This window comes from Garra rufa, chromosome 1 (assembly GCF_049309525.1).
Source record: "Garra rufa chromosome 1, GarRuf1.0, whole genome shotgun sequence".
NCBI classification, from domain to species: Eukaryota; Metazoa; Chordata; class Actinopteri; order Cypriniformes; family Cyprinidae; genus Garra; species Garra rufa.
This window is the reverse complement of record NC_133361.1, coordinates 15,182,676-15,253,533: the sequence shown is the minus strand read 5'-3', so window position 1 is coordinate 15,253,533 and position 70,858 is coordinate 15,182,676. Positions and strand designations below refer to the sequence as shown.

The following is a 70,858-nucleotide window of genomic DNA, read 5'->3' as shown; positions in this document are numbered from 1 at the left end:
GGTCTCAGACTTCATCTGGTGATACTTTGGCAGTGGAAATCAGCTCGTACGTACTGCTAGCCATTCTCGCTGTGCAGCCTGTAACTACAGCCAATCTGGGCTATGCTAACCGCATTGTCAACTGGCTTGTGGCCCAGCAGAATCCCTATGGAGGCTTTTTCTCCACCCAGGTGACTAACTATTAAACATGCATGATTCATGCGCACTTTGTTGCATTTTAGCAGATGCTTTTATGCAAAATGACTTGAGAGGAAATGGCTATAGCTCAAATTGCAGAGCGTGGCGTTGGCAACACCAGGGTAATGGTATGGTTCAATTCCTGTCTGATATAAACTATACCTTGAATTGCTTCAGATTAAAGTCTCTTGCAAATGTATGAACGGATTTAAATGGTGAGGATGTGCTGGTAAAATGCAAATGCTATCTTGTTCTTGGGTAAAGTTGCTTAAATGTTACAAGAATGGCAAAATACAGTGATTAACGAATCATAGTGCAAATATACAACAGCACTTCAGAAATGCATTGGACTTCAATGTTGCTGATTTAACACCTTTAGTATTTAACCATTTCACCTATAGAAATAAGTGCCATTAATGTCCATTTGACGTGAACGACAGTAGTCCGCATTTGAAGTGGATCAACCTTTCGTCGAAGTTGTCCTAAATCCAAAATGATACCCCTTGTCTTTGAACTCTTTCGATCCACTTCAAATGTTGACTACTGTACATGACTTGTCACGAAACTAGATTTGACACTGAGTGAAATATCATTTCTGGCACTTGATCTTTTTTCCAAACTTGTGAGACTTCCACCTCTTTTGTGTTCAGCAGAAGATTGGTCAATTGACTGTAGTCATTGACTGCCATAATACAGGTAAAAGTTCAATGGCTACCAGCAACTGTTTGGTTTCCAGCATTCATTGAAATGGTTTTTGGGACATTTGTAATGTTGGATGAGGTGAATATACCTTAATAGCTGTTTGTTTTAGGACACAGTGGTGGCTCTTCATGCTCTGTCGGTGTATGCTGCTCAAGTGTTCAGCTTGGAGGGATCCAGCACAGTTACCGTTCAGTCGTCAGTGGCAGGAGGAGACGTTTATACCTTCGAAGTGAATCGGGACAACCGGCTGCTTTTTCAGGAGAAGCCGCTGAAGAGCTTTCCAGGCAAATATAGTGTTAAAGCAAAGGGCTCCTCCTGTGTGTCTGTGCAGGTTTGTATATGCACCTCCTATATTTTTGTTTCTATTGTGCTCCTAATTCTCCTTGATTTGCTTTGCAATCATAGATTGCGTGTTTCTACAACATCCCAACACCCATTAAAGCTGCCACAACGCTGAGTGTTGAAGCGAAGGTGACTGGAGATTGTCAGCCGCCTGGAGCCAGTCTCATGCTGAATTTCACAGTGAAGTAAGAACCGCTTTGTCTTGTGTCCCTTTGCGTCTGTGTAAAGACTCAAAAGCAAAACTAACGTTGCGTTTCACACCAAGGGTAACTATAAATTCTTGTTTTAAATCTTTTGTTCAGTGTTCTTATGCCATCTTTGAGCTACAAATGTCTGTACAAGGTTTAATGTCAAGTCAGAAGCACTTCAGTGTCACATTTTGCAATGCAAGTTTGGCTTGATGCTCTTAAAATGAACTGGAACAGAAAAGCAGCTGCTCTTTTATCTATATTTCCTTTAATTCAGATACAACGGTGCAAAACCAACTACTAACATGGTTCTGGTGGACATCAAGCTCTTGTCGGGATTCACTGCAGACACATCACTGGTTCGTTTGCATTTTTAAGGTGACTTGGGGTTCCTTGAATCAGCTTGAATTGGTAAATGATGGGGTTTCTTTCAGCTTGGATCTTCCCCGGAGTCCTTCGCTCCATTAGTGCAGCGGGTCGATGCTGAAGATGATCATGTGCTTGTTTATCTGAAAGAGGTGAGACGTGCATTCGGTGTATTCACTACCGGTGACCTTTGCACTGTTTTTGTCATGGGTTTTGTCCAATATTTAAAGATGTTAATAATTTGTTACATTTTATTTGGCGATTTTTCTGGACGCTCAAAGCGCTTTACAGTGTCAGGGGTATATCCTCATCCACCACCAGATGTTGGTGTTTTCCTTTTCATTCCTTTTGAAACTGTCTGTATTGGTTGCGCAGGTTCCCAAAGGTGTCCCGATGAGCTATAGGCTGCAGCTGAAACCGATTCTTGCAGTGCGGAATCTCAAGCCGGCGGTCATCAATGTCTATGACTACTATCAGACAAGTACTCTTCCATCTTTGACTTGTGCTTTGGGATGAATTTCATGTATAAGGCGATCAAGCTCATTTCCATATTTTCCCTTTCAGGTGACTCATTCGAGACTACATACACGTCCCCTTGTAAATGATTGTGTTCCAGTGCTGGCTACAAGATGCATGAATCAAATAAAACTCCTTTTAAGACAAATTGGTTGTCTTGTTGCATATTTTCTTAAATATTTGATTGTTGCTAGTTTATTTTGTTTTACTTATGTAAAACTGCTATACAGAAGTCTATGTGGACCAAATTGGGAGTCATTTTTCATTGCATGCATCATACACCACAACTGGAAAAACATTACATTTTTAGCACACTTTTCAAATGCTAACACTGCTTTCAAAACTGATAAAAGCACATTCAAATCAGAACAATGGCAACCTGTCAATTTCTGCAGGAATTATCAATCTAGAATCTTAGTATTTATGAAGTTATTCCTAACACAGAGCCAAGACAGATGCCCTATTTTTAGTTGTCTGTCTTTAGTGAGTGTCAGACAACAATTAATGGCTTTGGAAGGATTTTGTTTGGAAGCAAGGTTCAGGGAAGATACATTTTGTGGGTGGGTAATGAGTGGCAGAGGTAGGAGTAACAGTCACATTATTGAACATCCATCTATTCAATACATTTTCCCTAGCACTTGTCATGTGCTGCAGTACAGTAGGTAAAATGAAAAGATGTTATTATCGAGTGATGAAATGCTTATGTGACAGACCATAAAATATCTAACGATGCAGATTACTCATTCTTTTTCACTTATCAAGTTTTACATTTACTTTGCTTTCTGATTACCTTTAAGTAAATGTACTTTTTTGAACATGACTCTTGAGACATGAGTTATCACCCTGTTTAACACTGCAAAACTTGTGGCTTTAACTTATTTCACACACTGAAAATTGTTGAATTTACATAATTTTATTACGTCAAGGGGTTGCACGAAATTTATCTAAATCCAGATATATTTAAGTTGAGTGAATTTATATTTTATACGTTGAGTTTATTAATCTCTTTCAGTAATTTCAGATTAATTATATTCATAATTTTAGCTAAACTATTTTGAGTAGAATTTACTCTAATTGTGCAACCAGATCAATTTAATCGTTTAATTTCTACATATTAAAATTTTAATCCAATATTTTTTTTTTTTTAATCTAGCTGGCAGAGGTGGGACCAAGTCTTTCTATTCAAGTCACAATTTAAAGCCGAGGATCAAATGTTGATGTTTCATTGGTTAAGATGATGCTACCATCATGAAGATCAGTGTTTGCTTTAGTTGGGCTCTTGACCCTTGACTTATGTTAGATCACTTGCTGCATCATCATATGTAGTGCTATAGATTAGAGAGTTTGAATGTAATATGATAGTTAGTAGGTAGTGGCCTGATTATATGTAGAGTAACTACTATTGTGTTTAGGTGTTGAATGAGTAGCTCTGTGATGATTGACATATAATTTTTAGTTTTGTTCTGATAGTTCAAAATTAAAAATTCTGCTACATGTAGGACATACAATTAGCTTCAGCTCTCGTGCTATTTAGATAAAGCAGACATCAAGAACCAGCATATGAATCTCATCTCAACAATGGTGACAATGAACTAAATTCTTCATGCTGCAATGCATGTTGGGTAACACCATAGTAAAAAGTCCCATCATGCACTACAGCATGAAGAATTATTGTCACCACTGTTGAGGATGGTATGGTAAGTGTTTCAGTCTAAAAGCCTGAGCTGCTGTTAGTTTCTCCTCAATATTTTAGCATTACAGTGGCATCATAAGACTTTCTCTCCAGCTGTTTGATAGTTGAATGTCAGTCTATTAACCAAAGATTAACCTTTTCATGATGTTCACTCACATAATTTAACAACAAAACATGTTAACTGGACTGCTACTACAAGTTTTTGATTCAGTAATGTGCAAAAACTTACTGCAGAACAATATAACAATTGCTTAAAAGCAATTTACTTTGAATTACTAAAAGGGTCAAAAGCCCAACTAAAGCAAACACTGATCTTCATGATGGTAGCATCATTTTAACCAATAAAACATCAACATTTGATCCTCTGTAATTCTTGATAACAGCAGGTGTTTATCACTAATGCACAATCATCATTTAATTAGTCACTTAATTATCTCATTACCTTTAACTCTTTGAGGACTTGGGCTTTAAATTGTGACTTGAATAGAAAGACTTGGTCCCACCTCTGCCAGCTACCATGTTCCAAAACACAGCTTGAGCTGGTCTAACTGGATTTCCCAGTAGGCGGATGCAGTATTCAAACGAGTGCATCACGTTCAATCCCCCCGCCTTGGCGCATGCGCAGACCGGACAGTATATGGAAATTAAATGAAACGTATTTTTTTTCTAATTACTTTTAATTGAATGAAATTAACTTGTTTTACACAAGGGCAGTGAATTTGAAAATTAATAATAAAAAATAAGTAAGATTAAATAACACATTAAAATCAGTGAAATTAACCAGATAAAACATGTAACATTTACAAGGGGTCAGAATCATTTTTTTCAGTGCAGTCATAAAATTTTAAAATCACCCTTAGTTTCTACATTGTCTTTATTATGGATCTTTTCTGAAAAATGGTATATTAAAGTCAACTCACAATTATTTTATAGCACTTTACAGATTTACTGTTTCAAAGTAGCATTAAGCTTTGATAGGCTGTATGTGTATGTATTAGAGCATAGAAACGTTCACCACACTATACATGCAGTTTGCTGAAAATTCTGGAATTTAGGTCAAATACATGCTTATTCACTGCTTATAAAACATGAAATATGCTGCAAATTATCATTCATGTCTAGCCTATAAATACACTACTTTAGCGACAAGACAATGGGATGTAGTTGTAATTCAGCAATGGTTGTCCCCTCCACCATGTTAAAAGTTTATGATTTAACATGGAAACCCTGGTATCAAATTATTTCCTAATTTCCCAGTAGTAAATACGACTTGAGAGATCATTCATGTCCAATTCCCTATTGGGAAACTCATATTTTTTTTAAAGCTTGAATAGATGACTCGCCCAGATATACAGATGAATTGAGTCTTTCTTAGGTGACTCAAGCTAAAAATAATCAAGCTTCATTTGTAGTTGCTTGGTGAGCAGAGGGAACTAATTCAGGTTCTGTCTCCACTAATGAGCTGACTGAGTTGAATCAGGTGTGTTAGGTGAAAGAGACATAGAAAAATGTGCAGTGCTGATGGTGTCCTGAGACAGGTTTAAAAACTCATGTAGTAGTAGATGGTTGAAAAAAGCTGAAGAGCAGTAAACACTTGTAGATTATAGCAGAAGTCTTGTAGGGTTTCTTAAAAGGATATATAATTTTCTTCTTGGATGATTGTTCTTCATGGTTATGATGGAGATTTGGCTTTGGAAAAGATTTATTTTATCCCTTTTCTTCTTTGCTGTGGATGGACAGAGACCAGGGCCGTTTGCTGTTAATGGACCAAAATCTGGGCCGTGAGTATTACCATTAACCATGGCTCTCTGTGAATGTACACCTACAAAAGTACACATTTGGAGCAGCTTCCTTGTAGTTAAACTTCAATATGCTTTCACAGGTTCTTCATGGTGACATTTCCTGCAGTGATTGAGTCTGGCTCTGGTGCCAAATTGTGTGCGAGTCTTCTGAAACCCAATGAGAGTCTCACAATGACCATTTCTCTGCTTGATGACAAAAACACGGCAATTCAACTTGTGCAGCAGAGATCTCGGATAGAGTTTCACCAGTGTTTCAGTTTCCAGGTCTGTTATCATACTGCATATGGAATGCTTGTCTGGTCTTAGGCCCATTAAAACCCATTCCTCTACAGGCTCCTCAAGCAGATGCAGAGTCAGTGCAGAAACTGAAGGTGGTGGTTAAAGGGAGGTCCTTCAAAATGATTGAAGAGAGGAAAGTGATGTTCAGACCTTACATTCCTTTGACGTTCATCCAAACAGACAAACCCATCTACAATCCAGGACAAACAGGTGAGCAGTGAATGACCTGTTCAGAACTTGAGCATGTGGAAAGTCCATTATGTAAATCCTTATTTTGCAGTAAATTTCAGAGTGGTGACAATGGATGTCAAATTTGTTCCTCTTGATCAAATGGTAAGGCCTGATTTTTTTTTTTTTTATCTTTTAGTGGTTCATGACTTTTTACATGTTTAATTCCTCTGCTTATGTCCTTACAGTACAGTCTGGTGGTAGTGGAGGTGAGTTTGCTCCAGTGCAAGTCTTTGGAGATGTATTTTCTGCAAGTTATTTGTGTGCTTACGTTCACTTTACCCCCATAATAGGACAATCATGGAAACCGCATTGGTCAGTGGACAAATGTTTCGTCAACGAGGTGGATATTGGAGCTTTCTCATCAGTTAAATCCAGAAGCTCAGGTTGGGATGTACACACTGAGAGCTTTTATTGGTGACCGAATTGTCTCCCAGGATTTTGAGGTGAAAAAATATGGTGAGTTACCACATACAATGTATAACAGGTAGCCCTGACCACAGAACTGAGGTCCTAATTTAAAGAACTTGTTTATGGTTTAGTTTTACCGAAGTTTGACGTCACTTTAGCTGCACCACTGACACATAGTGTTGGAGATGTAGAACTAAAAGTTGAGGCTTGTGCCAAGTAAGTAACTCTTCTCTTATTGATTTGTGTTCTTTTGGATAGTAAGTTCTTGATCTTGAACCTAATGGTGTTTTTTTTTTTGTTTTTTTTAGGTACACATATGGGCAACCTGTGCCTGGTCAAACATTGGTGGAAGTTTGCCGTGAGCAGTTTCCATACGCTGTGGTTCCAGGCTTGACTCGTGTGTGCTTAAATAGAACTGCTAAGGTTTGTGACCGCTGCTGTACAGGAACGGGTTTGTCTTGTCTGATATGCTGACTTCATAATTTGACAACCTTTGTTCTGTTACCAGATGAATGACACTGGCTGTGCCTCCCTTACCTTCAGTACATCAACGTTTTTCAACACCAAATTTGAGAATAACCTCCAAGATGCATTTCTTGTTAATGTAAATGTCACTGAGGAGGGAACAGGTGAGCTATTGGCTAATTTGAAACTGATGTATTTATTTAGTGTCTTCATGTTTGTGGTATTTCTCTTTCTTTTCAGATGTGGTCATGTTAAAATCCACAACCGTGTCCATTACGTTTGAAGTCGGCAAGGTCATATTTGTGGACCTCCCAAAGTTTTTTGACCACGGGTCAATGATTAACGCAAAGGCACGTAAAGGTACATCTTGTGTTACTAAATTTTTCTCCTTTGTTCCATTTTCCTAACCTTTTTTTTTTTTTTTTTTTTTTCTCCTAACAGATTCTGGCAACTTATTTCAATGGGACTCCAATCGCAAGCAAGGCAGTTTATCTCCTGGATGGTAGCCAATGGCCAAACAAACTGTTGTTGAATCTGACTACAGACCAGAATGGACTGGCTGTGTTCTCCCTCAACACTGCTAATTTTCCTGAAGTTGATCTGAATCTGGTGGTATGATTTGTCTATCCTTCTATTTTGAGTAAAGCCTTTATCTTGCAAGAAGCCAATTTCCTTCATTTGTTTCCCAGGCAAGTGCAACTTCACAGGTTGTTTATGGTTATAAATCACCATACTTCAGTACAGATATGAGGGTAATTCCACTTCTTCAAGCTGCTACTCCCGTCACCCCAACGTTTAGTGAACTGACTATAGAGAAGCTTGAGCAGCCTTTGAAATGTGGTGCTGCATATCCAGTGACCGTAGAGTATTCCTTTGTTGGAGAGACTGGCGACTACAGTGCTGACATCATCTATATGGTATATAGATATAAATTTTGTGGTTTACATGGTCTGTTTGTCTGCCAATGTTTGTGCACCAGTCTGGCTTTCTGTCTTCTGTTAGGTCTTGTCCAGAGGAGTGATCGTTCTACATGGATTTGAGAAGGTTCATGCAATGGATTCAGATACTGTCACGAGTGGCACAGTGTCATTTGAGCTGTCTGTTGGTGTCAGTATGGCTCCAGTAGTGCAGATTCTGGCCTTCTGTGCTCTGCCTAGTGAGAACGTAGTTGCTACTAGTGCAGCTTTTGACACAGAGACTTGTTTCTCAAACCAGGTATTTGTACTTATTTCCTTTTTATGTGGGAAGCTGTGACATGTCCTTCAGCTTGTGAGCTGGTTCTTGTTCCAGGTGTCACTGCAGTTCTCTCCAACTACAGCTGTTCCTGGTGAGGAAAACATTTTGACCATCTCTGCACAAGCAGGATCCCTGTGTGGCCTCAGCGCTGTTGATCAGAGTGTCCTGATCATGGAGTCAGGAAGACGTCTGAGTGTTGAAGCGGTACCTATGTGCAACTGATCAGAGTTCTTGTTTGATCTTATCTAGATAGGAATCTATTGCTGTTGTCAGCAAAATTAAACCAGTTGCTATTTGACGATTGCCACCAACATTCTATGACTGGATCTCCTCCTTTTAATGTGGTATTGTTTGTGTGGATTTTTATAGGTGTTCAACTTGCTCCCAATGCGATCACTATCAGATTATCCTCTCGGCGTTGAGGATGAACAGGAGTGCCTGAATTTTCGACCTCGTCGAGCTGTTCCTACAGACCAAGCTTACGAAACCTTTAAGGTAAAAAAGGTTTGTGATCATTTGGTCCCTGAATACTCATTGACTTCATGCATCTTATGACCTGTTGTTCTGACAGGGCATGGGGATGAAGATTGCAACAAATCTGCCTGTTCGAGAACCCCAGTGTCTGACGTATAGAGGCCTGAATTACTATCGCAACTTCCATGATGGTAAGTCATTTATTGATCTAGAAATTGGCACATGACTTAATTCCTTCAGTTTTGTTTTAGCTGTAATTTTGTGACTGAACTGACAGGTGTGTTTTTTTTTTTTTTTTTTTTTTAAAGATTTGCTGTGTAATTTGTTTATATTGGTCTATTACCAAATGTTAACATGACATTAATGGCTTTTCTTTTTGTTTCAGTGATGCATTTCCATCGCCCTGCTCCCTTAATGATGGCTGCAATGGCTCCTGTTGAAGGTGCAGAAAGTGGAGGTGACAGCAGTTCATCTTTTGATGTCACCGTCAGGACTTACTTTCCAGAAACGTGGATCTGGCAACTTTCTCAAGTGGGGTTGGTGAAGATTTTTCTCTTTTATTTTTTTTTTTTATTTTATTTTATTTTATTTTTGGACAGACTATCCTTTAGATGGTGTCAGCTATCTCCAGGAACAGGGTTGGGCACCCCTGATCTAAATCCACTTTAATAGTGAATAAGCTGTCCTGTTGCCCTCGTTTTACTTTCTGGTGTGCTCCCCATTTTATTTTATTTTTTTTCTCTCAGAGACTCTGGATCTGCACAAGTTCCTCTCAAGGTTCCTGACACAATCACCACATGGGAAACTGAGGCATTCTGTCTGTCCTCCAAAGGTCTTGGTCTAGCTCCTCCTGCTCTGCTGACAGTCTTCCAGCCATTCTTCCTGGAGCTCTCCCTGCCTTACTCCATTGTTCGTGGAGAGTTTTTCGAGCTTAAGGCCACCGTTTTCAACTATCAATCCAAATGCATAATGGTCTGGTTTTACTTTTATTGGGACAATTGATCCATTGTCTTTTTGCTCATTGTGTACTAATAATGTTGTTCATTTGCAGGTTAAAGTGACTCCAACACTGTCCTCAAACTTCACTCTTAAATCACTTACTGACATGAATTTCTCCTGTCTGTGTGCCAATGGGCGGAAGACCTTTAAATGGGCTTTCACAGCTACTGTTCTTGGTCTGTTTTGGACAGTCTTTCTAAATTGAGGTATGAGTTGTTGCTGACTTTCAGTCTGTACTATAGGAACTGTGAACGTGACTGTCAGCGCTCAAGCTGAAGAGTCCCAGTCTCTGTGTGGTAATGAGGTTGTGACCGTGCCAACAAGAGGCCGCATTGACGTTGTCACTCAAAGTCTACTTGTTCTGGTAAGTGTTATCCAGCCTTCTGAAATTTGACGGAGTTCATGGTGTTATTGATGTGCTGTTTGTTGCTTCTGTAGGCTGAAGGAGTTGAAAGGACAAATGCAGAGAGTCGGTTACTGTGCCCAAGGGGTTTGTTTGCACTCAGTGACTCTCCTATGTTCTCCCTGTACTACCAAATGATTGCCTAGAACTCTACGCTGATCCATTTTTGTTTGGTCCACAGGACGTGCCCTGTTTGAAGACATAAGACTCACCTTCCCAAGAAACATGATCCAGGGATCAGCCAGATGCTCCGTTTCAGTCATTGGTAAAGCGGTTGCAGTAGGGCTGCATGATGGTGTATTAATTCTGTCTTAAGTATAATCATCTGAAACTAAATTGCCCACTGGATATTTATGCTGAATCTCTTCCTGATTTGACATGTTATATTACTTTGGTAACAGGCCTCAAAGAACATTTTATGTTTACATTTGCCAGATTTGTAACAAGCCTCCAGGAGCTTTCACGTTTGCTGTTTGACTTTAAATTGTCCAATTAGAGCCTTTCTCTTGAGTGAATATGCTATTCCACAATTCTTGTTTCTGATATGGGTTTTGGCCTGGTCTTTGGTTTCTCTTCCTCTTGCAGGGGACATAATGGGTCGTGCACTAAAGAATCTTGATCGCTTATTACGAATACCTTCTGGCTGCGGAGAACAGAACATGATCGTTCTTGCTCCCAATATTTACATCCTGCAGTACCTGAAAGTCACGTCACAGCTCACCGCAACAATCAAGGAGACCGCCACAGGTTACCTTCAGACTGGTATGGACAACAAAACCCACTAAGTATTTAAACTAATCTCAAATCCTTCTTACTGGGACACTTAAGACTGTCCAATCTTCCCTAATCAAGTTCCAATGTGGCTTTTGACCTGAACAGGATATCAAGGACAACTGAATTACAGGCACAGTGATGGTTCATACAGCACCTTTGGTTATGATGCATCCAACACATGGTGAGTTTAATGCTGCTGTTCTAGTCTTGGATATCATTGAAACGGTTCACTTTGTAATGAAACTTCCTCCACAACCAGGTTGACTGCCTTTGTCCTGAGATCTTTTGGACTAGCAAGGAGCTTCATCTACATTGATCCGAATGTCCTTCAGAGCGCAAAGGACTGGTTGATAAGCACACAGGGTACAGACGGCTGTTTTATGCAGCAGGGAACTCTGTACCACAATGACATGAAGGTATGTCACATTTCTTTAAATGCACCAGAACCAATCTAAGGCCAGTCTTATTGATTATGCTGCTGCATTTCAGGGTGGAGTTGGTGATGAGGTCACCATGACTGGCTACATCGTCGCATCACTGCTTGAACTAGGCGTCCCCTCCACAGTAAGAATGTTACATCTGTAGTTTTATATTTAGGGATTCAAGTGCATAGCGTTGAAACCCTATTATAATTGTTAGTGAAAAAAGGATCAGCAATCTCCACGTAAAACTTATTGGGCAGACACAAAAAATAAGTCATAGACACTTGAAACTTGGAGGGATGGTAGTACTCCCATCTAAAATGCAAAAAGCATGAAATCGCTCAACTCCTCCTTAACCGTTAATTGCAGGTTCAAGTGTATCATGTTATTGGAATCCTTGGCTCACAAGAAATTCCGGTATTTAACACTTTAAACACAAAGAAGTGCTTCTGCAAGCTAGTCCTACATGCTTTGCACGATGACAACCACACCGGTGCCGGAAGATACTCTGGAGAGAATATTTGTTATCGGAAAAAGTTTAGCTTCACCAAACTCATTGCATATGTAAGAGCTGAAACTGAGGTCACACTAAAAGTTGTGCAATTTAGCCTCGGTGTTGCTGTAAGAGGGGAGAAACATAAAGGCAGCCATAATTATGCAACCAAGTCCAAACTTCTGCAAGTGGTTGGAAGGACATTTGTGTGTGTCTCAAAAAAAAAAACTTCCCAAAAAGCTGCCATAGGCAGGTGAAATTTGAGCACTTATTGGACCAGGTTAGTGGTGGTCAATTGGAATGAAACTTAGTGGGGTGGTTTGACTCATGGCATGTGAAAAATTTGAAAGAACCCCCCCCCCCCCCACTATTTTCACATCATACAATAAACCTCCTTATTCCAAACAACTTTGTTAATCAAACCATTTCTCCCCAAAACATTTTGCATCTGTCCTTTTGTCTGACAGGTCTTGGAGTCTTTACTAAATGAGCTGATGATCTGAATTAGGTGTTTAAGGAGACATGGAAAACATGCAGTGTTGGTGGGCCACCAGAAACATGGTTGGGATCCACTGTCTTAAATGATTGAGAATTTAATACTTTTCCGAACTAGTCCTAGGTAGTTGTGCCCAATCTAGAGGAAAACACTGCAGTGCAGTTATCTAGAGGTCTAGAACTCTCTAGGACAATAAGTATCAAAAGTTGACATTTTACACTTTGGCAAGCTACAATGGGGTCATTTTAAAAATGGGGCCTGTTTAAATATACCCGAAAGACTAAACAGAACTCAAATGTTCACGAAACCTGGCAATGACTGGTGGTTCTAAAGCATATGCCAAGTTTAAAGGAGACTGGAGAGTTTAAAAAAGATGAGGTTTCAGGAAAAAAAAATACTTATACAGTAAATCCACCAGGATTCACCAACAATGCTCTTTAAATCATTAAGGTGGTTACAGGCTTGCTAAATATGTAAGGTCTTTGTACATGTGCTTAAATATCTTAAAGCGATTGAACCCAAGTAATCACCGCTTGCAGTTAAATTTATTATCTTGATGTCTCTTAAATTTAAATTTGAAATTTAGTTATGTAGTCTTATGAGCAACTTATTGTGGATAATGAATCTTAAAGTTTAAACTAGTGATATAAATCAGAATGAGCTTTTATTGCCAGGTATGTTTACACTTACTAAGAATTCGTTGTAGTGACAAGCTCCACAGTGCTACAGGATGACAGTGATATGACAACACATTATAAAAAGAACAATACACAAGACTGAACATTTTTGCACATTGTCTATTTACTATATACAGGTATATTAGGTGCAATATTTGAATGCAAGTATGTGCATTAAATAAAATAACTTAATAGTGTTGTATGTTCCATGATCAAGTGTTCATGAGATGGATTGCCTGAGGAAAGAACTTGCATTCCTTCTATAAATTAACTTCTATGTGTAGTTTTTGCTAAAGAATTGTTTTTAAAGTGTTACTGTTCAAGTTGGAATTGTTTGTACTGCTTCTAGGATCCTGTCATTACTAAAGCTCTGTCGTGCTTGAGATCTGCTGTTGGGAACCTAAGAAATACTTATTCCACCGCTCTACTTGCCTACACCTTCAGTCTGGCTGGAGACACCAGTACACAATCAGAGCTTTTAACAGCCTTGGATGTCGATGCCATTTCTGAAGGTGAGATTTACCACCGGGGTGTTCCACAAAACAAGTTTACCAAATAAGCCAGGGTTATTTTACATATTGAGCCAAATCAAGTGACAAGAAGTCAGACTAACTGAAATGAGCCTGGTTTATTTGGTAAACTTGTTTTATGGAACACACCCCAGCTTGAGTTTTATTTGTATGGTGTTTTTCATAACACATTTTCAAAATGGCTTAAATGCATGTTTTCTCCCCTATATCTCATTTTGAGGTCCTAAACTCCACTGGTCTCAGACGTCATCTGGTGATACCCTGGCAGTGGAAATCAGCTCCTATGTACTTCTAGCCTATCTTACTGTGCAGCCTGTAACTACAGCTAATCTGGGCTATGCTAGTTACATTGTCAACTGGCTCGTGGCCCAGCAGAATCCCTACGGAGGCTTTTCCTCCACCCAGGTGACTTCAACTATTAAACGTGCACAACACGTCCACTTTTAGTGGTGTTAGCAGACACTACATCAGCATACAGTGAGATTAACGAGACATTGCTTTAAATTATATAGTTCAGAAACAACGAGGGCTTCAGCATTGCGACTTGTAAGACAATGTCCAGTTAATGTGATGTTAACTATTTGACCCGGTATATCTGAAGAGACTTGCATGATTAATGTTTATGCTTATTTAATAATTACATATTTGTAATGTTAGTAACCGAACAGTTCATGGTAGCCATTAACTTCCATAGTATTTTATCCATACTTTGAAAGTCAGTGGCTACCAGCATTCTTCAAATGTTTGGTACATCTTGAGCTTGAGTAAGCGACAAATATACCTTAATAGCAGCTGTTTCTGACACACAGCATAGGCTTATTTGGCTGAACTATTCCTTCATGACAGGCCCGGCGCAGACTGTGTGTACAAGTGGAGTTTATGTTTTGATGTTTTTAGGACACTGTGGTGGCTCTTCATGCTCTGTCGGTGTATGCTGCTCAAGTATTCAGCTTGGAGGGATCCAGCACAGTTACCGTTCAGTCATGGCTGACAGGAGACGTTTTAACCTTCGATGTTAATCGGGACAACCGGCTGCTGTATCAAGAAAAGCCGCTGAAGAACTTTCCAGGCAGATTTCGTGTTCGAGTGAGGGGCTCCTCCTGTGTGTCTGTGCAGGTTTGTATATGCACCTCCTTTTATTTCTGTTTCTGTTCTTATTATAATTCTCCTTGTTTTGCTTTGCAATCATAGATTGCATGTTTCTACAACATTCCAACACCCAATAAAGCTGCCACAACGCTGAGCGTTGAAGCGAAGGTGACTGGAGATTGCAAGCCACCTGGAGCCAGTCTCATGCTGAATTTCACAGTGAAGTAAGAACTGCTTTGACTTTGCATCCCTTTTGAGTCTGTGTAAAGACTCTGCTGCATAAAAAAACAAAACTAAAGTTGCCTTTCACAGCAAGGACTATAACTATGAAAAACTGCAAAAACTAGATGGTGCAGGCTGATGGGTTGTTAATGAAACTGATATCACAGAGTTATAAGACTTGGCACAAGCTGATTGGTTCATGTTGCGTACACAACCAATGAGCTTGCAGCTTTTTAAATGGCTGGTAGCATACACTTGGGCGTTTCGCAGTTCGCTTTCAGAGTTCCTCTGAAACCCTTCACCTTCCCCCAGCTCCTCCTGTATAGATCTGCTACGGGTTATTTTATGCTATTTGTGCAGCAGCAGCATGTCTTAAATACTCACAGCACTGTATCGCCATATGCTTTGGCAGTAGCAAGTTCTGTACTTGCTTGCAGCAGCAATGATCTACAACTACAGCAATAAGCAACTGCAGTGTAGCAGATCTATTCTGCCAAGACCAAATACATTAACCCTTATGCGGTCTTCGTTTTTGGAATCACACTCATGGTCAACACAACTTAAATTTTGTAACAAAATAATAGTTAAAAAAAAAATATATATATATATATATATATATATATATATATAATAATTTTTTTCCTGTTCATTAATGTTTTTGCTCCACAATTGTGCAGTTTTCGTAGGATTTATGCTAATTTTTAAATAAATTATTAAATATTTATTTTTAATAGTTTTATATGCAAAAACAGCTTATGTAAAATTCACTTTACAAAATACCCACATTTTAAACTTTCATTCATGGGGATAGCATGGATAATTTGATATGGTTTAGTGTAAGATTTTTGCCCATTTTTTTTGGAAAATGCAGTTTTAAAAGTAAAAAAATTATAACTTTTTTACCACTAGATGGCTGCAGAGCACTACTATTGACTAATTGCTATTTGACCAACAATAAGATATTTTTTCACAAGTTTTTTTCAGTTTAGTACATATCTACATATTATGAAATCACATTTATAACAAATGTTTTTTGTCAAAGTTAAGCATTTTTGTACTAAAACAAAACCAGTTCTATTACATATTGAGTAGCAGTACACAACATGAACATAAGAATGCAACAACATCTTTTTTTTTTTTGACAAATTATGAGCAGTTTTTATGGTCTCCAAATGTAGTCCTGTGTGTTTCATGATATGTAGATATGAACTCAACTGAAAAAAACTTGTGAAAAGATATCTTTCAGGTGGTCAAATAGCAAAAAGCATATAGTGGAGCTCTGCAGCCACCTACTGGTAAAAGTTTTTTTTTTTACGTTTAAAACTGGATTTTCCAAAAGATGGGCAAAAATCTTACACTAAACCATGTGAAATTATCCCTTTTATCCCCATGAATGAAATTTAGACATGTGGGGTTTTTATGAAAGGGAATTTTACAAAAAAAGCTGTTTTTGTATAATAACCTATAAAAAAATATTAATTTATATATATATTACAAAAATATCCTAAATCCTCAAAAGTACACTTGAGGAGTAAAAACATTAATAAACAGGAAAATAACTTTTGTTTTAACTATTTTATAACAAATTGCATTAACGTGAGTACCACGAACGTGATTATTTTTTTCACACTAACATAAAATCAAGCCATCATTCCAATTTAATTTTTTATTTGTAGATCAAGATAGTGTTGACTGATTTACAAAGTCTCATACCATTTGGACAAAGGGAACATTTTTTTTTTTTTAATTTTAGCGAACGCCATTCGGGGTCCAGAAATCCCCCGAAGACCGCATAAGGGTTAACATTGTCACATCCATTACCATGCTAAACTTTTCCAAGAGTTGTCATGACATTAAGCCTTGTAAAGACACCAATTGTTGCTCAGAGGAGGCATAAGTGCATTTGTCAAACCAGAAGCAGTTCAGTGTCACATTAAGCCAAACTTGCATTGCAAAATGTTCTTAAGTACAGGAACAAGAAAGCAGCTGCTCTTTATGTACCGTTTCCCTTCATTCAGATACAACGGTGCAAAACCAACTACTAACATGGTTCTGGTGGACATCAAGCTCTTGTCGGGATTCACTGCAGACACATCACTGGTTCGTATGCATTTGTAAGGTGACTTTTGGATCCTTGAAGCAGCGCAAATGGTAAACGATGGGGTTTCTTTCAGCTTGGATCTTCACCGGAGTCCTTCGCTCCATTAGTGCAGCGGGTCGATGTTGAAGATGATCACGTGCTTGTTTATCTGAAAGAGGTGAGACGTGCACTGTTTATATATTTACTACTGATGACTTTGTTACGGTCCTTGGCATTCTGTTATTTTCCTTTTTATTCCTTTGAAACTGTCTGTATTGGTTGCGCAGGTTCCAAAAGGGGTCCCAATGAGCTATGGGCTGCAGCTGAAACAGGTTCTTGCAGTGCAGAATCTCAAGCCGGCGGTCATCAATGTCTATGACTACTATCAGACAAGTACTCTTCCATCTTTTACTCATGCTTTGGGATGAGTTTCAAGTACAATTCGATCAAGCTCATTTCATTTTCCTCTTTCAGGTGACTCATTCGAGACTACGTACACATCTCCTTGTGAATGATTGTGCTTCAGTACTGGCTACAAGTTGCAAGAATCAAATAAAACTCCTTTTAAGACAAATCGGTGGTGTTGCATGTTTTCTTAAATATTTGAGTGTTAGGTTCCAGGAACCTACTGGGAATGATGTCAGAACGTTGCAGGAATGTTGTCTTTAGGATAGGGGAACATTCCGGGAACGTTCCCGCAATGTTCTCCTAACCTCTTCACTCTGATACCGATTCTGTATGTCATCACTCCTGCGTCCCAGAGTAAGTGGTAGCAATGTTTATTTTACGATAAAAATATATATTTTAGAATTAGAATAATCAGAATCATCTGCAAAGTTTTATTTAGTTCACATGGTTATGACTACTAAAAATACGTCTGGGAACGTTCTCTCTAGGTTATAAAAATAAAACCTAAAAATAACCTGCAGGGAATGTTCTAGGAAGGTTCTTTTTAGGTTATGAAATTAAACCAAAAAATAACCTGCAGGGAATGTTCTGGGAAGGTTATTTTTAGGTTATGAAATTAAACCCAAAAGATATCCTGTAGGGAACGTTCTTTGTAGGTTATTGTGATTGTCAGGAAAGGAGTCATGTTGGTAGAAGGCTTCCTGATGGAATTTTGTGCGTACTCCGCCCAGAACAGGAATCGACTCCAGTCCTCTTGATGGTTCATGCAGTAGGAACGTAGGAATCGAGTTAGTTCTTGGTTCAGGCGTTCAACTTGCCCGTTGGCCTCCGGATGATATCCAGACGTAAGGCTTATGTTGACACCCAGGAGACGGAAGAAATTGGACCACAGTCGAGAGGAGAATTGGGGACCCCTGTCTGACACGATGTCCTCTGGCAGTCCGTAAAACCTGAATACAGAGTTGCACAGGGCCTCCGCCGTCTCCAGAGCCGTCGGAAGTTTGGGAAGGGGAATGAAACGACAGCTTTTGGAGAATCTGTCTACCACTGACAGGATGGTGGTATAACCTTGGGATAGGGGAAGATCTGTCACGAAGTCAACTGCAATGTGGGACCAAGGTCGGTTAGGGATGGGAAGAGGTTGTAGCAGGCCGGCGGGAAGTTGATGGGAGGTCTTGGATGTGTTGCACACAATACAGTTCTTGATAAAGGTTATGACATCGGTACGGAGAGTAGGCCACCAGAAACGGTTCCGGAGGAGTTGGATAGTGGCCTCTATTCCTGGGTGGCCGGAGCTAGGGGTAGCATGGACCTCCGTGAGAACTCTGGATTGGAGAGTAGCAGGGACATAAGTGAGATGATCAGGGCATTCAGGAGGAGGTGGATCCTGGGTTTGGGCCTCTGTGATCTCTGTCATGAGGTCCCACGTGACGGGAGCCACGATGAGGGATGCAGGTAAGATGGGTTCTGGAGGTTGAGAGATTTGATCGGGCTCGTGGATACGAGAAAGAGCGTCCGCCTTGGTGTTCTGAGACCCGGGTCGATAGTGAATGTTAAACTGGAACCGGGTGAAGAACAGTGACCATCGGGCTTGGCGGTGGTTGAGGACCCTGGCGGTGCGGAGATATTCCAGATTTTTGTGATCTGTCAAGATGGTGAAGGGGTGTTTAGCTCCCTCAAGCCAATGCCGCCATTCCTCCAGGGCTAGCTTGATGGCGAGTAGTTCTCGATTGCCCACATCGTAATTCCTCTCGGCCGGGCTGAGTTTGTGAGAAAAGAAGGCGCAAGGGAAGGTTTTGGAGGGTTGATTGTGGCGTTGGGAGAGCACGGCTCCTACGCCAGTGCTAGAGGCGTCCACCTCGACGAGGAAAGGTAACTGGGGGTCCGGGTGACGAAGGACGGGGGCTGTAGTGAACCTCTGCCGGAGTTCCTGGAAGGCCTGTATGGAGTCATGTGACCAGGTAAGACGATTCTCTCCCTTCTTGATCATAGAAGTCAATGGGGCTGCTACCGTACTGAAGTTCCGAATGAACCGGCGATAGAAGTTTGAGAAACCCAGAAACCTTTGGAGCTCTTTGAGGGTCTTGGGGCGCGGCCAGTCCAATACTGCAGAAACCTTCCTATCATCCATGGCGATGCCCTCAGGGCTGATGACGTACCCCAGGAAGGTGATGCATTCTTGATGGAATTGACATTTCTCCTCCTTGGCATACAGTTTGTGGTTAATGAGGCGTTGGAGCACAGTCCTGACATGTTGAACATGTTCCTCGAGTGTGTTGGAGAAAATGAGGATGTCGTCGATGTACACAATTACCCATCGATTCAGCATGTCCCGGAATACCTCATTAACGAATGCCTGAAAGTAGGATGGACTGTTGGACAGGCCGAAGGGCATGACCCGGTATTCGTAGTGACCTGAGGTAGTAGAGAAGGCCGTCTTCCACTCGTCTCCTTGTCGGATGCGAATCAAGTTGTATGCTGAGCGTAAGTCCAACTTGGTGTAGTATCTAGCTGTCCGAAGTTGTTCGAGGGCAGGAGGAACGAGGGGTAGAGGGTATCTATATTTCACAGTCATTTCATTCAGTGAGCGGTAATCAATGCAAGGCCGTAATCCTCCATCTTTCTTCTTTACGAAGAAGAATCCAGCCGATGCAGGAGACGTAGATGGTCGAATGAATCCCTTGGCGAGCTCCTCCTGGATGTATTTTTCCATGGCCTCGGACTCAGGTTGTGATAGGGGAAAGATCCGTCCTCGAGGTGTCACCGCTCCTGGTTTGAGTTCGATGGCACAGTCTCCTGGTCGATGGGGTGGCAGTTCGGTGGCTTTGACAGTGCTGAAGGCCTCGAGGAGATCCTGGTATGCCGCCGGAATGGAGTTGGAGTCAGTGGGTGGAAGACTGGCTGAATTGGAGATGGCTGAACTGGAGGAAGTTCTGGTGCTTGAGTGAATGCAGTTCTGTTGACAATAGGGAGACCATTGAGTGATGATACCTCTGGCCCAGGAGATGGTGGGGTCATGGCGGTCCAGCCAGGGGAATCCAAGGATGAGTGGTGACTGAGGTGAGGTAATGACAAAGAAACGGATGGTTTCCTGGTGGCTGGGTTCTAGGCAGAGTATAAGATCATCCGTGATCTGGTCGATACGTCCGGAACCTAGTGGTCTCCCATCGAGGGCGGCCACTGACACAGGAGAAGTGCAAGGTAGAGTGGGTAAGTGTTTAGTTCTCACAAAGTTCATGTCAATGAAATTCCCTGCTGCCCCAGAGTCAATTAAAGCGGTAGTCCGAATAGTCCTACCACCGACACTGAGTGAAACAGGTATCACACATTTGTTCAGACAAAGTTTGTGTGAACTCACCGAGGTGGGAGGACGTGGTGGTCGTGTAGGACAGGCGGCCCGAATGTGTCCAGTTTGGCCACAATACAAACAGAGGTGGTTTCTCATCCGCCGTTCTCTCTCCTCGAGGGTGATGCGAGTGGTGCCCAGCTGCATGGGTTCGGGACCAGAAGAGGTAGCCGCTGGTTGTGGTGAGGCCTGGGTGGTGAAAGGCCTGTTGGATTTGCGTGCCCGCATTACGTTGTCGATCCGTATGGAAAGATCAATGTACTGTTTAAGAGTCAAACCCTCGTCCCGGCATGCCAGTTCCACCTGGAGGTCAGAATTGAGTCCCTTCCGGTAGTGAAGTTTGAGGGGGCCGTCGTTCCAACCACTTTGAGCAGCGAGAGTGCGGAAATCCAATGCATAGTCCGCTGCGGTGCGTCGGCCCTGACGTAACGCAACAATCTGTTCCCCAGCCTCTCCGCTCTCCGGTGTGGGCTGAAACACCTCCTTAAAACTTTGAAGAAATGTAGCGAACGTGGGGTAGGTAGATTGGCCCAAATCCCATACCGCAGTGGCCCATTCCAGCGCTCTTCCAGTTAGGAGTGAGCAGACAAAGGCGATCTTACAGTCATCCGTAGCATACAAGGCAGGTTGTTGATTGACAAACAGCGTGCACTGGAGTAAAAATCCCTTACATTTAGCCGCAGTTCCATCGAACTTCTCCGGGAAGGCGAGTCGTGGGCTGGCGGTGACTGCAGGATTGGCTGATGGAGGTGCAGGAGGGTTGATCGGGGCCGAGGTAGACGGCATGACGGGTGGTGGAGCTGCTTGCATTCCTCGGATCGCTTGAACCAGTTGTTCGGTTAATGTGCTCAGGCGCTCCAGTTGTTGTTGGTGTTGTATCAGCATAGACGCTTGAGTGGACACTTCAGAGGCGATCTGGGAGACTGTCGCTGGATCCGTAGGTGGCGAAGTTTTCTGTGGTGCGGCAGCAGAAGAATCATAAGACGTTGGATCCATTTGCAACAGTTTATTATGAATAGACAGGTCAAACAGGCTGAGATCAACAATGGCGGACTGATGTGGTGAAGGCAAATCCAAGAGAGTAGTCAGTGTCCATGCAAAGGGGTCAGGGCTGGCGGCAATCAGAATCAATAATCCGTTGGGAGAGCGAGGGTCACAAAAAGGCAGGCAGAAAAGGTTCACACACAGCAGTAACAGTCCAGTTGGCAGCAGATAGACAGTCCGAATGAAAACGCTTAGGATTGGGTACATGACCGGCAAAACTTCGCAGTGAGTGTGCTGGCGAGGCACGCTGATATGGCCGCCATAACGGAAGTGCCCCGGGTGATCCGGAACCGGAAGCGTGAGTTCCCAGGTACGGGATTGTGGGTAGTGTAGTCAGTATTCAGGTGAGGGTTCCCGCTGGTGCGGGATAGAGGGAGCCACAGAGACCGCGCTTGTGACAGTTATAATAATAAACTTAAAACATAACCTGCAGGGAATGTTCTAGGAAGTTTATTTTTAGGTTATGAGATTAAACCCAAAAATAACCTGCAGGGAACATTCTTTTTAGGTTATTAAAAAGAGAACAGGGAACGTTAATAGAATGTTCTCAAAAAAGAACCAAATGGGAACCATATGGAAACATTAGGGGGATGTTCTGTGTTTCCTGGGTTTGCAGTGCAAACAGTTTTAACATCTAGGCTATGTTGATAAATTTCATTGACTGCTCTAAAATGAGACACCAATGTTTCAGGAGTTTAGGACACAGAATAGGACACATGCTTATTCGATAACTGTTTTATTCCATATTTGGGTTTATAAATAAACTTTATTTTTAAGATTTTTTTTTTCCAAGGCACTGTTAGATGCTGTGTTTCCTGTCATAACTATGCGAACATTTAATTTCAAACCCAGTATCACAGCTAATAAACTATTTCTTATGATGTTATTTATGTTATGATCTTATGACATATAGTGCAACTGTGCTCACGGTGACCCTAGTTTGATTCCCGTCTCGAGGTCCTTTGCTGATTCCACTCCCCTCTCTCTTCCCAGCTCTTTCCTGTCATCTCTCTACTGTCCTATCACAATAAAAGGCATAAAAAGAGGAGAAAATCTGGAGAAAATGGTAGGGGAAAATTCACATGGAATCGCTAGTATGAAAGAATCGATCAAGGAAAACACCAAGCAGATTTCTGGAATAAAAGATGTTATTGGCTTCATGAGTGCCGAGGTTAAAGATTTAAAAATTAAACTTGGCGTGATGGAGTCATTAGCTAAAAGAGTTGAACTCGGCTAGCGTCAGCAGGATGAGTGACTTCTTCACCTCGAAGCTTATTCCCGTCGTTGGAATCTGAGAGTTCACGGGGTACCTGAAGGTGAAAGAGAGGACGTCAGAGGAAAGATCATCGATGTATGCCAGCAGCTTCTACCAGACGCCAAGGATAAAGTCTCAAAACGGGCAAAAGAAGACAAACGGGCAAATTTTGTGGGCGGAAGAGCATTCGTGGAGGGAGTTGAAATATTCCCTCCTGCCTAATATGTGTACTTTATTTGTTTTTTACGGTTTGCTGACTTGTTTAACGGTTCCATCTTTAGGACTGGTTGGTGTTGACTTCACCTGCGGTTCTTCCTAAGACACTTGGGACATCTATGGTGGCTACACGCTTACTATGTAAGATATTTAATGCAGCGCATTTTCATGCGGTTCAAAGAATTCTATCCTACAAATTGTTTTAGTTTGTAAAGAAAATATTGAGACGTTCTTTGTCTCAGTTATACCCTGTTTTAGGTTTTGTATAACTTCTGGTCTAAATGATCTGGTATTACACTCAGTGGCGTAGCGGACGGGCCCGAATAAATAATTAAAGCGTTTTTATAACGTGAACGTATAGGACTTTTATTTTGGTAGTAATTGCAGCCTACCGTGTTTGACAATTAGCCTTTTTCACACTTCCGTGTTTCTGGCTTCCGGATTAGCGCTCGCAGGGTAAAAGTGTTTCCGGTGACAGCAGCGGCTGTACTTAACATGCGTAAATTCGGGAATAAGTCTATTTTTACAAAATAGATACTATGATACTTTGATATATACCGGGGTTTTACTCTAAAAATAGCAAACTTTTTTTCAAAAACTTTGTGTCAGCTTCTGGTCATCACAAAGACTATGTTTATTTAATTATGAATGATAGCCCTTATAATACAGTACAGTTTTGAGTTTTGCCGTTCTGTCTGTTTGGTGCTGGCTGTGCATTATGAGTCTTCACGTCAGTTTTTTTCGCGATTATTAATGTTGTTATTATTATTAAAGTAATATTGTATTTTCTACTTGCTCTCCTTTGCATTATTCATTTTACGGTGTAAATGTACGTTGCATAATGTGCCCAGGGATATACGTAATAAAATAATATAATACTAAACAAGACAATACTCCGATTAATGGCTTTATTCCATTTGGATCTGGATTACGTTGCTGTATTGAGTTTAGGCATCATCCGGACACAGAATCGTTTAATTTAATCTTGGGAAAATGTGCATTTGGATATAAATGCTGTCAAATGCTGTCATAATTTACCATGATGTAGTGATTCGAGGGAAATGACTGAGTAAATTGAGAAAATAGCTTAAATATACCAGAGATTGAGAACAGAAACTATAGCTGGCGCTATGTTGCGCATATTATATTGACGAGTCAGCGGTCCGAGTGCCCATATAAATCACAAACAAGTAAAAATGTTGTTTCTTTGTTGATTATATAACAACAACTTGGAAAACAGACAAAACAGAAAAGGTAAAAGGCATTATTTGAGACAAGAGCATATTAATATAATAGGCGCAGACCTGTAGCGGAACTGACTTTACCCTGCGCTGACGTAATTTCCGATTTTTGTGAAAAAGGCTTATTATGACCACATCAGTTGTCCTTGTTATCCAATCACGATTAAGAATTTCCACAGTACTAATACACGATTTTGAATGAAAAGGTGAATCCCCCATCTAATTATGCGGTGAGGGGCCCCGCCTCCACTCTTGCGGGTGGGCCAACGCACTTTGCGCTACGCCACTGATTACACTTCTAATAGTTTGCTCAAAGTTTGTTTTAAGTAGAATGCAGTATGCCTTTCATACTGCATTTCAGCATTTTTTCTTTGCCAGAGTTCTCATTCCTAGGCTATTTTTGACTGGTTAAAGTTCTGTACAATAAGACATCTATTTTTCTCACTTAGGCCTATTCTTTTCTTCTTCTTTCTTTTATGTCTCTATCTATTGTTTCTTTAAATGCCTGAGGGCTAAGAAATCTTACTAAACGAAAAGCTATACAGATGAAAAGTCATTCATCTGTAGAGGACTTAAATTTCTGGAGATCACAGTGGGGCCTGGACTTATGGATGTCTCATGGCACGACACATTCAGCAGGTGTATGCATATTAAAAAATAATTTTAAGGGGAAGATCTTATTCCATAAAAGTGATTTAAGTGTCCATTTTGTTTGCCTTGTTGTTGAAATTTCAAATTTGATATATATTCTTGTTTGTGTTTATGGTTATAACCAGCCAAGAGAAAATGAAGCTTTTATTAACCGTCTAGAGAGGAACAAGTATTAAATCTATTGGCTAAATATATGCCTTACTTATTTTTGGTGGTGACTTTAGACAGTAGTGTAGATAGATGGCCTCCAAAACCACCGGATAATTCTTGTCTATATATAAAAATGTTCATGCAAAGATTCTCTTTAGTAGATAGTTGGAGAGAATCACATCCCTTTGAAAAGAGGTTTACATGGTGCAACAACTCTTTATCTTCATTCTCTCGAATTGATTTTTGTCTGATCTCTAAGGAATTATGTAATACATATACTAATATCTGGCCATTACCATTATCCGACCATAAAAGTATCTTTATCTGCACTCACTTTTTAGGTTCTGACAATATGCATGGATTTTCCTCTTACTGGAAAATTAACAATTCAGTTGTCCTTTATAATGAGGTGAAAGATGAGATTATTAAGATAATTGAAAACAATTGGAATAAAGCTAGAGAGGAGAACAGATACAGCAGCTACTGGGAATTTACTAAGTATGAAATTGGCAAATATATTAGAAAATTTTGCAGTGATTTGGCAAAAAAGAAAAAAATTGATGAAAATATATCTAGAATCACAAATCTCTTATCAAAAAAAAAATTAGATAATTTACTTGACTGTGAAAAAGCAGAACTGGCAGATTTACAACACAAATTAACCCTCCTGTTACCCTAAAATCCGCTAACACCTTTTTCCCACTGGGGTCAATTTGACCCCAAATTTAAAACCTCTAGAATATGATATTTTTTTGCTAAAAGGTTCGTGTCAGGTAATTGATGTCTTTGTTGACTACTTAACAACACTCTGAAACACCCCCCAACTTTCACTGTCAAACACCTGTGACAAAATCTCACTGACAGAAAACCTTTGCGTAGAGGCCATTTTCAATTGAGAGAGCAATTCAATTGACAGTGGTTCTCGCAATACTACAGGTATGGTTGTGTTAGTTTTTATTTTTATTTTTATTATACTTAACATATAAAATTATAGTGCATATTATAAAATCATAGCATGTTATAGTGACCTCAATATCACCCAAAACAAATGTGTGTAAATTTTTTATATTTCTTATGTTTTATACAGCTAAAAGAACCTGGGGTCAAATTGACCCCAAAGAACACTGATGTGACAAAATGTGTACAGGGCATTGAACAAATAATATCATGTTAATTTTATGTTTACCAAGTTTTCCCCATTAAATTAGGAAAAGTCATTCAATCTGAAGCAAAAAAAAAAAAAGTCAATTATATATGTACATACGTTAAACATTGAATGGGGTCAAATTGACCCCAAGGATAACAGGAGGGTTAAATCATTTATATAAACACAAAGCTGAAGGGGCATTTAGAAGATGGATTGAGGAGGGTGAACAAATATCTGCGTGTTTTTTCAGACTGGAAAAAGAACAAGCTAAATATAACCAAATTAAAAAACTTATGGCAATATTACTAATGATCCAAGATGTATTGCAAATTTCTGTGCCAAATTTTACAGTGATTTATATGCTTCAAAATTATCCCCAAAACATATTGATGATTTTTTTTTTTAGAAGTTACCTAATATAAAACAGCTGAGTGTTTCAGATCAACAGTTTTGCAATGAATCCATCACTTTAAAAGAGATTGAGGAAGCTATTAACTCTTTAAAAGCCAACAAATCTCCTGGAACAGATGGACTTAGCTCAGTATTTTATTAGCTGTTTAGTCACATTATAGCTCCTTTTTTACTTGAAGTTTATGAAGAAAGTATAGAGAAGGCAGTACTTCCAGCAACGTTATGCCAAGGCCTGACAACTCTTATTCCAAAATCAAAAAAAAGATTCTCTCTTCATCGATAATTGGCCTCCAATCACACTGCTGAACAATGATTATAAAATATTAGCTTTAGTTTTGGCAAAAAGATTAAAACATGTTTTGAATTCTATCATTGACGAAACGCAGTCAGGGTTTATGCAGAAAAGACACATTTCTAATAAGATACGATTAGTATTAAATATGATTGATTCAGATTATATTAATAGTGATGGCTTCATTTTGTTTTTAGATTATTACAAAGCTTCTGATACACTGGAACATGCATTTTTATTTCAGGCTCTTGGAAAAATTGGCTTTGGCAACTCATTCTGTAGTATGATTAACAGCTCAATTAAACTAAGTAATGGAACGTCACCTAGATTCTTTTTAAATCGAGGAGTTAGACAAGGATGCCCAGTTTCCCCATATTTATTCCTAATTGCTACACAGTTCCTTAGCATGCATATTAACAGTAGCCATTTAAAGGGTATCACAATTGGAGACAATAATATCATAATAAGTCAATTAGCAGATGACACCGCTTTATTTTTGTATGACTCCTCGCAAATCCCAGTAGCGTTGAATATTCTCCGACCCTTTTCTGAGGTTTCAGGGCTAAATTTAAATATTAATAAATGTGAATTGCTGTCAATCAAAAATTGCTCTGTTGCCTCAATTGAGGGTATAGCTGTCAAAAATAATATAACATATCTTGGGATACAAATATCTAAAGATGAATATAGATGCTCTGCCAACTTTAAACCTATTATCTCGAAAACACAAAGACGATGCAATTGCTGGCTACAAAGAGATTTGTCTTTAAAAGGCAGAACACTGCTTACAAAGGCAGAAGGACTGTCTCGCTTAGCTTATGCAGCTCAATCTCTCTTTGTGGATAAGCCCACATGTAAAATAATTAATGAGATCTTAACAAAATTTTTGTGGAAAAATAAAACTCTTATATAAGAAAATCAGTCATATTAAATTCCTGTAATAACGGTGGTTTGAATTTCATTGATTTTGATTCCCTTAACAATACATTTAAAAATCAATTGGCTGAAGCAATATCTATCTAAACCAACGGCTATTTGGAATGCTTTTCCTCAACTTATCTTCTCTCAGCTTGGTGGTCCTCATTTTCTTTTAATGTGCAACTATGATATATCCAAACTCCCAATCAAACTTTCCAATTTTCATTGACAAGTTCTTCTAGCATGGGCTTTAATTTATAAACACAATTTCTCGCCACATAAGTGTTTTACATTTACATTTATTCATTTAATAATAATAATAATAATAATAATAATAATTCATTACATTTATATAGCCCTTTTCTAGACACTCAAAGTGCTTACAGTGTCAGGGGTATCTCCTCATCCAGCATCCAACCACATAGTGCGCCAGAACGCCCACCACACACCAGCTTACTGGTGGAGAGGAGACAGAGTGATGAAGCCAATCGGAATATGGGGATGATTCGGAGGCCATGATGGTCAGAGGCCGATGGGCAAATTTGGTCAGGATGCCGAGGTCACACCTCTACTCTTTTCGAAAGACATCCTGGGATTTTTAATGACCACAAAGAGTCAGGACCTCGGTTTAACGTCTCATCCGAAGGACGGTGCTTTTTGGCAGTATAGTGTCCCCATCACTAGTGGGGTGCTAGGTCCCACACAGACCACAGGGTGAGCATCCCCTGCTGGCCTCACTAGCACCTCTTCCAGCAGCAACCTAGTTTTCCCAGGAGGTCTCCCATCCATGTACTGACCAGGCTCAGCCCTGCTTTGGCGACCAGTCTTGGGCTACAGGGTGATATGGCTGATTTAGCAGACGCTTTTATCCAAAGTGACTTACAAATTGGGAATACAACAAGTGATTCATCGTAAGGAGGCAGATCAACATAGGAAGTGCTCAAAAATACCATATATTAGGCGTTGTTAGATGAGTACAGGCTAGAAAGGGAAGATCCAGAAAGAGAGGAGAACAAAGTTTTTTTTTTTTTAATAATATTATTGAGTCAAATAGTTTCGAAAAAGATGGGTTTTCAGCAGTCGCTTGAAAGCTGTTAAGGAGTCTGCATTCCGGAGAGGGGTGGGAAGATCATTCCACCAGACAGGAACGATGAACGTGAATGTTCTAGAAAGTGATTTCATGCCTCTCTGTGGTGGTACAATGAGGCGTCTCTCACTGGAGGATCTCAGACTTCTGGAGGGATTGTAGATTCGTAGTAGTGAATGGAGGTAGGCAGGTGATGAGCCAGTGGCTGTCCTATAGGCCAGCATCAGTGTCTTGAATTTGATGCATGCTGTAACCGGTAACCAGTGCAGGGATATGAAGACAGGTGTGACATGGGCCGCCTTGGGCTCGTTGAAGACCAGTCTTGCTGCTGCATTCTGAATCATTTGTATAGGTCTGATTGTACATGCTGGAAGACTGGCTAAAAGAGCATTGCAGTAGTCCAGCCTGGAAATGACCAGGGCCTGGATGAGGAGTTGTGTAGCATACTCTGTTAGGAAGGGCCTGATCTTTCTGATGTTGTGCAATGCAAACCTGCAAGATCGAGCAGTTTTAGCTATGTGATCTTTAAAAGTCAATTGGTCATCAAAGATTACACCCAGATTTCTGGCTGAGGTCGATGGGGTAATTGTTGATGAACCTAACTGGATGGAGAAGTCTTGTTGTAAAGTTGGATTGGCAGGAAAGATAAGGAGCTCGGTCTTTGCTAGATTAAGCTGTAGATGGTGTTCCTTCATCCATGCAGATTTATTTGGAACAATAAGAACATCTTAAGAACAAATCTTTGTATTATGATAACTGGTTTAGTAATGGCTTGATGTTGGTACATCAGTTGTTTAACAATCAAGGCCTTTTGTTAAGATATTCAGAATTTCTTTCCAAATACCTGTAACTCCAAAAGAATTTGCGACAGTTATGGGAGCTATTCCTTCTGGTTTGTGTATGCTGCTTAAAAACTTTACTTACTCTTCAACAGTTACTGCATCTCTTCTTAATCCCTGTGACACTTCTGTTGGTCGAATTTGTTTCTCTACATCAAGAAACAAAAACTATAAAATTAGGTCATTATTTCTTGAGAATCTCATTTCTGCTCCACATGTAACTTTTTTTTTGGAATAATTTATTTGATAATCCTAATTGGATCTAAACAGGATCCACAGGTTTTATCCTGTAAAGAAATGTTTACAAAAGTATAGAGCTGACCTAGAGCTAACATGTTCATTTTGTTTGAATGCTGATGAAACAGTGGAACATTTATTTTGGTCATGTCACTACACTCAGGAATTTTGGTACGATATTGGTGTTTTTATTAAATGGAAGATTTTGCCAGATTTTTCTTTACAAATGCGAAATGTTATTTTTGGATATTTTGACTCAGACCCCACAAAAGAAAATACTTGTTTCATTATAAATTTAATTCTTTTCTTAAGCAAATCTTATATTCACAAATGTAAATTCTCAAATTCTAAAGCTGTCTTTGTGGTCTTTTTAAGAGATATGGAAAATTATATTAATTTGATTTCAAGATCTAAAAATAAGAAAGCTATGAAGACTGTTAAAATTTGTTCTGCACTTAAAGTTTTTGTGTAAGGAATTCTTTGTACAATGGCCCTTTTTTGCTTTGTTTATTTTGTTTACTTTTTATTATTATTTGTTTAGTGTTTTTGTCGTATGAATGCTTGTTATCTTTAAAGTATCACTACTGCTGATATTTGTACCGATTTGTATGATGATTTGATACAATAAAGGAAAAAAAATGTAGCCAGTTGTTACTGTAAAATAAAGATGTGTATTATCCCTTACTTAATTGAAGTGAATAATTAAATTCAAGTGATGAAGGATGAATAACAGTTGAAAATATCAAAAAATTAGAAAAGTAATCAAAAAGTAATTAAAAGTAATAAGTAATTGAAAAGTTACGCTGCTTATTGCATTTTAAATCAAGTAACTTGTAATCTGTAACCTGTTACATTTCCAAAGTAACCTTCCCAACACTGTAACGTTATAATATGCCACCATTTTGCACTTTTAAAAAGATAAGAACAGCACAACAGAAACACTGTTTTTGCCATACTGCATAAACTCTGCAAAACACAAAGATCCAACGACATGACTAGCACCAAACAAGTGAACTCCATTATATGGCATAGCATTTTCTAAAACTTTGCTACATAACCTGAGTACTACACACTCAAAAGTATGTACCTTTTAGGGCATAGTGTAAGTGGGCGAACTGGGACGCGCTCTGAAGCGCTTTATTGCGGATATCACAGCGCCCTCTGTTGAGCTATCTGCAGCGCCCACACAAACTACTGTTAAAACGTTTGTATGGCAGCTATCTGTGACACTCTGACATCTTTAATACATATATTAATAATACTAATACAAAAAAACCCCAACTGCACTATTTTTATATACAAGTTTAGCGGTAGGTGAGAGCTGTGTATATGTATCCATGTATTTGTGTGTATGTTTGTGAACTGATACCCGGATGTTGATCGGTGCGGCGTCAGTGCGCAGCTGCAGGCCGGACTGACTGAGGTGAGCAAAACAAACCCAAACATTTGCAAACATACACAACCTATATCACACTAACAGCAACGTATAAACCTATTACACGTGAGATAATCGATTAGATTCATGTTTAAAGTCCGACTTTGTTATTTCGCGAACGTATCTGTCAGTACTGAGTTTAGTTTTGATCTCTTCATCTGTTTACCATCGAAATCCACTGAATAATTCAATGTATAGAAGACCTACATAAACGTACCTGGCTTGAAATGATACAAGGTACTCTATTCTGCTTGCTTAAAGTGCTATTAAGGGATATTTTTCTGTGCGTTTGAATGTTTGTGCGTAAATGCGCCATTATTAGCATGTTAGCTTCATAAGTTTTAGCAGAAACAGCTTTATGGCACAAATCAACAATGAGCCATATATCTTTTTATGTAGTATATTAATCTTTGAAAGACGTTGGAGAACTAATATCATAGTACGGTCATTTAGTACCATGATTAATGTATAAGAGTTTTCCCATCTGTATACCCTCAATGTAACGTTGTAGAGAGTGTTTGTGTAAGAAAGTTTGTAATTATTAACACAAACTGCGTAGAATATAATCTTTAATGCTACATGACAGGATTGGTGGAAATGGGTGCAAATGGATTGCAATTGTGCTACATGGATGAGGCTTTAATGGCATTAATGCATGACATCTACAATGTGTATTGTATAAAACAGTTCAGTGAAACCACAGAGTTATAATGTGATGTGTGTTATTACACAGGAACAGGAAGGGAGCTGCAGTTCATGGAAGACAGTCACCAAAAGACAGAAGACAGCGGTCATCAGGAGGTGAGCTTTTGCTGGATTCAACACTGTCCATACCCAAAAAAACACCATATGTTAGTTGGATATTTGTGAATGTACATCTGATGAGCATTTTTTATTTTTATTACAGGAAACTGAAGACAGCACAAAAGGTTGGTATTTTACATATTAATCTTGCACCAATCAGGCACCAACTGGGCCTGTCGCAATAATCAATATATAACTTATCGGACAATATGTACATGACCTCAATCATTTTTGGTGACCAATATGTTGCCCATTACATTTCCATTACAAAAATTAATGTCACCATTTTTTTTTTTTGCATTCCACTTGCGCCTGCGTCTTTTGCAGCTTCTCATGCATAATGTGGTGTAGTCATGAGGTGCTAGTTTCATCTGCAGATATGGCCTTGTTTAGAGATCTGTGCCTTTGTGCATACGGGCATCTGACTTCTAAGTAGGGATTGTGTTTTTCAGTAATAGTGTGCACCCTTCATTTACAGAGTAAAGAAGGTGAGGGAAAAATCTGATGTTCAAATAAAGGATTCACACTCACTTAATCTTCTTAATCACTTTCGGTTTATTTTAATTTTGCATTTAAAAGCAAGCCTTGTTCATTTACATTACATTTAGACATTTAGCAGACGCTTTTATCCAAAGCGACTTACAAAAGAGGACAATGGATGCAATCAAAAACAACAAAAGAGCAATAACATGCAAGTGCTATGACAAGTTTTTTTTATTATTATATAATAAATAAAAAGAAAATAGATTAGAATACTTTTTTTTTTGTGATGTTACTAATCACAAGCTTAATTGACCAATCAATTAATTTCAGGACAAACAACCGAAGATAATTTCAAAACCCTTGACACATAAAAAATAATATAACAATACAGGCACAAAAGGAAAACATACATCACAAATAAATGAAATCTACATCAAAACATCAACATAAATGAAAGTGGACAACAAGCTGATGCATCAGGCCACAAGCGGTTTATTAGTCCATAATATATTGCCCACTGTAACCAAACCATAAAGGGTTAAACAACTTTCATACTTAAAGAAAACATTTAAACCTAAGGGAGACAGATTTGTATTTGTTACTTATGCTTGTTACTTTGCACTTTTTGTTAGAAGATGTTTATTTACTATTTATTCAAGTTTTTCAAGGTCTCTAATATTTTGATACTTCTTTCCGTGATCTAAATATTCTCAAGAATTAAAAGTTTTGTTGTCATTTGAAAGTGTGTAGGCCTTCTTGCATTCTTATGCTGTTATAATATGATGATATATTCAGCGGCATAAAATGGTCTTAAAATGACCATTTATCTTATCGCAGTTATTTCTGGGGCAATATATTCCTCAACAAAAAGTTGTTATCGTGTCAGGCCTATCACCAACTGACCGAACCTGCATTATTTGATCAGAATACAGTAAAGCAGTGATATTGTGAAATATTACAACTTAAAATAATCATTTTAAAATGTAATATATTTGAGCTATGCAAAGGTGAATTTTTAGCATTGTTCCCCCAGTCTTTAATGTCACATTAGAAATCATTCTAATATGTTGATTTGCTGCAAGAAAAACATTCATTATTAGCAATGTTGAAAACAGTTTCTGCTTCAAATATTTGTGGATTCTTTGAATAGAAAAGAAAATGTATTGAAAAGATTATTTGAAAATTGAAATAATTGTAACATTATTAATATGTTTGTGTGTGAACTTATTAATATGAACTTATGATCGATTTGATGCATTTTTGCTGAATGAATTTTATTAAAAGTCTAGCATTGAATGTTCAAACAAATTCACATGAAATGCATATTTACACCAATATTAATTGCAGATATAATTTTATATAATATATATATTTTATTTTTTATTTCATATCATTTTAATATAATTTAACTCGTTCTGTCCATATTAAGCTGTGTCACATAAGCTATTTTATAAAACCATTGGAAAAAATGAAGATAGATAAAATAATTACTGAAATGTATATTTTTACTATTTTTTCAAATTTTATGTGAATTATGTTGAAATAAAATTCTACATTATTTTTATATTATGTATTAGTATATTGTATTTTTGCTTCTTTCTGGTGTTATTACACAGTCCTGTGGTTTTGAGCAGATGCTCAAAATAATTTATTTTACCAAAACACAAACAGGAATTAAAGTTTTTATTTAGCCGAAAAATAAGAGCTTTGGGGTAATTAAATGTGTTCATTTTGGTAATTGAACTCTGTACGATATTCTCAGTACTGGCCTGAATACGTTTGGTGACAGATAGTTTGGCGCACCACTAGTTTTTCAAATATGTTGTACTGGGAATTAAATGTTTTAGTCACCTGTTTTGGTTTGGTTCAAGGTTTGAAACTCAAACCTACAAAGACTTATTTAAATGCAAGTGAAATTTTCTGTCATTATGTAGAACTCATTTTAAGAAACTCTATCCATTGCTATGCGTTATTGACTTTATTTCTTCTTAACCATGTTTCTCCTGTCAGATTTGGGCTCATCTCTATCTGCCACATCCCTTGTCACCCTTACCTGTGCTTCATCACGACCCAGTCCCGCTGAAACAACCTCCCCCTGTCCTGCTGTCGGGGGTTCATCGGACCCCCCTGAGGGAGGGAACAATGCAAAGCGGACCGCTGTGGCCAACGGACAGCCCCCCTCCACGGTGTCCCAGCGCTACATGCCCCGTGAGGTGCCCCCGCGCTTCCGCAACCAACAGGAACCAAAAGTTCTACTGAAAAGGGGCCAACCACCATTGTCCTGCATGCTGCTGGGGGGCGGAAACGGAGGGGAAACCGTGCCCCAACTTCCCCAACAGGAGCAAGCTGAGACCTCAGGTGGGTGTGAATGAAAGAAATCATTGGACTCATGTTTTTTTGGGGAGGGCAGGTCTTTATTATTTTCTGATGTGGTGTGTTTTTCTCTTCCAGATCCAACAGTAGATTCAGTTTCTCCGCACTTATCGTCAGACGCCTCTGCCACTCCCACTTATGCAAATTACACATGGGGGTTGGGTTCAGGACGTCAACCCTCGGCTCAGGGAATGGACAAGGACGATTCTGATGTAGAGAAATGGCCAAGACCGGAAGACTCATGGAATAGTGATCAGACCCAACATTCTGCCAGGTCAAGGATGGATGAGTCTGACGGCCTGGAAACGGACAGTTCTTCTCAAGTCTCTGAATATGCAGAAGCCAGTATGGAAGGAAGTGCATCTTCACAGTGTGAGAATAAAGAATCCATTAAAGTCAATCAACACTTAAATTCCAAGGTGTCGCTGCTTTCTGGAGACCAGGAGGGCGCTCAAGGTCTAAAACCAAACTACAACCTTGATGACCCTGACAAAGAAGCCCCTGGCCGAGGTCTCTTAAACCACACTGCTTCTGAGGAATCTTCTCCCACACTCTTGAGTCCAGCCAGTGCAGCATATCAGACAGTCTGCAAGAACGAAGAGCGCATTACTGGGGATTGGGCGGAGCTTCAGGCTGGACCAAATCGTGGTGGAATCTCCACTACGAAATTATGGGATACAGGAGAAGACCCTGTTGGAAAGATCAGTGATGCATTAGATGGAAGTTCAGGTGAAGGCACTGGCATCTCTCAGGGAGCGTGGGACGGAGACTCAGTAGGTTCAAACAAACAGGCAGCTACAGGATGGACCTCAGACTTGCCAGGTGGAGCATCAAAAGAGAATGTGAGAGAGATCTCTGAGGTAAGCACAGATAGTTTACAGGACTCTTCAATGCTTGCAAACAGTGTGGCATCAGGAGATGACAATCAGAAAGCAGTTGATGATTGGGATGGGTCAGAGGGAGAATCGACTGGTAGAGAAAGCAATGAGGAAGGGATGCATGCCCCAAATCTGGTCCAAAGCCCCTCCAGATGTCAGGCCCTTCACCCAGAAGAACCCTTACAGAGCATGATCAATCAAACTAACCTGGATCCTAAAGTACTTTGCAATACAGGATGGGGCAAGACCCAGATCAAGCAGAACGTTGCATGGGATTTTGAGGGCGACAGTGGGAGTGTTGGCTGGGATGTAGAAGTTCAGGCCGAACGCAGTAAGGAGGGCTGGCGGGATGCTGGTGATCTTTCCAACTCCAAAATGCAGAAGCAGGAGGTTGGCCAGGTGGGTGGAGCTAAAGGGTGGACTGGGCATGGAGACACGAGCGTTGGGATTGGTCACAAAGGGAGTGGTTGGGGAGAAGACCAGGAGGTTGAAAATACTTGCAGGAGAGAAGGAAAAGGGTGGAATCAGAGTGGTGGAAGTGAGTGGACTCCATTACCTGAGGGTCGAGGCTGGAATGAAGAAAAAGGTGGTGACCACAAGAATCAAGATGAAGGTTTATGGGGCAGCTCGGAAGAGTCAGGGCAGCGGAGTAGTGGTTGGGGAGGCAGCAGTGTCAAACAGCACCAGGGATGGGGCGAGAAGCTTCTTCCATCACAGATACCAAACAAACAAGCAGCACTTAAAACCCCAAATCAACAACCGCAGCAGCAATCGCAAACCCAGCAACAAATGCCTGGATATCCAACGGCTTTGCAGGAACGGGGTCGTCCGGGAGAGACCGACGACCAAAATAAAGGTTCTGGTTGGACCTGTGGGCCAATCCCTCAGATGCCTTCAGTTGTAGAACCAAGTGGGTGGGAGGAACCCTCGCCACAGTCTATCAGCCGAAAGATGGAAGTTGACGATGGCACATCTGCATGGGGCGATCCGTCACGCTACAACAGCAGGGCCGTCAATCTGTGGGATAAGAACAGCTCACAGCCCCAACAGCAGTCGTCTGGAAGACAGGCTGGAGCTCCATCTAAACCGGGTAAAAAGTCAGCAGTTCATATTGAAGCAGTTAAACCATTTCAAACCAGAAACATCCTGCTTAGGGTTGTGCCGATAGACGATAGTATCGTGTATCGACGATAGTCAGAGATATCGCCTGTTGCTGATGCCTTTGACGATAGTTAGACGATTATTATTATTATCCGTCAACAAAGAACTTAACTTTAGCAATGCAGCACAGAGAGTCTGTTCTAGGATGCTTCAGAAACTTGCCGCGGTATAAACACACGCATAGAGAGGCCACCGCGCCTTAACGCACCTCGTGCAGTGAAAATGGGAGATTTTCATCATCCAGTACGGTGGTACATTAACTGATTCTAAAGGGAGTGTTATATTATATTAGCGGTAGTATATTAGAGGTAGTAAAACCTGGTTCAGGCTGAATGAATTACGATGTATCATAATCAGTCTGTATACAGTAAACATAAACATTCATCTCAGTAACGTCTATAGGCGTTAATTAGAATTACGATGCGATCAGATGGCGCTAAACATACGCACGTGAATTACACGCGCGTCACTTCTCCGCATTCAATATGAACTTAACTACAACATCACCTGATGACAACCTTCAGACATACAGCGGTAACATTATCGCAATAAGACGGGTAAAGAAAGATTCATTCATTTACATTCTGGCACGCACATTTACAGCTCACTCACTGACGATAGCAGAGAATGAAACCGAAAGTAACTTGAACAACTCCGGCAGAACTATAGTCAACGCTCTGTACACGCACAACTTAGGCCGCGATCACACCGAACGCGTTTTAGCAGTTGGAGGCGCCTCTTTTGAATGGTTTTCTGTTGGCAGTCAGCGTTCTCCGCGCTGCTTATGCGCACTGGGCGCCTCGCGTTTTCGCCGCCTGCTGCGCCTCGCGTTTTTGCAGGAGCGCTCTGAGCGCCTGAAGTTGAAAAAAAATCAACTCTGAGCGGAAAAACGCCCAACGTCATTCGCGTTCTTTTCCATTGTCCAATCGAATGAATAGAGAGGCGGGCCTTCTGTTCTGGTGACGAAAGTTTACCGTTGCTTAAAACGTCTGGAGACTGCAGAAAAGGAGGAGAAACCTTTGTGGTCTATCGTGGGTAACCCGGAGCTGTATTATTTAGGGTTTCTGCTAATATGACAGTTTACTTAACAGCAAAAAAACTAAGATTTTAGAGCGCTCGCGCTATAATCCTTTGATTTGACTGACAGGACAGCTGTTTTGGTCATTGCTTAGCAACATAAAAAAACCGCAGCACACTGCTCTTTTTTAAAAGTCACCAAAAAAAGGCAGTGCTGTGCGCCTCGCGTTTTTAGAACGAAAAGACGCGTTTGGTGTGATCGGGGCCTTTATCATATGCCAAAAGAAAGTCTACCTTTACAAAACGAATAAGGAATTTAGTACAGAGATAATTAATTAAATTAGCACGATAGTATCGTGTATCGGCGATCTCTCAGGCTGACGATAGGGCGATTTGAAAATTGAGCATATCGCCCAACACTAATCCTGCTCATTAACACGTTCACATTCCAGTTCCTGCGACGTGGACACGCAGCAGTGGTCCATCCGAACCGTCTATGGACAGCAGTTCAGCTACTTGGGGGAAATCATTCGATGGTTGGGGAGAATCCAGTGAAACAGGAAAAGGAGGAGGATGGGGAAACTCACATTCCCATTCTACCAAGTCTGGTAAGAGCCTATTCAAGTGTACAAAAATGTAAATGGCAACCTTTGATGCAATGAAAGTAATTGTGACTACAGCTGCCATGATTACCTAAACTCTTCAAGTTTGACGTTTGAGCTGATCATCATATTTACTCTTAAGGCTCAAAGTCTATGCAAGAGGGGTGGGGTGATGAAGGCTCGAATGTATCCCGACACTCCAGTTGGGAGGAAGAGGAGGGTGGCACTGTTGTTTGGGGCAGTCGGGGATCTCAAAGCAACACATACAACTCTGGAGGCTGGGGACAAGGCCAGGGGTCCAGGAGAATCAACGCTAAGGTGTGTTGGTAGTTTTTTCTGACCTCACCAATACTTTCTGACTTAGGGAAAACTGTCAACTCCTTAGTAACCCTTTGCTTTGTCCATTAGAGCCCTCTTAAGGGTAACAGTGGGGACTCGTGGACATCTTCTGTGAATCGGCAGTTCTCAAATATGAGCGTTACGGTAAGCTAGACGTTACCACTGTGCTGATCTGCTCTTGTGTGTTGCAGCAGATCTGTAGAAATATGCTGTATGTTTTTGACAGGATGAAGACTCCAGTATGGGTCATGATAGTAGGCATGACAGGAGAGGAACGAATGATGGTGAGATGCGGAGAGGTGGCAGGACTGGGGGAGGATTCCGCCCACAGACTTCTAAAGAAATGCCATCCGGAGAGACCGGACCTTATATTGACAAGGTACTGAGACACATTCAATCCTACCTAATAACAAAGATTCCATGCCATAAATGAAGAAACCCTACTTGAGAACAAATTCATGAGGGATATCAAGTACTGTATTGTTTTTTTGTCTTATTCAACAAGCAGTTTCACTCGAAAGTACGTCACATACGGAAGTCCATTGCAGCTTCGGTTTCATGGCAGCTTAAGTACCTTGTTCAAAGTTGCAAGGGTGAAAGTACATAGGTAGAATTTTGTGGACTTGAACTTAAAACTTTCTAAAACTTTAGCTGTTCCTTTTTGCTGTTGTTTTGAAGGTTGGAGGTCATAGTATGTTTGGCGGTGGTGGGATTCCTCCGTTGAGAGGGATGCATCAGGCTGCTGTGCACCCCTTAAACCCTTCCCCTGGGATACGAGCACAAGTGCCTCATCAGTTCCTGCCTCCTCAGGTCAGTTTGTGTTTTTAGTTTTAAAACTACGATAAGCAGATTTTTATTAGCTCACAGTTATATCACGGTTCCGTAATTGTTCTGCAGGTTCCTGGGCCGATGCTAAAGCCAATGGCGCCCCCTAGTGGAGGCATGTTCCCTCCACAGCTTTCCCCCCAACACATTGCCATGCTCGGTGGCATTCATCCACACATGCAACAGTTTCAGCTAGTACGTATCACATTTTGCCCACTAATATAATGCAAGACATTTAAGAAGTGTTGTTTTAATGTTTTATATACATTTACTAACTCAGGCCTGTCAGCTTATATTGCAACAACAACAACAACAACAGCAGCAGCAACAGTTTCTGAATCAGAGGAAGTTTCCTCCCCCTGTAAGACAGCAGCACGACCCACAGCAGGTACAGCATAACCACTCAACCAAATAACAGAACAGCGCCCCCTACTGACTGAAAGAACACTCAAATGTACACATTATGTATAAATAAGTCAATATCACCCAACAATCAAAGTCTTATTGTTTTATTCAGTGTGGCTTCTAAAAATAAATGCATTTTTTTCTTCTAAAACCTCAATGCAAATAAATGCATTTTGAATAAACTAAGTCTGTTTCACTAATGTGCGAATTCTTTATAGCTGGCACGGATCATGGCTATCTTGCAGCAGCAGCAAGGTGTTGGTGGGCCGAAACACTCGCCGCCGCCCCCCATGGGAGGACACGTCCCCAAACACCCAGACGCGCATCTCCATCAGCTGGGCATGAACGCCCACAAACAGCCGGATGGGCCAGTGCATTCAGCTATGGGAGGATCTGAGGTGCACGGCAAAGCTCCTGCTGCTTTCACAGGTGAGGATGTCAACTCCTCAAACACATTTTTTCCTGAAAATATATTCACCTTCTGACCTTCCAAGATGTAGAGGAGTTTGTTTCTTCATCAGATTTGGAGAAATGTAGCATTCCATCACTTGCTCACCAATGGATCCTCTGCAGTGAATGGGTGCAGTCAGAATGAGAGTCCAAACAGCTGATAAAAACACAAGTAATCCACACCACTCCAGTTCGTCAATTAACATCTTGAGAAGAGGAAAAACTGCATGTTAGAGAACTCATTTTAGCTGAAAGCAACAGTTTGAAGTTAAAAAAAAACTTTTTAAGGATGGATTTGTTTTCTTATAAAAACACAGCTTTTGGCTTCGCAAGATGTTAATCGATGGAATAGAGCAGGGGTGGGGAATGTTGATCCTGGAGGGCCACTCTCCTGCAGTTTAGCTCCAACCCTGACTGTAGCCCTAGTAATTCTGAAGACCTTGATTAGCTTGTTTAGGTGTGTTTGATTAGGGTTGGAGCTAAACTCTGCAGGAGAGTGGCCCTCCGGGATCAACGTTCCCCACCCCTGGACTAGAGTCATGTGGATTACTTGTGAATTACTGTGATGTTGAATTGTCATAAAATTGACAAATTAGGTTGATTCAATTGATTAGACCCCTTTTTTTGATTAGTAAAATGTACTTGCTATTTAGCTAAAGGAAAGCGTGGAATTTGAGAAAAATAAAAGGGCTTTTCATAGACTCCTATGAGTAGATGTTAAACTCTGTGTTTGTGTTCTCAGGGCCGGTCAAGCAGGTTGGCGGCTCCTCGTTCTCTCAGTATGATGTGTTGGGCGGCAGCTGGCACAGAAGCGCAGGTGGAAAAGTCGACACGCCTCCTGCCAACCCCACCTGGCCCCCAGGTAACATTTAAATCCTTTTAGTAATAATTTTCCTCCTGGTGAATTTACTCAACCTGTATTGACTTTGTTCACTCTTAAAACTCTCAAAACTGATTCTTAGACATAGCCACACTACTGATCAAAAACAGATTTTTTAAATTTTTTTGAGACTTTTCTGCTTGCAGTAAACACTGTACTTGCAGTAAAAATGTGCATATATAGAAAAACTAAATATTAGGCAGTTGTGCCTTATGGATCCACCAATGGCCACACATCATGTCACTTTTCACTTTCAAATGTAATCTATTGCTGTAATCAAAACTAAATTTTTCAGCATCATTACTCCAGGCTTCAGTGTCACATGATCCTTTAGAAATCATTTTAATATGATGTTTAACATTTCAGTTTTTTATCAATTTTGAAAGCAGTTAATGTTTTTTTTTTTCAGTATTCTTTGATGAATAGAAAGTTCAAAAGAACAGCATTTATTTAAAATTGAAGACCTGTTAAATTGTAAATGTCTTTACCTTCACTTTTGATCAATTTAATGCATCCCTTACAAGTATTAATTTCTTCTTCTTTCTTGCCCCAAACTTTAAAACTTTAGTGTACTTTTTTGGAAACCGAAACGGCAACCTGTTTAAAATCTGATGCTTACAAAACCTGTGCAAAGCACATTTAGAAAAGCCTTAAAATGCATTTTTGGAAATTCTTTCTGAATATATTTGAGTAGCGTCACTAACACTTTTTGTTTTATTTTAAGTTTTATGACAAAGTTCAAGAGCTGCTGACCATTTCAGGCAGCGAGTGAGTTGTTAGAGTGGTCAAGGGAAATAATCAAATAGACTGATTTCTGAGTCTTTTTGATCTATACATGATAAAAGCAGCAGCACATAAGAGTAATTTATTTTACTTTCTCATTGCATTCAGTCCAGCTCAGCATTTGAAGTCTGATATTATATGGAAACCACCCGTCATCAGGACCCCACGTGTATTTATTGCTGTATATTTTGTCTCACTCAGAGTTTCAGCCGGGTGTCCCATGGAAGGGCGTCCAGAGCCCTGAGCCTGAGCCTGACCCCTACATGAGCCCTGCGGGTATGCTGGGACCCTCTGTGCTCAGTGATACTGAACATCATCTGCTGCAAGACAACACAGGTACTGAGACCGTCTGATTTAATGCCTTATGTAACAGGAGAATCAGGTTTATATCAGTGTTCAACGAAAGAAAGTCATATGTATTAGTTTTGATGTTCACCAGCACAATTTACAAAAATGTGTTTCTTATTTTTTTTTGATGAATCTTATATACAGTTTATTAGTTGGCTAAGATGGCTAAGGACTGTTCGGATTGAGTTGGGCAGGTAATTCCACCAGAAGGGTACATTTAATGGGAAAGTGATTTTGTGCCTCTTTGGGATGGCACAATAATGCGCTGTTTATATGCAAAACGTAAGCTTCTAGAGGGCACATAAGTCTGAAGTAATGAATTTAGGTAAAGGGGTGCATAACCAGTGGTGGTTTTGTAGGCAAACATAAATGCATTGAATTTTATGCGAGCAGCTATTGGTAGCCAGTGCAAATTGATCAAAAGCGGTGTAACGCACGTTCTTTTCAGCTCATTAAAAATGAACCTTGCAGCTGGATTCTGGATTAATTGTAAAGGTTTGATAGAACTGGCTGCAAGATCTGTCAAAAGACCATTGCAATAGTCCAGCCTGGACAGGACAAGAGCTTGAACAATGAGTTGTGGAGCATGTTCCGAAAGTAAGGGCCTGATCTTCCTGATGTTGAATAAAGCAAATCTGCAGGACCCGGACCGTTTTAGCAGTGTGGTCTGAGAAAGTCAGCTGATCATCTATCACAACTCCAAGGTTTCTGGCTGTTTTTTTAAGGAGTTATAGTTGATGTTCAACTGGATGGTGAAAAGGTGACGAAACGATGGGTTTGATGGAACTAAAGCAGTTCTGTCTTGGCAAGGTTGAATTGAAGATGACTGTCCTTCATCCAGCAAGAAATATCTGTTAGACAAGCTGAGATCCGAGCAGCTAACGTCGATTAATCAGAATGGAAGGAGAGTTGAGTGTCATCTGCATAACAGCGATATGAAAAACCATGTTTCTGAATTAAAGAACCTAGTGATGCCATGTAGACAGAAGAGAAGTGGTCCAAGAACTGAGCCCTGAGACACTCTGATAGCTAGATGTTGCAACTTGGATACCATACCTCTCCAAGACAGCTATATATAGATTTTAGGATTGTTTTCAAGCCTGTTACAGAATTTATAGTTTGTTCTATACATTATTTAAATGTGTAACATGACATCATATTATTAAGAGACAAAGGGACAAATGATATTTAAATGTCTAGTAAGATGTGATTTAAATGATCCAAACACAATGCAATGCAATCCAATGATGACTGAGAGATGAACACAAAAGTTCCTCAAAAGGTGTTAGACGTTTTGGAGGCTTGTCAATATCATTAAAAGTAAAGCTTCTGGAAACAAACATTCCTCAAATTGTGATTTGAGACTCACTGATTTATTTTATTTTTTTCTAAAAATGATTTCTGCAGAATCAATTAAAGCCCAGCTTTTCAGTTCAATAAGTGTTTATCTGGAAATATGACTAAAGTTATTCTTATGCTTGTTTGATCAAATCAGTCAAAAAAGACACATGAAGTACAAGATAAAGGTGGACTTTGTACAGTTACACTAAAAGATCTGTTACTTGATAAAAGTAGATTGCATGGAGCAGATCGTGACTGGTTTAACAGCAAAATTCATCCCGTTTAGATGCCTTAAAAATTAGATTTTCTATGCATACTTGAAAATGTAACTGTGTGTGAATGTCTGTCTGTGATCAGGGTCAAACTCTCTGAACACCTGTATGCCTTCACCTGGTGCCTGGCCGTACAGTGCCTCAGAAACGCCCCTCACTGCACACGGCACGGGTAACACTGACTTCAAAACACAGACCTTTTACATTTTCAAGAAAGTATTTAGTATATTTACTAATGCCTTTCAAGTGCAAGTACAGCTGGTAACATTTTGCGCTGTAACCACGTAATGTTTCCAGCTAAATACTCGGAGCTGAAGTCCAGTTGGCCGCCGGAGCCCATTGGACATGGCAAATCATGGCGGACCAATCGAAACACTTCTCACCTGCCCCGCCCCCCTCCGGGTCTCTCCAGTCAGAAGCAGTCCCAGTCGTGGTCAGGAGAGGGGCCTTGGATGCCCAGGGCATGGGGGGGCGGAGCCAGCGGCCCGGAGTCACCCTTTAAATCAGGTACTGCGAACACACACTTTCACATTTATATGTGAGGAATGGATGTATGCGAAGATCAACCTGTTTTTGTCCCGTGTTCTTCAGAGTGGAGCGATGGAGGAGCTTCAGCGGGAAAATCATGGCTGTTGCTGCGAAACCTCACGCCACAGGTGTGTACAAGCACAGTGTTCAGTGTCACATAATCCCTCAGAAATCATTCTGATTTGCTGCTCAAGAAACATTTCTAATTATCATCAATTCTTTGACTAAACAGTTCAAAAGAACAGAACAGCACACCTGTTTTCAACATTGATAATCAGAAATGTTTCTTAAGCAGCAAATCAGCATATTAGAATGATTTCTGGATGATCATGTGACACTGAAGGCTGGAGTAATGATGCTGAAAATTCAGCTTTGACTTTTCACATACTAAACACCTATTTTAAATTGTAATAATATTTTACAATTTTACTGTATTGGTGATCAAATAAATGCAACTTTTGTGAGCAAAAATTTTTCAAAAAAATCATCATTTGAACAGTGGTGTGTATTATTAATTCTTTGCTGCTACTTGCAATGTCGGTTTAAAAACGTTTTTACAGTGTTTCTCAGGATATTTAGTGCAGTTTGGGGCATCAGATTTTTTATTGGAATTGCTCAGCTTCTCCAAAACAAATTGCTTTTTAAGGGCCTAAACATGCTTAAACTCATGAAACTTACTTTGCACACACACACACACACACACTAATAACACCAATAAGTGGTGCAAATTTACATCTGAAATGGATTTTTTAGAAGGCAAAATGGTTCGATAGCGCCACCTATAAAATTTAAACAAAAGTGCCCCTCAAGCTATGTTTCACATACATGTATGGAATTCATTAGACACACGTAACACACCAATACCTACAAAAAAGTCCAAGGGTACAAAGTCCGAAACCCAACAGGAAGTCAGTTTAATCTAAAGGCCTTTGTGGTGTTAAATTGTGAAGATCTTGAGTTGTTGTTAAAGGAAGTGTCCGTGGAAGCTTGACATAGTTCGATGTTTAGCCATGGGAATAGAAGTTGATGTAACTCAGCCATACAATGTTCGATCTGCCCCAAACGTCACACATTCAATAAGATTCCTGGCCTGAACACGTCTGAAGGCCAGTATTTGGTTATAATCATAGCACCACCTGCTGGCAACAGGAAATGCTTTGTAACTTAAACATGCAATGTTCAATCTGCACAAAACTTCATATGTTTGATAAAAGTGCTGGCCTGAAGACACCTACATGCCAATATCCAGTTATAATCATAGCGCCACCTGTTGGCAACAGGGTACGTCATGCTTCGCGCCACCAGCTGGCAACAAGAAGTATGGCACATATAAATGACTTTGACATTCCTTCTATATTTACCTTTTTAAATGCATATTGCTCACTGTTTGCTGTTTTGCAGTGGTGGTGAGCCTGGGTGCGAGGGCTCTTTCAATGCTGCTTGCAGATTTAATATGTTCTTGTGTTTTGTGTGCAGATTGACGGCTCGACCCTGAGGACGATCTGTCTGCAGCATGGCCCTTTGCTGACCTTTCACCTCGGCCTGACACAGGGCAGTGCTCTGATTCGCTACTGCAGCCCTCATGAAGCTGCCAAAGCCCAGAGCGCCCTGCATATGTGAGTCCTGCTATCATACAAACACACATACACATAATTACTCATCTATGTAGGCCAGTACATGTTGTATATAATTCTCATTTTATTGGCTAAACTTAAACAAACATAAAATTTGGTTATGTCTTTGTGGAGCTTTTTTATGTCAGGTAATTGTGTTTTTACTTTTATTTTCAATTTAATTGATTTTGTAAATGTTGTGTCTGCTGTTCAGGTGTGTTTTGGGAAACACCACCATCCTGGCCGAGTTCATGAGCGAGGAGGAGGTCATCCGTTACTTCACACATTCCCAGGCCGCAGGGGTTGCGGGGTCACCTGAGGGCTCGCCTGGCTCTGACCCCGCCCCACGAGAGGCTGAGCGGCCCGTGGGCACCGGGGCGGACGGAGAGGCGGCAGTGGGCTGGCAGGGGCTGGACGTGACAACCGGCCCCACGGTGGAAGCGCCAGGACTCGCCCTCCTCAGCCAATGGAGCAACAGCGCAGGGGAAGGGGCGGGGAAAGGGGTATGGGGGGGCGTAGCTCTTGGTTACCACGGCAGCAGCCTATGGGGCTCTCCTCAGTTAGAGGACGGCACAGCCGGGTTGTTGCCAGGCAACTTGCTAGGAGGCGGGACGGACAGTTTGTGATTGACAGTAGTCAGTTATTAAGAATCTGGTACGTGGAGTTTAAAGTGTGTCACACTGCAAAAATAATGATTGTTTCCAAACATGTGGAAGGCCATGCATCATTATAGTTTTTTCAGTCTAGTTTTCAAATTTTAATTTTTTTAACCCCAAACTTCCAAGGAAACAAAAATTAGCATTGTGACATTACTTTTAATGACAGTTAACCACATTCCCAGCTGATTCTGATTACTTTAATTAGGCAAATATGAAAAGTGAGTTTTAAAATTGAATAAATGTTAGTTGAATTGGCATGAAAATATAACAATGCAAAAAACTATGTACGAGTCAATTGCATATACATATGTGAACTTTAACTCATTCTTGATGTATATTTTGATTACTGAGTGAAACGTAAGTTACCAAAAGAGTGTAATGCATGGCCTCTGTATGTTTTCATTATTTTTGCAGTTGTTTTTTTCTTTGACACACTGCAGCTTTAAGACAGACACACACGCATACACACTCTGACTTTGAACAAACACTCACATTCAGAGAGCTACATTTCCACACAAACACTGGACGGGTTGACAGGCTTTCGTATCTATCCAGTGAGATATTAACCACACAGACACAGGTGCAGTGTGAGCGTCGTAGGGATTTGCTTACAGACATTCTCAACATTGCCAGAGTTAAGCTATCATGTATTTGAATGCAGGGACTGTTCCTTAAGGCCTTCTTACACACACAAACACACTGCTCAACTTGAACGACTGATTACAATTTGATGTTACGCTGGCACACGCAGACACTGTTTGATGCTTCGACAGCAGATTTATTGATTTCATTAGAGCGCAAGAGCATTTGAATCCGGTAGATATTAAACTCACCAAAAAACACATCTAAGTTTTATTTCACTCCAGAGGTAAAATCTAAATTTTGCATAGAAAGCTTATTTTTAGGATCAGTTTACATTTTTTTTCATTGTGATAATTTTGTTGATGACTGAGCACATTTTCATTCATGTGAAAATTTTTCAATTTCTCTTTACTGTAACAGTGATATTTACTATATTACTGTAATGCAGTTAGCTTCGTGATAGATATAAAACACTTAATATTTTACATTTTCTGCTTGAAAGTAATGAGAATTTGGAGAAGAATGTTTAAAGGTTGCAAAAATTTTAGCTGTCCCAAAAATTTGCAATTTTCATTACTACTTGGGGATTCTGGAGTGAAGTTGCTTCCCTGTGTTTTGGGAGGATCCACGCAGGTGGTGTTTCAGCATTTCTGTCGCTCTGTTCCTTATCCAGCGCGTCCTGTGGATTTGTGCATCTTAAACGCATTTGATCTCTCATTCAGACCTTCCACTGTTCCCTTCTTGATCTGTTCGTCGAGTTTGCTGTTACATTTATATGATTCGTAATTTTTTTTTTTTTTTTTGCTAAGACATATACAAGTTATCTTCAAAGACTTTCAAGTGATCAGACGGACAGACGTCTATAACGTGTGTATGTGTGCACTTTACTGTTTTGATCTGTGTTTGTGAGTTTGTGTGCGGCTGTACATTGTTAATTGTGCACTATACACTGCTGGTTGTGTTTTACAAACATTGGCATTAGCGGGTTTTCTGCGATTGGCGTTTCTTTTGTGTTTTTTAAGCGTACTCATGTAGCCTTTTGTATCGGCTGAACTGCAATAATGATTCTACAAGCATTTTTAAGACACGAACGTGTGACGGCGTTTTCTGCCAAACTTATCCGCCTGTCCGGAGTTTACAAACAGCTGAAAGACGTATGTGTTTTTATGTGTCTGTACTGTTGTTTTTGTTTTAAATTAAGACTTTAACACTCCTTTCAGTGTTTTGTTTTTTTTGAGATTTTACAGATTAAAAAAAAAAAAGAAGAAGTGAAGAGTTTATTTAAATAAAAGTGACATGCGGCTGTTATAAACACTGAAGTATCAGGTCTTTGGTTGTTTTTGTGGTTTCTGGACTCTATTTGTCATGCGTTTTACTAACCATGATTAGATTTGGTCTCAGTTGTAAACTTGTGTGTTTAAAGGCAAAGTTAACTGGTTTACTTTCACTAATTGAGAGTTTCACTTACTGATCTATAATAGAAAATGATATAGATCAGTGGTCTCTTTCATGCATTTTATTTGAAATGTCTTGCTTATGTAGATGTTTTGATTTGTAATTTGTAATTTGATTTGTAAATCACTTAATCAAATAAGTACTGTAGATGCTACTGAATGCACATTGAAAGAGATTTTTTCCATATAAAGTATGAGTCTGTATTATTACTCATTATGGATTATTCTCTCAGCTCAGCTGCTAACCTGCCAGTATAAGAGGTAAGTTAACAGGTTTTTGTTCAGTCATGTAAATTAAACCAATGTCCTCATCTTTTGGATTGAGATTATTTTGCTTTTATGTAATTAAAGATTATAGATCATCAAACCATTTATTTGCATTAGATACTCGTTAATGCGCTTTAGTTATAAATGTCAAGTTTTGTGTGCATCGATACATACAGTATGAGTCTCAGTTTGTATGATTAAAAAGTGTTAAAAAACCCTGGAAGTTATGTAACGATAAAAACATACAGAAACACTGCTACAGGTAAGGTCAAAAGTTTACATCCCCCTTTCACAACCTGCAAAATGTTTATTATTTTACCAAAATAAGAGGGATCATATAAAACACATGTTATTGTTTATTTAACACTGACCTGACTATATTAACTAAAATAAGCCTGGCTTATTTGGTAAACTTGTTTTATGGACCACCCCTCTGGTCTAGATCCAGACTATTACTTACATCCCACTGGCACAACTTAACCCTGCCCCTTTGGCACAAATCACCCCAGCCCGACAATTTTGAAAGACTAGCATGATCCAGCAGTTTAGAGCTAACATTATGCTAACTGTATAGACTAACTGTCTACTAACTTGCCTACTAAAGCATTAAAATGTGTCAAATATTTTCAAACCTGTCTATGATTGTTCAGACGCATCAATCAAAAAACTGGATCGTATACATTTTACTTTTAAAGGCAAAAAAATGTTTTTTGAGCTAAAATGTGCTTAGCCCTCATGCCATGTGTCTCTCTTCTTTGAGGGATGGGATAATTGGATGGCTCTTTACAAGTATGTGATCACATGACCAATTTCTTCTATGATTTTCTAGAAACAAGGGGTGGAACTACTTCCCCTGGGCACAAATCACCCCACTCTCCCCTAAAAATAGTTTATGTGAAATATCCCATTCAGGTCAGTATAGCATGCATTTTGTATGATCCCTCTTATTTTGCTAAAATAATTAACATTTTGCAAATTCTGAGGGGCATGTAAACTTTTGACCTCACCTGTATATGCTAAAATCTAGCTAAAAATTCGTTTTGCGGTTACACCGAGGGATTATAAAACTCTTTCGGTTTCAGTTTAATTTTTAAGGGTCGAGTTAAAAAAAGGTGATGCTTTTACTTTGCTATCTTGTACAACTTATGCATCTTCAATACAGTGCCTTGCAAACTTATTCATACCCCTTCATTTTTTTCACATTTTGCTGCCTTATGTTAAACTACTTTAAATAACTTTTTTCCCCACATCAATAATGGCAAAGCAAAAAATAGTTTTTTTTTAACATTGGTGCAAATTTATTAAAAATAAAAAAAACTGAAAAGATCCCGTTGCATAAGTATTCATACCCTTTTCTGGGACACTTGAAATTTAGCTCAGGAGCATTCATATTGCTTCTAGATGTTACTACACTATGAGTGGAGTTAAACTGTGGCAAATTCATTTGAATGAGTCTGATTTAGAAAGGCACACGCCTCTCAGAAAATATCTAACAGCTGAAAATGCATATCAGAGCAAAAACCAAGTCCTGAGGTCAAGATAACTGCCTGTAGAGCTCAGTGACAGACTTGCCTTAAGGCAATGATCTAGGGAAGAGTTCAGAAAAAAATCTGCTGCATTGAAGGAAATAGCATTCTCCATAATGGAAGACGACTGGAACAACTAGGGCTCTAGAAAATGTCTGCCAGCCCCCATCCAAGCTGACAGAGATTGAGAGGTGAAAAGGTGAGGCAAAGAATGGCAGATAATTGCCAAATGCAGATGTGCAAAGCTTATCACATCATACCCAAAAAGACTTGAGGCTGTAAAGGTGCTTCAACTATGTACTGAGTTAAGGGTATGAATATTATGCAATGTACTTATTTCAGTGTTTTATTTTTAATACATTTGTAAAATTTGCAAATCTGGTTTTGTGCTTTGCCATTTTTATGGTGTATGGAGTGTAAACTGATGTGGGGAAAAACTAATTTAAGTTTAACATAATGCTGCAACAAAACAAAATGTGAAAAAAAGAAGAAGGGGTATGAATACTTTTGCAAGGCGCTGTATAGGCCTATACTAAAACGAAACTTGTATTTTTAAGACAGTGTCTTGTCTTTATATTTGTCTTCCATTGTTTACCCAAACAGGTGTGTCCAAACTGCTGCCGTGTTCGTATGCACATCTATTTAGCATTATTTAATGTGTGCTAATGACTTATTAATGAATGTTATTATGAGGTGTCGCCTAGCGGACTCGCCCCTTGTTCCAGCTTGAGAGCTGCTGCGGGCTTGATGACGTCACTGAGAGTGAACGCTAGCGGACGGAACGCATCGTGAAACAAAACATCATGCGGGATATCGCGACCTAAGAGCTGCAGATGAGCGGAAACCACTAAATAACGTGAGTACGATTGTGTTTTGTTGTTGTAGGTTGAGAAGATGTGTCTCAAATTATCCAAGAGCAGCTGGATGAGAGAAACAACAACAGCATCAGCATCAGCGCATCCTCTCGCGACGCGACACTGCAGCGTTCTCGTTATAATCCGCTGTAATGGTCGGGTAAATCATAATCGCTGTCCTTTGTAAGTATCGTTAGATTGTAAAGTCGCCGATTTATTTCTACAATGATTCTCATCATGCGATTTAAAAAGATGCAGAGATTGAGATTCTCTTTAATACTGTTTTTAAACATGGTTCCCTGCCAATACCACGTTTTTGGACTTGTCCTTTAATAACACCCCAGACTATTTTAGTACTTTGCGGTGATACATTGTGTACCTTGTAAATATCATAGTGAGAAGACACTGCGTACCATAGTTTAGTGCATCAACGAACCACCACAGTTTATTTTTGTAAGTGTATGATGATAATACTTTAATCCAGCATAACTGACTGACCATTAAACCAGATTGTCTTGATTTAAAGCGATAGTTCACTTAAAATAAAATAGTGTCATTTACTACATGTAGAGCTGCTAGTATGTGTGATCTTTTGAGATGTTCAAACATGAGCTCAGATTCTATCAGTAGTGTTTTTCTATCAGTCGTGTTGTGATGCTGCGGTCTCCAGACGACTGGGTTGACATGGCAACACTGAGACCATCCACTTCCTGGAAGAGAGTCGTGAATCACACACAGGGTTCAGATCATGCCATTGATGCTTTATCATCACTCTTGGAGGAAGATGTCTGGCTAATTCTTATATACCATCAATGCATATAATGGAATTATTATGATACCCATGTTCACAAAATTATCATAAGTCTTCGGGTAAGTGTTCTAAGGCTTTTGTATGAGTCACACACTGTACATCCTCAAGTTTCACTACTGAAACCTCTTTTTAGATGATTTGTTATAACTAAAATGAGCTTCTCCCCCTGGTGTGTTTGCTGTGTTCTGATTGGCTCTCGTCCGCAGATGGCTCTGCTGTGGAGGAGGGGCGTGTCACTATCGGGGCGCTCAGGGAACGACTCTCTGGTTGGCATGGCACCAGGGCCCGGGGTCGTTACGGTGGCCCCTGGGGGTCACAACAGGTCGTGGGAGACGCCGGTGGTCACCCCAGAGACGCCCATCTTTCTCATGACCCCCGCCGCTCAGACCATATCTGGGATCTTCACCTGGACGGCTCTGCTGCTCACCTGCCAACAGGTATCACATATAAATTCATATTCAGAAACGTATTCCTTACACTGAACCCTGAGAAACCTCCTCTAGACTTTTAGACTCCACTACAAAGCAGACATTACATATATTTATATATTTGGCCCTGGACTGCAAAACTAGTCATAAGTAGCAGGGGTATATTTGTAGCAGTAGCCAACAATACATTGTATGGGTCAAAATGATAGATTTTGCTTTTATGCCAAAAATTAGGGTATTATGTAAAGATCATCTCAATTTAAAAAAAAAAAAGACTCTTAAGACTGGTTTTGTGGTCCAGGGTCACATTTATGTAATAAAAAGGTAACACAGATGAAATATGTACTCTTAATAAAACTTTTTTTTTTAATTAGTTCTAGAACACTAGAAAAAACATGGAGAAAACATAGAGAAAAACAGCTGTGGTGCTCTGTTTTCTGAAAAAAGTACAGTAGAGAGACTTCAGCACTCATAATGCATTGGGCTCAAAAATTTCCATTGGGGATACGGAAATATAGATGTACAATCGGTAGTTTTCACAAAAGACGACTGTTGGTTACGTTAGCTGATAAATAAATGTAAATATATATGTTTATTTATATATTTGTGTAAATTTATATGTAATACAAACTTTTTCACAAGGCTGGTTGGAAATCTGCAAGCTTATAATTTTAAGCAGTCATATATTATTCATTTAATCATGTTTCACAAGGTCCAATAATGTGATCTCTTTTTAAAAAAAATAAAATATTTTCATACACTGTGAAAAAACAAACAAAAAGTCAGCCTAAAATAATTTGTTACCCTGCTGCCTTAACATTTTAAGTTTAGTCAACTTGAAATGTTAAGTTGTACTTAGTGGCAACTTCGAAATATGAGTTGACTAAAAAAATTGGGTTAGTTAAACTTAATAGCTGTGTTTGTTACCCAGCTGCCTTAAGTTGAATCACTCAAATATTTAAATTGTTACTTAGTATAACTTAATATTTCAAGTTGGCTAAACTTAAAATAGCCAGGTAACAAATTATTTTAAGTTGACTCAACAAATAGTTTTTACAGTGTATATTTTATCATCTCTAAGGGTCATTCTATGGAATTGTCAATTTTTCTGTCCCCAGCCTTTACAGAAATGTTACACTTTAAAAACACGTTAGGGTTGCAGTTTTCTTTATATTTTAAAACAAAACAATATGTTATTTGAACAATTACACCTTTTTGAGCCATTAATGTGGCAGTATTTGTTTTTTTAAATTAATTACATTGAATTCTAAGTACCTCAAAACTTCTCATCCCACAGCCATGTACAGAGGGAAAGTGCTTTATTTTGTATTTCTACTATTTAAAACACAATAATGTATTCATAACTATCAAATAAATTATGGAAATGGCGTAAAAGAAAAAAAACTAAATGCCAAATAAATGTTCAGCAATAAACTGTATAAAAAAACTAGTGGAGTTGTGTCACTGGTGTTACCGTTTAGCAAAAATTGTTTATTTTGAAGTAAAAACCACACTGATGACATTACTGAAAAGACCAATGTTAAGGCCACTGTCTCTTTTCAGTTAATTTTCTTATTTATCCCATGATTTCTTATGAAGCTTTTAGTTGAAGTCACTGGTATGGCCTACTTTGTTAGGAAATTGTAAAAAAAAAAAAAAAAAAAAAAAACTACAATAAAAATGGATTAAACTACTTAATTTAGTGAGTATACCATGGATGACAACAATGTGGTTTGATAACTAAATGTCACTGGTGTCACCTTCCTTATTGGTAACACCAGTGAAGATCAGTATACAATACTGCCCTCCAAAGGCAAAGTGCAGTAACTACACATTTGGTCAACATTTAGTTAACGCTTAAAATGGGCTTTGTGGTAACTGTTTTGTCTTGTGGCAAAGTCTCCTGGTTCAGTTTTGTCCCGTTTCAGAGAAATGAGAGTGCCAACATGTTTGACTAACTGGCGTAACAACTTTAAAGGCATTTTTCTCAGTTTCAGTGTTGGTGTAGTTACTGCACTTTGCCTTTGGAGGGCAGAATATTTTATAAAAACCTTTAGTAGTGCCAAAGAAGGTAACACTACTGACAAAAATGGTACATGTGGTCTTCAAATAATTACAACAAAAATCATTAAGCTGTCATTTATATGTATTCATAGTCAAAAGGTAATCTAATAATGTGGTCTAAGTTTAAATGCTAGCAAAAGAAATACATTTTAAGACATCTTGCCATACCAAAAGTGGACATTTCTGTAGAATGACCCATAAATGTGTAAAATATGTTAATGGTATACAAGTCTTAGCTAATGCTGTAAACTATTACTCATTACTCTATTACACAAGACAGTTGTAACATTAACTTCTAAATGTATTGTAATGATCACATTACATAATATATCTGTATTATACAATGGCAAAGGAGGATCATGAGCAGTTGCTCTGGCAACAAGTGGCATGAGCAGAGGTGGTTGCATAGCAACAGCATTCAGAACTCTGTGTGTGTGTTTTGTGATAGTTCAGCTTATATGAATCTGTAAAAACCCACACATACACACACAAAAGTTGTGCTGACAGAAGAGCCACCTGCTCCATTTACACACAGACACGCTTTTGATTCACGTGTGTTTGACAAACAAACACATCTAACTTACACAGGAAGGTCTGTTTTTGCTCAGTGCAATGATTGTTTTATGTGCAAAGCAGCATCAATATATGCTGCATGCATATTGATGAAGAATAATAAACCGCATAATATGAGTAGGCATGATAATAAATATGAAAGTAAGCGTTATTAACGTCTTGTCTTGTCTGTGTTTCAGATCTACATGCACTTGCGCTACTATAACACTCCTAATGAGCAGCGGCACATCGTTCGCATCCTCTTCATCGTGCCGATCTACGCCTTCGAATCGTGGCTCAGTCTGCTGTTCTTCACTAATGAGGAGTATTATGTTTACTTTGACACCGTCCGCGACTGCTATGAAGGTCAGACACACATCTGCACTGTTTACAGTTAGAAACTTAATGTAATTAAGGAATTGTGTGACGTTAGTACTTTATGAATCATCTTTGCATAGTTAAATACTGATTTTCACACAACCTTGATGTCCACATAGATCAGCTAATGGCATGTTATATATACACTGCCGCTCAAAAGTTTGGGATCAGTAAGATTTTATTTTTTATTTTTTCAAGTTCCATTTATTTGATCAAAAATACGAAAAAAGAGTAATATTATGAAGTATTATTGCAATTCAAAATAGCATATTTTTATTTTAATAAACTTTAAAATATAATTTATGTGATGCAAAGCTGAATTTTCATCAGCCGTTTCTCACAAGGTCCTTCAGAAATCATTCTAATATACCGATTTATTACGTTTATTATCAATTATGGAAACAGTTGTGCTGCTTAATATTTTTTGGGACCTGTGATCCTTTTTTCAGGATTCTTTGATGAATAAAAAGTTCAAAAGAACAGCGTTTATTCAAAATAGAAACCTTTTCTAATAATATAAGTCTTTACTATGACTTTTTATCAAGTTAACACATCCGTCTTGAATAAAAGTATGAATTTCTTTCAAAGAGAGAAGGAAAGAAAAAAAAATACATACCCCAACTATATATAAGATTTGTGTTAAAACCTGACGGCTTTTTACCTCCACTCGGAATCCTTGCTAAACATGTGTTGCAAATAGCAATAGCGTTTGGTTTTACACCCATCACAAATAAATATAAGACTATAATCACCAGTGGGTGGAAGCAAGTCGCTGTTTTAATGAGTGTTTCATTGAATCATTCACTCATATGATTAATTTAGAACTGCTGATTTATTTAGAAACGAACAAGTGCTTGTTGCTATGAATGGATCATTGAATTACTGGCTGAAGATATTTGTTCAAAAACAGATTTGTTCATCAACAAAACACGGCAGTGCTGCTCTGAGGCGTACAAATGCTCTGATCCAACTTTGTTTGGAACTGTTTTCTTGGGCCAAACAGAAACATGAACGTCTTGTTTGTTGTCTCAATCACATATAACAAATAGACGATAAATATCCCACACCCCTAGTCTGAACTAGGGAACACAAATAAATGATGATTTTTGATCGTGGATGATTAAAATGTCTCCACGATCAGCTTTTGAATAAATACCGTAGTATTGTGCTACAACGTGCCTTCGTCTCAATATACTGTACAACACGACATACATTCACTCATGGGACACTGCACTTATTCGTATTCACAATCACAAAAGTACATTATTTGCATGTGAATTAATGCCTTGTCGGTTAAATAATGTTATTTCATCCGTGCCTGCTCTGGCATGCACTTAATGAGTGCGTAAACCTAAAGCTTTTACGCTAAAAGCCTGTTAAACAGCGCCTGATTACTAAACTAAGCTATCGTTGGCGTCTGATTCGCTAATACTGTGAAAGTGAAAGTCAACAGTTGAAAGAAAAATGGACGCACACCTGTATATTAGATGCGTGCAGCTCTTAAAGCGACAGAACTAAACATGCTGCCGATTGTCATTAAAGGGACAATTCACCCAAAAACGTACTCACTCACATGTTTTTTTTTTTTCTTGTGCTGAACACAAAAGAAGATATTTTGAAGAATGTGGATAACAGTAGCACATTAGAAAAAAAAAAAAAGTAAATAAAATGCTATGGAAATAACTGGGGACCAGCAACTGTTTGGTTACCCACATTATTCAAAATGAGTTTTATGTTCAACATGTTTTATAATTTAAAAAAAAAAAATCACTCACTGCTCTTGACTGAAGAACGTTAATACAGTTGCTTTAATAAGAGTCAATGTATAATTTATGTATATAGTGTACATAGTGTTTTATTTTATTTGATAAATACACCTACTGTACCTGAAAATTAAAGCACTGTTTGTTTTATTCGTATATTATGTGTATTTGTAACATGTAGCCTGTCTTTGTTCTTATTTTTTAATAACAAAGATAAAATAATGACAGATTTTTTTATCTTCGCCCACTTTGGCCTAAACATCTGCCATTGTTTTTGTTTTATATTTTGTAAGGTTTTTGTTTTAAAATAGGGGAATTAGTTTGGCTGTACTGCTTAGACAACTTGTGAAATAGTAAAACCAACATGACAAAGAATCGTGATAAAATCATAAAAACGTGTGATATGATATTTTTGCCATATCACTCACCCCTAGTCTGAACTATAGAAATTCCTGTAGAAACTGATTTACAGTGACTGTTAGTAAGGCATGGAGAGGTATTATCAGGATGTGGTGTCTCATATTTAGTGTCAGGTGATAAATCACAGTGAGGAATGCGATGTTGAGATTTCGGTCACGTCTGGACCCGTTCAGCAGAAACAACACCTGAAATAGCACAGATGCAGTCAGAGTGAACTTTGATTTTTTCGCACAGCTATCTTATTCACTGCTCAAAAGATCTGTTACATTTGTTTAAATTATGAACTGTGTCTTTGATGGCTCTGCTAAAAATCAGGAACAGACCCAAATGAGTCAGTACAGTCTTAAAATAAAGGTGCTTCACGATGCCATACAAGAACCTTTTTATTTTGTCTAAATGGTTCCATAAAGAACCTTTAACATCTGAAGAACCTTTCTGTTTCACAAAAGGTTTTTTTTGTGGCTATAGAAGGTCCTTCAGATTATAAAAAGGTAAGAAAGAGATGGTTCTTTAAAGAGCCTTTGAATGAATGGTTCTTTGTGGAACTAAAAATGGTATTTATATGGCATCGCTGTGTGAAGAACCTTTTGAAGCACCTTTATTTTTAAGAGTGTAGTCATCTAGTAACAGTCTCCAAAAGCTCATATTGAGACTGGAGTCTTCATGATCTTTAGTTCTTTAGTTTTCTAGGATGAATCATTGTGATATAACTAAGATTTGACTGGTTGTGATGGTGTTGATTCATGTGACTGTGTGTTTCTGCAGCGTTTGTCATCTATAACTTCTTGAGTTTGTGTTACGAGTATCTGGGTGGCGAGAGCGCCATCATGGCTGAGATCAGAGGAAAACCAATCCAGTGAGTTCAGCGTTTACCCTTCTTTGTTTCTTTGTCACATGTTATATCAGGTGATCTGAGCTGTGTTTGTGTGTGCTTTCATTCAGGTCCAGTTGTGTTTACGGCACTTGTTGTCTGTGGGGAAGAACTTACTCCATCGGCTTTCTGCGCTTCTGCAAACAGGTATCAGAAACACAAAATGTGTTTGACCATTCATACGGAGTAGTAAAAAAAAAATCTTGAAAATCTGGTTTCACTCATATTCCGATTGCTTAAATGTGTATTTCACTTTCAGAAAACAAAAATGTACAGATAATGTACTCACCCCCTTGTCATCCAAGATGTTCATGTCTTTCTTCAGTCGTAAGGAAATTATGTTTTTTAACAAAACATTTCACACTCACAAGTTTTCACCAGATTCAACTTAAAAACCGAAGTTCAGCAGCTGCCTTATTTTTTTTAAGTTAAATCAGCTTAAAACTACAAGTCATTTTAACTTATTACAATAAAAATGAGTTGACATAACTTAATGGCTCAAGTTGATTTTACTTAAAATCTTAAGCGATCGCCGCCATCTTGAATGTAGTCACGATAAGACGAGTGACGAGCAGGAAGGAAACTACAACCTGATAAGTTGAAAACCTGATACGTTCCTTCCTGCTCGTCACTCGACTTATCGTGACTACATTCAAGATGGCAGCGATCGCTTAACTTCTTGCAGTTACTGTCTGTATAAATCTTCTCGTAAATAAACTACCGGTGCTTTTTATGAGTTCTCAATGTCTCGTTTTAAATGTCAGGGCCCTTGGAAGTCTACCAATGAAGTGTGGAGCTACTTTGTGCCTCGTAAATGGCGTAAAACAGTGATTTATTTACATGACTACTTCGATGCCCCATTGACTCTCATTGACAAGCTGTTGTGAGCATCGGCTAACTGACCCCAGATTTCGGACAGCAGTGGACAAGACGAGATGAGATGTGCAAGGTACGTTCACACTCGGTATCATGATTCAATACACTTTAGGTCAATATCACACCGGAGTTCTCCTTTAAGTTGAAACTGGTTAAAACTTTTTACAGTGCAGGATTTCTCTCTATATGATGTACTTCTATGGTGCCCATCAGTTTGAACTTTCAAAATGCAGCTTTAAATGGCTCTAAACGATCACAGCTGAGGAAAGAAGGGTCTTATCTAGCAAAAGATTGGTCATTTTCTAAAAACAATGCAATTTATATACTATTTAATCTCAAATGCTAGTCTTGTCTAGCTCTGTGTGTACTCTGTGTTGAGATGAAAAAGTATATAAATTGTTAATGTTTTTGGAAAAGAACCGATCGTTTAACTAGATAAGACCCTTCTTCCTCGGCTGGGATCATTTAGAGCCCTTTAAAACTGCATTTTGGAAGTTCAAACTCGGGGAACCATAGAAGTCCATTATATGGAGAGAAATCCTGAAATGTTTTTCTCAAAAGACATAATTTCCTTTATGACCAAAGAAAGAAAGACATGAACATCTTGGACGACAAGGGGGTGAGTATATCATCTGTAAATTTTTGTTCTGAAAGTGAACCACTCTTTTAATGACTGTAAAAATGTACATGATAACAAATATTTTTTTTTATAAATTTAATAAAATAGCAAGAAAGCTGAAATATGATTATAAGTAAACATATATATTATGTGTATTAATTAAAATAATTAAAATAAAAAAATAATAAAAACCTACAAAAAAAAAATCTAGAATTATAATTCTCTGAACATGATCAAACTGTATGCTATTCAGTGGTTATCCCACATTATTTCTTGTTCAGAAATGATGTGTGTACGTTTACCTTGACATCTGACCTTGATTTGGCAGCAAAGGTTTTAAAAAAAATAATGTTGATTAATGAAAGGGTGTTGTCTTTTGTGTTTTAATGAATCAGTTAAATGTCTGTGTATCTCAGGCGACGCTGCAGTTCTGTGTGGTGAAGCCGCTGATGGCCATGATCACCGTCATCCTGCAGGCCTTCGGGAAATACAGAGATGGAGACTTCAAGTGCGTCTGTTTATCTCAGTCATCACACACACAGACACAGATATCAGTAATTGTTTTATAAGGGATTGATAGTAAACAGATCTCTGTCTGTCTGTGTTTCAGCGCTGCCAGTGGCTATTTATACGTGACCATCATCTATAACATCTCGGTCAGTCTGTCTCTCTACGCTCTCTTCCTCTTCTACTTCGCCACTCGTGATCTGCTGGAGCCGTATGGCCCCATGCTGAAGTTCCTCATGGTCAAATCCGTCATCTTCCTCTCCTTCTGGCAGGGTGAGTCTTCATCACGTCTTCCTTCATCAGCACATCGGTATTATCCTGCAATCTGACAATTGATTTGAACTGATTTTCCCAAGTTACACAACTGATTATCTCGAGGTTTGTGGGACGTTTCATGTAAATCAAAGTTTGAAGATCGTGTTTGAATTTTGAGTTTTGTCTGAGGATTTGCTCAATTGATCACTTCTATGACTTCTGCATTTGACTGTTAGACATTCACAAATGTTTAGGCAATGCGATGAAGTGCCGTCTGAGTTGAACTGTAATTTTGTGTGCTGTAGGAATGCTGCTGGCGATTCTGGAGAAATGTGGCACGATTCCTCGCATAAACTCTCCTGATGTCAGCGTCGGGGAGGGGACTGTTGCTGCAGGCTACCAGAACTTCATCATCTGCATCGAGATGTTTTTTGCTGCTCTGGCGCTCAGACACGCGTTCACATACAAGGTCTACATGGACAAGAGACTCGAGATTCAGGGTAACTGCATTTGTAGTGATATTTTTTGATACGGTTTATACGATTAGTTTTGACTATGGTAGAAATTAACCTTTTCAAAGCTTCGAATCAGTTGAACGAAACACTACACGCTTATGACACCTGCTGGTCAAAACAGTGTAGATGCAACAAAATTTCATGCCAAAAAAAGTGCTTTTACCAACCCAATGCAAATGATTTCTTAAAAATATAGACCTTTTTCCTGAGTAAATGATGAGTGCCGCCATTACGAATTCTAACGTCAGATTGAATGCTTTTCTGTTCAGGTCTCCATAAGAACCCATTCAAATAGAGTCCATCTGTTTTTAATGTAGGTAATGTCCGCAGCTTTGTGTCATCTACACACTCATTAAAGTGAGGCACTGACAAATGACGGTCATTGCGACATTGCAAAGTGATTGCAAAGTGGAGCCATGTGCTATTTAAAAATATTTGAATAGGTTTAACATTACATTATTAACAATAATTTGACTACAAACAATGGAGACCGGAAATGCAAAGCATTCTTTCGGGTAAGAGACTTAATTCAGCATTCAGATAAAAAGTCTATAATACAATAAAATGCAATTCAAATAACATTTTCGAAACTGTTATGATGTAATGAAGCCTCGTTTACTGAAACCTCTTGCTTTTACAGTTTGAGACGCTTTCTGAACCACTGTTTCGAAACATATGATTTGCAAACGTTTCAAAACTTCATGAAGCAGTGTTTTAAAAGCGGCCTTCGCTAGTGCAGACTAGATTCTGATTCACAAACTCAATTTGATTTCAGTTCAGTTCTGATTCTTTTGGATGTATTTCAGTTTCACACTTGTTGCCATGGCGCTGAGAGTCTGTGAAAGATGTATTTTAGCTTTATAAATGTGCGAAATCTTCAATGTTTCTAACTGATCTTTCTCTTTTCCTTCCTCTCTGTCATTTGCCATCCCTCATTCCTGGGTTTGTTTCTGTTTTAAAACCTTGATTTCAATGGGAATGTGCTGTCATTTGGTCTGTTTCGTCTGTTTTCGTTTGTTTGTTTCTCTGTGTTTTGTGTCCATCTCTGTTTCTCTCAGGTTGTGTTCCTGTCTATGGCCAATACGGTAGGTTTACTCGATTTTATGTTTTCACTTTGTGCATTAAATGGAAACTTGTTTAACTTGTGTTCATTTTTAGCTATTATTATTTTTTTATCTTTTTGTTTCTTTTTATAGTTTTCTTTTTTTAAAGCTGAAGTGATTTTGTTGTGTTTGCCAATTTTATAATAGGTTTTTCTTTAAATGCAGGTGTTTTTCCAATTAAATACTCTCTAGTTTGAGACCCAGCTGTAATGCTGATGATTAAAAAATAGCAAGGGAAATAACTTTTTTTTACAAAAAAATTTATAAAGAAAAGTTTATATTTCTATAACATTTCCCTTAATTTGTATATTATTACCTTGTGTTGTATTTGAGTCATTTGACATTTTGGAAATAAATATAGATTTTTATTTTATTTATTTATGGCAGTGGCTATTTACACAAAGTGAAAATAGCAGTATTTTATTAGCAATATGCAAAGTGCAAAAAGGTATATTCTATTTACACTTTTAAAATAGCAGTATTTTCTTCTATTTAAACTTCTTGTTGCAAATAGTGGCAATAATCTGCATCTCAGTATTGTAGTTCATTATAAAACAGTATGCAATAGTCGGCGGCACTAGCCGTGTGGTTAGCGCGCAGGCATGTAGCACCGTTGTGCTCCGGGCATCCCGTGTTCGAATCCTGACTCGAGGACCCTTCCTGATCCCGCCCCCTATCTCTCTCTCCCACTTTGCTACCTGTCCTATCATAATAAAGGCCAAAAAATAAATCATAAAAATCAAATTAAAAAAAACAAGTATGCAATAATAATGTATTGAGTGTAAATTATAATTTGAATTCAATTGTTAAACAGATGCTGGACAATAAAGCCCCCCTGCCCTAACCCTACCCGATACTTTATTTTCAACTTTTTGATTATTTCATTTATTTTTATTGAAAATAAAAGCCTTTCTGATGTTGTACGAGATTTGAAAAAGGTTAAAAAAAAGTTCAGCAAAACGTGGATTCGAACTTGGGTCGATCGCGTCAAAAACACTGTAGAGTTAGCCACTGGAGCTGATATTTGACAGTCGTCTTTTGTAGTTTTGACTAGCCCAATCTCACATTTTTGTGGAGAGTTGGTAAAAAAAAGACACTCTGTTTATATTTATTTATTCAGATTTGTGTAAAAATGTATGGTAAAAAGCTCCAGCCATGGTTTTATCAGGAGCTATTGCCAATTCTTCCTTCAATCCATCCCTCACAAACTTCATATTTGAACAGGGAAAGAAAATTGCTCTGCAACTGGTTTCAGATGTTTGTGTGATGAATAGATCTGTCCGCTGTGTCTCTCAGGTCGTTGTGCTCCCATGAGCATCTCCAGCAGTCTGAAGGAGACGATGAATCCGGGCGACATGCTGCAGGACGCCATCCATAATTTCTCTCCGGCGTATCAGCAGTACACGCAGCAGAGCCGCTCCGAACCGCTGAGTCGCTCCAACAGCTGCAGCAATGAGAAAACACTGCTTCTCAGCTCCGACGACGAGTTCTGATACACTCGCGTTACACAGCTTACATACAAACACTAGTGAGATGATGATGATCACGATGCCTACATAGACAGCACTCATTGGCATCATCAGTGCTCCATAGCGAATGTTCTTCTGACAGAAGGCAGCGAAACAACTGTATGTGTACCTTGAAGTATGTCATTGTGGCTAAAATATTGATAGAAAATACTTGTAACCAGAGCTTCTCAAACCTTCTGGCAAGGTTCTCTCAAAGATATGAACAAACGTTCTTCCAGTAATGTTAATAGAATGTTTGTTCAAACTTATGTTCCCAGAATGTTAGCACAAAATACATTTAAGCATTGTTTATTGAACAATGTCTGCTGAATTGATTTATTTGGAAGTTTGTTTTCCATTTTATTACTTGTTCTGGAATGTTTAGGGAACATTCAAAAGTAGCATTCTCAGAATGTTTGCACAATTATAAAATGGAATGTTCCCTTTTTTAAAATGAAACAAAAAAATAGACGTTCAGAAATAACGTTTGCATAACTTAATGAGAATGCAAGCAAAAGATATTCTTCATACAGCAGATTTTGATTAATATCATATTCTGATCAATATCAATAACCTACTAATTCAGATAAATTATGACGCTATCATTCCCCCAAAATATTAGTACAATACTCTTAAAAATAAGGTGCTTTAGATGGTTCTTCACAGTGATGCCATAGAAGAACATTTTTGGTTCCACAAGGAACCATTCAGTTAAAGATTCTTTAAAGAACCATATCTTTCTTACCTTTTTATAATCTGAAGAACCTTCTTTTGTAACAAAGTACATTTTTTCAAAGGTTGTTTATGGGACCATTTAGACAAAAAAGGTTCTTCTATGGCATCGTGAAGCACCTTTATTTTTAAGAGTGTAGTAGTTTTTAAAATACTGCTTAATATTTATCCCATCTGTTTGGAAATGCTTGAACTTCTCTTTCTGGTTTCATTATCGATATGAGGCTCTAAACTGACGGAATGAGTGTTTGAGTCAAAAACAAACCTCTCTTTAAACTTGACTGCAAGAGATCATACATTTCACAAGTTTTGTCGTGTTTTTAAATGCTTTTTTGCACATTTGGAATCAAACGAAAGACTAAGAATTTGCGTAAAATAATCTTCAGGAGTAAATATATATTCATTTAAATGTGTAGTTTGAGAATCACTGGTTTTAATTCAAACTGGAGCACTGCATGTGTGTCATGAAGCTGCTGTCTGTGAAGAGCGTCTCAAATCACTCACTAATAAGGGTTTAACAGCTGTAGTAGATTTGAAACTGAGACAGACTGGATGATGATTATGAATTGTAACGATGTGCCATATAAACACACACACTCCTTTCGGCACTTTCTACTTGTACATTTCAGGGTAACGTTAATATTTATTTAAGTATCTAGATTATAAACTGCTGCATAATAAACTACAGGAGGAACTAGTTCATGACTGAAATGCCTTAAACATCTGTTAATCTCATGTGGTTCACACTGGATTGAGAAGTTTACCGTAGTAAATAGCTGCAGATTCGAATGAAGCAATGTGGTGTCTCTTCATTTTCTTTTCACTCTTGAATGTTTTCCTGCTGTTCTTTCTGTTTCTCTGAGTAAATGTGACTGAAACCTCTTCTCAAATGTATGTAAAGATGAGTGAAGTACAGAAGAGACGGATTAAACCTCACAGATGTTTGAAAGCAGCTGTGTGAAGCTTCCTCAGATAACTGTCCTCTTTCATTTAAACGTCTTTTGTTAATCTTTCCTTTCCAGACCCATTTTCAATGATGATTATTATCAGTCAACAAATAAATACATTTGAAGTCAGGTTTACACCTTTCAGAATCTGCAAAATGTTAATACTTTTAACAAAATTAGAGGGATCATACAAAATGCACGTGAAGGTGCAATGAGATGTTTAACATAAAAGACATTTGCAAATAGTCCACAAGAGAAAATAATAGATGAATTAAAAAAAAAATTACCCTGTTCAAAAGTTTACATGCACTTGATACTGCATTGTTACCTGAATGCTCAATCCACAACGCTTTTTTTTTTTTTGTGATAGACAATCATGGGTCCCTTGTTTGTCCTGAACAGTTAAACTGCCTGCTGTTCTTCAGAAAAATCCTTCAGGTCCAAACATTTTTTTTTTTCAGCATTTTTGTGTATTTGAACCCTTTCCAACAATGACTGTATGATTTTGAGATCCATCTTTTCACACTGAGGACAACTGAGGGACTCATATGCAGCTATTACAGAAGGTTCAAACGCTCACTGATGCTCCAGAAGGAAAACTATGCATTATAAGAGTCAGGGGGTGAAAACTTTAGAACAGAATGAAGATGTGTTATTTTCCTTATTTTGCCTAAATATGTTTTTCTTTCTTTTTTTTCTGTTTAGTAGGCTACTGCCCTTCGGAAGCTACAGACAATATAACATGTTTCCCAGAAAAAAATAAAAATTACCCTGATCTTCAAATTTAAAAAGTTTTAACCCCCCGGCTCTTAATGCATTGACTTTAATTCTGGAGCATCAGTGAGTGTTTGAACTGTACATGATACATCTTTGAAAACGATTAAATTAATTTTAACTCAATTTTGTGCATCTTTGATCCTTTTAGGGTGGGAAGCAGCATTTAGTCAGTTTCTAGTTTGCTGTCTGAGAAGGGAGAATTAAATCCTACAATTAAAGTTATATTGTAGACAAGATTCACCTCCACTAGGACAGTCATCTTTATAAAGTCATTTGATTAAGGAATATTAAAAGTCATGTTATAACTGTTGCAGCCGTGTTTTACTGAGATTCTCAGTAGTGTTTAAAATTTCAGTTTTAATTATTGGAACGTTTAGCTTTACCTATTTATCATAAAGTTTGTAGATGACATTCTTCTAGATGCATTTTGAATGTAGGCTAAATGTTGCGTTAAGCTTCTGTTTTCACCGTTTATATCATGTTATATTCATGTTATATCAGTTTATATAATTCATATTTAGTGGCGATTGATGACAATCGGTGAATCATTTAAAATCAAATAACTTTTTTATATATATGTATATAAAAGAAACGAAATACTTTCTTTGATTCTCTTAGTATTTATCGTTTGTCTTGTGATTTAAAGTCTCCACAGGAGGGCGCCGGTGAGTTTTTACTGTACAAGTGCATTTGATCGTCACGTGACTTTCGCTTTTACAAACCTAACGGAGTTGCTGAGATTATGGCACACAGCGCCTGTGAGATCTGGATTTAACTAACCACACACTGTACTAACATAGTGCTTGAGTTAACCAGCAGAATTAACGCTTACTGACTATGGATAATCTCCCTTAACCAACATAACCTTTTCTTTTTCGAGTTGTTTGCTGAGCTGTTGTGCTGGCTAGTGTTAGTTTAATTTTGCAATTTCCGGACGCTACACGAACATTCATGTAAAGTATAACAACAAAGTTGACTGACAAACTATATTTTTAGGCATGTTGTTTTTATATTGTTGTCATAATGGCACGACACTGAAAGCTCTAAGCTGGCTTATTCTAATTTGATTACTTTGCCACTTGTAGCAATTGTTAAAAGTTACTTTCAGCGTGTTATTGTGGAGATTGTAATGTAAAATTTTTGTTTCAGTGATTGCTGGATCTGATCTTGCTTGCAGTAGTCGGAGCATAGATCAACCTCCTCCTAATAGTAAGTCTTTATATTTATAAAAAGGACCTACACAATGAAAACTTTAAATCAGAATTCAGTTGCAAATATGCATCACGGTGGATACTGTTTCCCTCTTTAAAAAAAAGATTAAGATTAAGCATGTGTTTTGAGTTTCAGTAAGTGATGTGACTGATGTAATGTGTTGAAAGTTATTTTCCACATGCTATTGTGGAGATATTGTAACGTAAGACTTTTGTTTCAGTGACTGCTGGATATGATCTTGCTCGCAGCAGTCTTTGCAGCATAGGTCAACCTCCTGATAGTAAGTCTTTATATGTATGAATACATGAAGAAAATAAAGAGTGCGTGGAGATTTGGGGCAGAATCAGAATTCAGTTCCAAATATGCATCATGTTTTTTTTTTGTTTTTTTCTCTCTTAAAAAAAGATTAAGATTAAGCATTTGTGTTTTGTGTTTCAGTAAGTGATGTGACTCCTCTGAGGGTTGTCCTCCTGGGGAAGGATGTGTCAGAAAACAGTCAAGTGGGAAACTTCATTTTAGGACGAGCAGCATTTGACAGTGAAGCTTTTCCAGGCATTATAGAGAGACTGAGAGGACGATTAAAGGACAGACATGTAACCATCATCAACAGTCCTCAGCTGCTCCAGACAAACATCTCAGATCATCAGATCACACAGACAGTGAGAGAGTGTGTGTATCTGTCTGATCCAGGACCTCATGCGTTTATAGTCATACTACAGTATAAAGACTTCACTGAGGAGGACATGAGAAGAGTGAAAATTGTCCTGAAAGAATTCAGTGATGAGGCGATTAAGCGCACTATAGTGATCACGACTGATGAAGAGACACATGATGCTGAAGGAGCGTCTGTGAGAGCTAATGAATTAATTACGCAGTTAAACACTGAATGTGGAGGAGGACATCTGCAGCTTGATCATAAAAATGAGGAATGGTGCTCAATAGTATTGCAACGACTAGAGAAAATCCTTGAAGAAAACAGTGATGAATATCTCACTCATGAGCTGTATCATGATACAGAAGGATCATCAGTTGATGAAGATTGGAGCAGATCTTCTTCCTCACTCAGAATAGAAGAGGAAGAGTCGGATAAAGATGATTATGGAAAAGCAGACACTCGTACAAAGAAAAAGGAAGCAAAAGGTTTTCTTCATAATATATCAAAAATGTCTCTTCATAAGTATTCTTGCTTTTGCAATGACATATTTAGATGTGTTCTGACACCAGTTCTGTATTCATGTTTCCACACATTTTTTACAGTTAGTACTCCAGATCTAAGAGCAGAGCGTCGAGCAAAGAGTAAGTTTATGAACCGAGATAAAGCCAAGTGTTTTTTAATTACTAATACTTATGAAATTAATATAATAAAAAAGATATTTGAAAACGTTACAGTGAACTCTTTTATTGTTGTTGTTTAAGGAAGTGTATATGCGAGCAGAAAACAGAAGCTGTGTGTTGTGTTGTGTGGAAGCGATGGAAGACTGAAAGCCTTCGTATCAAAACTTCTAAGAGGGAAAAAGCAGTTTCTTCCCCTCTTACACCTGAAAGATAAAGAGTGTGCAAGGAGAGACATTGAGCTTCATGGTCGTCTGATCAGTCTGGTGGAGCTTCCATCTCTGACTCAGCTCTCGGAGTATGAAGTGATGCATCAGACTCATCAATCTGTGTCTCTCTGTGATCCTGGAGTTCATGTTTTCCTCCTCATTATTCCTGACGCTCCACTGACTGATGCAGACAAAGCAGAAATGGAGGCGATGCAGAAGACTTTCAGCTCAAGGATCAAAAACCACCTCATGGTTCTTATAATCCAGGAGAAGAACGTGTTTAGTAAACTGATCAGTAGTAAAACTCATATGTGTCCTCAGTCATTTGGAGGTCGACAGTTTGTTTTGGAGAACGGCTCACAGATTCCAGATCTGCTGCAGGATGTGGAGAACATGGTACAAGAGAACAGAGGAAGTTACTACACGACCTTTATGTACCTTCAGGCTCGAGTAGAACTGGAGAGAAACAAACACAGAGCTGAAATAGAGGAACTGAGAAGATCTTTGAGGAAAACTCCATCAACAGCAGGTATGAGTTCATGAAAAAGTGTGTTAATGTGTTCTTGCCCATTATGTAAATTGGGTGTGTGTTTGAATTTGTGAAGATCCTGTAAATTAAATTGTTATATACAGTGGTGTGAAAAAGTGTTGGCCCCCTTCCTGATTTTTGTTTGTCACACTTTAATGTTTCAGATCATCAAACAAATGTAAATATTAATCAAAGATAACACATGTAAACACAACATGCAGTTTTTGAATGAAGTTTTTTTTATTATGAAGGGAAAACAAAATGG

At 38.8% G+C, this 70,858-nt stretch overlaps 5 protein-coding genes across 6 annotated transcripts in view; all 5 read left to right on the top strand.

The window, feature by feature from the left end:
- LOC141289750 (alpha-2-macroglobulin-like) overlaps positions 1-2,380 on the top strand; it is a 17,932-nt gene extending 15,552 nt beyond the window's left edge. The window contains exons 29-35 of the mRNA XM_073821967.1: positions 1-170; positions 989-1,210; positions 1,285-1,406; positions 1,687-1,768; positions 1,844-1,927; positions 2,151-2,256; positions 2,340-2,380. The exon at positions 1-170 is cut by the window's left edge and continues 15 nt beyond it. Coding sequence (XP_073678068.1) covers positions 1-170; positions 989-1,210; positions 1,285-1,406; positions 1,687-1,768; positions 1,844-1,927; positions 2,151-2,256; positions 2,340-2,380 — 827 coding nt within the window. The remainder of the gene's footprint in view (positions 171-988; positions 1,211-1,284; positions 1,407-1,686; positions 1,769-1,843; positions 1,928-2,150; positions 2,257-2,339) is intronic.
- Positions 2,381-5,873: 3,493 nt separating this feature from the next.
- On the top strand, positions 5,874-17,579 carry LOC141289661 (alpha-2-macroglobulin-like). The gene is made up of 33 exons (XM_073821857.1): positions 5,874-6,050; positions 6,119-6,275; positions 6,346-6,398; positions 6,482-6,502; positions 6,587-6,752; positions 6,836-6,920; positions 7,013-7,127; positions 7,213-7,333; positions 7,410-7,519; positions 7,611-7,781; positions 7,859-8,086; positions 8,172-8,384; positions 8,460-8,609; positions 8,775-8,900; positions 8,977-9,070; positions 9,265-9,415; positions 9,626-9,851; positions 9,931-10,054; positions 10,121-10,242; positions 10,317-10,368; positions 10,463-10,546; positions 10,867-11,043; positions 11,161-11,236; positions 11,315-11,471; positions 11,545-11,619; positions 13,493-13,655; positions 13,894-14,078; positions 14,571-14,789; positions 14,865-14,986; positions 17,003-17,084; positions 17,159-17,242; positions 17,352-17,457; positions 17,539-17,579. The coding sequence occupies exons 1-33, from the start codon at positions 5,874-5,876 to the stop codon at positions 17,577-17,579; spliced, it is 4,233 nt and encodes a 1,410-aa protein (XP_073677958.1).
- Positions 17,580-31,608: 14,029 nt separating this feature from the next.
- On the top strand, positions 31,609-49,403 carry tnrc6bb.1 (trinucleotide repeat containing adaptor 6Bb.1). The gene is made up of 20 exons (XM_073836407.1): positions 31,609-31,729; positions 32,475-32,542; positions 32,649-32,670; positions 35,039-35,386; positions 35,480-37,369; positions 38,910-39,065; positions 39,202-39,377; positions 39,468-39,542; positions 39,625-39,777; positions 40,077-40,208; positions 40,296-40,418; positions 40,504-40,611; positions 40,847-41,057; positions 41,821-41,940; positions 42,943-43,077; positions 44,788-44,874; positions 45,000-45,209; positions 45,294-45,358; positions 46,707-46,846; positions 47,058-49,403. Exons 2-20 carry the CDS (start codon positions 32,498-32,500, stop codon positions 47,467-47,469), a joined length of 4,608 nt encoding a protein of 1,535 aa, XP_073692508.1. The 5' UTR covers positions 31,609-31,729; positions 32,475-32,497; the 3' UTR covers positions 47,470-49,403.
- A 2,655-nt stretch (positions 49,404-52,058) lies between these two features.
- Positions 52,059-65,139, top strand: LOC141331377 (transmembrane protein 184B-like). 2 transcript variants are annotated; one of them, XM_073836426.1, is made up of 10 exons: positions 52,059-52,187; positions 53,203-53,433; positions 56,241-56,406; positions 59,367-59,457; positions 59,544-59,619; positions 61,384-61,475; positions 61,578-61,747; positions 62,035-62,229; positions 63,303-63,329; positions 64,644-65,139. In XM_073836426.1, exons 2-10 carry the CDS (start codon positions 53,203-53,205, stop codon positions 64,838-64,840), a joined length of 1,245 nt encoding a protein of 414 aa, XP_073692527.1. In that variant the 5' UTR covers positions 52,059-52,187; the 3' UTR covers positions 64,841-65,139. The 2 variants fall into 2 exon arrangements, with proteins under 2 accessions (XP_073692527.1, XP_073692521.1); XM_073836420.1 differs by having other exon boundaries at positions 52,111-53,433.
- A 2,914-nt stretch (positions 65,140-68,053) lies between these two features.
- Positions 68,054-70,858, top strand: part of LOC141289570 (uncharacterized) — a 5,290-nt gene continuing 2,485 nt past the window's right edge. Inside the window, exons 1-5 of the mRNA XM_073821746.1 lie at positions 68,054-68,069; positions 68,461-68,520; positions 68,744-68,803; positions 68,962-69,657; positions 69,949-70,593. Of these exons, the coding sequence (XP_073677847.1) occupies positions 68,054-68,069; positions 68,461-68,520; positions 68,744-68,803; positions 68,962-69,657; positions 69,949-70,593 (1,477 nt within the window). The remainder of the gene's footprint in view (positions 68,070-68,460; positions 68,521-68,743; positions 68,804-68,961; positions 69,658-69,948; positions 70,594-70,858) is intronic.

Bases quoted from the DNA above. Each gene is read 5' to 3' on its own strand.
- tnrc6bb.1 (XM_073836407.1), top strand. From the start codon at position 32,498: ATGGAAGACAGTCACCAAAAGACAGAAGACAGCGGTCATCAGGAG. The intron at 32,543-32,648 runs GTGAGCTTTTGC...TTTTTATTACAG, and splicing joins AAGACAGCGGTCATCAGGAG to GAAACTGAAGACAGCACAAA. The intron at 40,612-40,846 runs GTACAGCATAAC...AATTCTTTATAG, and splicing joins AGCAGCACGACCCACAGCAG to CTGGCACGGATCATGGCTAT.
- LOC141289661 (XM_073821857.1), top strand. From the start codon at position 5,874: ATGGTGACATTTCCTGCAGTGATTGAGTCTGGCTCTGGTGCCAAATTG. The intron at 6,051-6,118 runs GTCTGTTATCAT...ATTCCTCTACAG, and splicing joins ACCAGTGTTTCAGTTTCCAG to GCTCCTCAAGCAGATGCAGA. The intron at 6,753-6,835 runs GTGAGTTACCAC...TTTATGGTTTAG, and splicing joins TTTTGAGGTGAAAAAATATG to TTTTACCGAAGTTTGACGTC.
- LOC141331377 (XM_073836420.1), top strand. From the start codon at position 53,149: ATGAGCTTCTCCCCCTGGTGTGTTTGCTGTGTTCTGATTGGCTCTCGT. The intron at 59,458-59,543 runs GTGAGTTCAGCG...GCTTTCATTCAG, and splicing joins ATCAGAGGAAAACCAATCCA to GTCCAGTTGTGTTTACGGCA. The intron at 63,330-64,643 runs GTAGGTTTACTC...TGTGTCTCTCAG, and splicing joins TCCTGTCTATGGCCAATACG to GTCGTTGTGCTCCCATGAGC.